Source organism: Prunus persica, chromosome G2, assembly GCF_000346465.2.
Source record: "Prunus persica cultivar Lovell chromosome G2, Prunus_persica_NCBIv2, whole genome shotgun sequence".
In the NCBI taxonomy this organism is placed as follows: domain Eukaryota; kingdom Viridiplantae; phylum Streptophyta; class Magnoliopsida; order Rosales; family Rosaceae; genus Prunus; species Prunus persica.
The window spans coordinates 10852182-10922232 of NC_034010.1; the positions used below are offsets into that span (position 1 = coordinate 10852182).

General features: G+C 35.8%; 8 protein-coding genes and 1 long non-coding RNA gene across 16 annotated transcripts; 4 read left to right on the top strand and 5 right to left on the bottom strand.

Annotated features, from left to right (window-relative positions):
• Positions 8335-9238, top strand: LOC18780938 (transcription repressor OFP13). Its single transcript, XM_007214066.2, has one exon. It carries the CDS (start codon positions 8381-8383, stop codon positions 9128-9130), a length of 750 nt encoding a protein of 249 aa, XP_007214128.2. The 5' UTR covers positions 8335-8380; the 3' UTR covers positions 9131-9238.
• Positions 10691-11651, top strand: LOC109947707. The gene is made up of 2 exons (XR_002270510.1): positions 10691-11158; positions 11240-11651. It is a non-coding gene; the product is annotated as an uncharacterized LOC109947707 (long non-coding RNA).
• LOC18778902 (protein SMAX1-LIKE 3) lies at positions 11963-15678 on the top strand. The gene is made up of 3 exons (XM_007214145.2): positions 11963-13886; positions 14098-14227; positions 14367-15678. Exons 1-3 carry the CDS (start codon positions 12649-12651, stop codon positions 15492-15494), a joined length of 2496 nt encoding a protein of 831 aa, XP_007214207.1. The 5' UTR covers positions 11963-12648; the 3' UTR covers positions 15495-15678.
• Positions 19091-22949, bottom strand: LOC18781382. Its single transcript, XM_007212077.2, has 7 exons — positions 22787-22949; positions 22486-22594; positions 21985-22068; positions 21001-21040; positions 20277-20345; positions 20056-20165; positions 19091-19495 (listed from the first exon to the last, which is right to left on the bottom strand). Exons 1-7 carry the CDS (start codon positions 22803-22805, stop codon positions 19351-19353), a joined length of 576 nt encoding a protein of 191 aa, XP_007212139.2. The 5' UTR covers positions 22806-22949; the 3' UTR covers positions 19091-19350.
• Positions 24264-34617, bottom strand: LOC18781309 (exocyst complex component EXO70A1). Its single transcript, XM_007214593.2, has 12 exons — positions 34266-34617; positions 33890-33985; positions 32379-32584; positions 30816-31064; positions 29709-29847; positions 29420-29632; positions 28667-28872; positions 27227-27427; positions 27042-27141; positions 25502-25611; positions 25259-25405; positions 24264-24866 (listed from the first exon to the last, which is right to left on the bottom strand). The coding sequence occupies exons 1-12, from the start codon at positions 34431-34433 to the stop codon at positions 24749-24751; spliced, it is 1953 nt and encodes a 650-aa protein (XP_007214655.1). The 5' UTR covers positions 34434-34617; the 3' UTR covers positions 24264-24748.
• LOC18778457 lies at positions 35217-36416 on the bottom strand. 3 transcript variants are annotated; one of them, XM_020558285.1, is made up of 5 exons: positions 36322-36416; positions 36161-36212; positions 35909-35979; positions 35665-35718; positions 35217-35475 (listed from the first exon to the last, which is right to left on the bottom strand). In XM_020558285.1, the coding sequence occupies exons 1-5, from the start codon at positions 36370-36372 to the stop codon at positions 35425-35427; spliced, it is 279 nt and encodes a 92-aa protein (XP_020413874.1). In that variant the 5' UTR covers positions 36373-36416; the 3' UTR covers positions 35217-35424. The 3 variants fall into 3 exon arrangements, with proteins under 3 accessions (XP_020413874.1, XP_020413875.1, XP_020413873.1); XM_020558286.1 differs by lacking the exon at positions 35665-35718; XM_020558284.1 differs by lacking the exon at positions 35665-35718 and having other exon boundaries at positions 36161-36416.
• Positions 39598-44730, bottom strand: LOC18778286 (uricase-2). Its single transcript, XM_007211607.2, has 8 exons — positions 44455-44730; positions 43814-43906; positions 43468-43543; positions 42499-42608; positions 41112-41203; positions 40817-40990; positions 40609-40699; positions 39598-39981 (listed from the first exon to the last, which is right to left on the bottom strand). Exons 1-8 carry the CDS (start codon positions 44656-44658, stop codon positions 39898-39900), a joined length of 924 nt encoding a protein of 307 aa, XP_007211669.1. The 5' UTR covers positions 44659-44730; the 3' UTR covers positions 39598-39897.
• LOC18780794 (apoptosis-inducing factor 2) lies at positions 47779-52256 on the top strand. Of its 2 annotated transcripts, none has more exons than XM_007211423.2 (4): positions 47779-48581; positions 50013-50269; positions 50640-51085; positions 51168-52256. In XM_007211423.2, the coding sequence occupies exons 1-4, from the start codon at positions 48442-48444 to the stop codon at positions 51423-51425; spliced, it is 1101 nt and encodes a 366-aa protein (XP_007211485.2). In that variant the 5' UTR covers positions 47779-48441; the 3' UTR covers positions 51426-52256. The 2 variants fall into 2 exon arrangements, with proteins under 2 accessions (XP_007211485.2, XP_020413488.1); XM_020557899.1 differs by lacking the exon at positions 47779-48581 and adding an exon at positions 49555-49853.
• Positions 52604-57956, bottom strand: LOC18779409 (basic leucine zipper 6). Of its 5 annotated transcripts, none has more exons than XM_007214001.2 (5): positions 57700-57956; positions 55726-56419; positions 54634-54709; positions 53662-53788; positions 52604-53245 (listed from the first exon to the last, which is right to left on the bottom strand). In XM_007214001.2, exons 2-5 carry the CDS (start codon positions 56265-56267, stop codon positions 53082-53084), a joined length of 909 nt encoding a protein of 302 aa, XP_007214063.1. In that variant the 5' UTR covers positions 56268-56419; positions 57700-57956; the 3' UTR covers positions 52604-53081. The 5 variants fall into 5 exon arrangements, with proteins under 5 accessions (XP_007214063.1, XP_020413492.1, XP_020413491.1 ...); XM_020557903.1 differs by having other exon boundaries at positions 55726-56423; XM_020557902.1 differs by having other exon boundaries at positions 55726-56439.

The following is a 70051-nucleotide window of genomic DNA, read 5'->3' on the forward strand; positions in this document are numbered from 1 at the left end:
GACAACCTAGGCACTCAGAAGGACCCGTCAATCTAGGCATCCCCTGTGCTAGCAACAACTATGGTGAAAGTGTGTGAAGACAACATAATCAAGCAAACACCAAACAGCAGAAAAAGATGACTAGTCAACTGCACAAATCCAGATGACTAGTCAATTATCATGAACACAAACCCAAAAAATTTACAGAGATGGAAACCAGAAATTGTTCATCCAGAAACCCACCATTGGAAAAAATTGGGGGTCATCAACCGACCAGGCAATCCACTAAGCAAAAAGATTCTTATAAAGAACATTAGCAAGCTCAAGAAATTCCTAGGTCTATTTAGGAAGATGAGCTATACCTCCTTTGTGCAATCTTCTTTTCCAACTTAGCAAAGTTTGAAGCTCAGTTCTGCATGGCAATAGCAGCTCCTTCTCCAGCTATTTCATCTCATGGCAATAGCTTGCAAGCTCTAACTCAGACAGAAATGAAATTTGGATTCATGGAGAAAATGACCAATTTCTTCAAGAAACTATACTCTTGAAGAAATCAATCTTGAATATGACCTAGATGTATATGATAGAGTGTTTGATCTAGCAAGATGAAGTTTTCATATTTCAAATGTAGTTTTCAAAATGAAACAATTTGGAAAACTCAAAGATGAAAAATATGAAGGTTACTCTTGAGGAAGAAGAAGCGAAAGTTTGCTATGAAACTTTCCAAAACTTGTCCCCAAAAGTGACAGCTGCCAAATGAGGAATTCTTTGGCTTTTACCAAAAATTCCTAAATCAGAATAGACACATGGCAGCTAAGAAATTTGTAGAAAAGGACAAAAAAATGGTTAAGCCCCAGCTAAAAACAGTGAGTTGGAAATCCTAATTGAAACAAAAGTTGACTAGTCATACGAAGGAAAGATGACTAGTCATAATCTTAAGAAATTTAGTGAATGCAATGTAGTGTAATGCAGAATTTACCTTTGTCAAACGCATTGTTTTCCATCAGAATGTAGGCAGATAAGAACACCTAGAGAAGTAATTATTAATGTAAACTTAGAGCTTGGGAAACTACAATGATTGTCCTCTTACAAAATTGTCAAAGGAAGCCAAAAGAAAAAACTCAAAATGCATACATTAACATCCGTCTCGGGTTTTGAGAAATTAGGGGCGGGTCCTGTCAGTGCAGAGTTGGGAGCATATCCGCTCTAGCCTATGTCTGCATTATTGTAGTTGGTTTTAAAAGGAGTAAATGACATGAAGATTGCTTTTTCTTTTTTGGGTAAATAAATATGATATTTATAAAATACTCTTATAATGGGTCAACACAATCACAACAAAGCTAGATTACCATAATGGGAGGGCTAGTCACACTCAAGGTCTTAAATATCGATAGTTTCGGAAATATCGGTGGTTCAAAAACACGGAAATATCGATGGAAATATCGGAAAAATATCGATATCGATAAAAATTGGATAAAAACCACGGAAATTATGATAAATACATGAAAATTTTTAATGAAACTTTAGAAGAAGTTTATTTAGTCAATCATCTATTATTTTGACACAAAAAAATGGAAGAAAATGCATTGCATAGTGGGTTTGTGTGATTTAAGTTGATTATATTGCGACCTGACAAACTCTGTGACTTAGAAAATCTGAAGTAATTAATGAAAGAGAATTAAACACTCCTTAGTAATTTATTTATCATTTTTAAGTACAATATTTTACTCTTTATAAATTGCATGATAAGATACTCAATATTAAAGATGTAAACCAACTTGATTTGTCATGAAAATTAGGCACTTTACCATACTTAAAAAATAATAGTGAAGATTGAAAATTAACTAAGAACATAAATAAATTTATCCAGTGAAGAATTAAATAGGAAATAAAGAAAATGATTATATAAATTTAAGTAATTAAGCAACAGTTTATTTCACATTATTCATTGGACATGGTACACGTTCTTATATTTATTATTTATCAAAAATTGAAAAATAATTAAAGATGTAAACCAATTTGATTTTTCAAGAAAATTAGGCACTTTACCATGCTTAAAAAATAATAGTGAAGATTGAAAATTAACTAAGAACATAAATAAATTTATCCAAGGAAGAATTAAATAGCAAATAATAAAAATGATTATAAAGATTTAAGTAATTAAGCAACAATTTGAAGGAAAATTTAGTAACGTAAGTACTTATAATGAATAATAAAATAATCAATAACATTAAATGAATTAAATAGAAAATAAATAAATTATATTAAGTAATTAAGTCACATTTCCCACTTCCCAATTACTTTCACGTTTCCCTGCCTCCCTCTCCCACTTCCCAAGGTTTTTTTTTTCCTTTTTTTGTTTGAACTTCCCAAGGTTGCAGATGCATGCAACCTGCCTTCTCTCTCTCTTTTGGGCATTCACCTATCTCTCCCTTTTTTTTATTATTATTTATTCCTCTTCTTCCTCTTCCGTTTCACACTCCCACTCTCTCTCTCTCTCTCTCTCCCTTTCTTCTTCTATCTCTCCGTCTCTTTCTCATCTTCATCTTCCCTCTTCTCTCTCCTCCATCACAATCCAAAACATTAAAACATAAAGACCCACTCCACACCTTTTTTCCCTCTTCTTCCCTTTTCTCTCTCGCTCTCCTCTATCTGCTTTTTTTTTTTCTTTTTCTTTCTTCTTCTATCTCTCATTCTCTTTCCCTGCTTCCTCTTCCCTCTTCTCTCTCGCTTCATCACAATCCAAAATAGCAGAACATAAAAACCCACTCCATAATTTTTTTTTTCCTCTTCTTCCCTTCTCTCTTGCTCTCCTCTTTCTGCTTTTTTTTTTTTTTTTTTCTGGGTTGAGAGACAGAGAAAGGCTGAGTTTCGGAGGCTGAGGGGTTCATCTGAAGGCTGAGTTTAATTTTGTAAGTTCATATTCCATTTAAAGCTGCACCTTGAACGAAAATATCGTTACTGAAATATCGGCGAAATTATCGATAAATTAACAATATATATATATGGAAATGTGCTAAAATATCGCTGCCCCAAAAAAATGATAATTTTGCCAAAATATCGGCAAAATTATCGATATTTTGTTCTATGGTCACACTTAAGTATGAAGATTTTTTTTTATTTTTTGGGTAAATAAATATGATATTTATAAAATACTTTTATAATGGGCCAACACAATCACAACAAAGCTAGATTACCATAATGGGGCTAGTCACACTTAAGTATGAAACTCAGGGCAAATATATACCGTCCTCATCATCCATGACATGTTTCCTTATTAGGAATGATGGAAGTCATGAATCGAGGAACTTAAATAGGATAATCAAGGAATTTGAATTGAATCAACTGCTCCTCTTAGTTGATTTTATTCTTAATTTTGAGGGTATTTGATTACGAATTTTAATATGGAACCCAATAGTATTATGAATCCACTCCTACATTGAAATACTTCTAGGAACACAGTTTGCCATTATTGATCTCCCAAACGGTACTAATGTTAAGATTACCATCTTCCTTTACACGCTTGTAATTTCTGTTTGAGACGGTCACTAAAACGTTTCCAGCTACTGTAAGAGGATTTTTCCATTACATATAAAACTTTCAGACTTGGTTTGCTAGATAGGAAGTGGTGTGGTGTCCTTGTTTCTGTGTTTTTTTTAGTCTAATAATTCTCAGAAACTCAATAGGAGTTTGCTATTGTATGTATTTCGTGTTCGACTTTTCGATGCAGATTCGTCGTTACTGCCGTTGCGCGGTGGATTTGTATTGTAGGTCTAAGTACAGATAGTTCTTGTCTGCCAAATTGGAGTTTTTAAGTTTTTCTGGCATATGTAATTCTCTCCAGATCAAACCAATTTATCTTTTTGTTTGGTCACTGGAGATGTTGTACTCATATTTGGCATTGCGACTACTCTGTACTTTTTTATGTGTTATCAATAAAATTATTATCGCTTTTTATCAAAAAAAAACTGTCAGACTTTAGCTGACACTTGTTTTGAAAAAACAGTAGGAATCAGACTTATGTGCTCTGCATTGGTCGTTTCGCTTCCCATGGTTTTACAATTGAATGTGCATATTTGAAAATTCACATGGTTTAACTTATTTTCTGTTTATCTTCCCCGAATTATTCTCAAATAAATCATAAATTTAAATTTTCACAGGTCAGTGTGTGTGCTCGTTCATCCCTCACTATTTCAGGTCATTAAATATTTCATCATGCTATGATTTTAGTTCAAGCTTATTAGTTAGATCAGTTGCTCCATCAAAATTTGCACAAATCAATCTTCATCTTAGATAGATCACTGAATTCTTTTAGGGTTTTATAATATTCCTATTTCATCGCAAAATAATGGCGTCGATCGATCGATAAGGAAAAGTTTCATGATCACTTGGTATAATTTTGGAAATGGAAATGCAAGAGTTTTGTTTTGCTTGATAAATTTCGTGAAGCTCGGCCTGCCAGTGCCAAGATATTTTTAAGAGCTAATGTTTGTGAGTTTTTAACTAGTTGATGATGAATGAATTATGTTGAAATTATCATGTTTATTTTCTATAATGATAGCTAGCCGTAAGGACCAATCTGTAAAAGTAATTATGGTATGTTCTTTTCTCTTTCCCTTTTTTGAGCTTATCAAGTGTTCAATATATATTTGAAGTTTTTCCCTTTTTATTGTGATGTGACTTCGTTTGCGTACTCATCATGTGTAAGATATTGGATTCACTCTCTGGCCGTATCCTTCTGAAAATTGCATTTATTTCAATTTGGAAATTCGGAATCTTCAATTTCTGCCCTGCCCCTGTGTATATAAGTGCTTGATTCCATTGACAATTTTGTACGTAAAAAAATATTGTTGTGATTTTTTTTTTCTTTCGGAAGTTCGATGGTACAAGAGAAACTTTGTTAATCACCAATAGAAATATAAGGAGATATTAAAATCTGAACCGAATTACAAGCATTAGTTAATAGGGAGTCCCGAATAATATCAGGTGGCACCTCAAACCCTACAAGCAAACCTGTGGGCCACTTCAATAGTTTGGGGTTAGGATTCATCGGTTCTTGGAATCAAATCTCCTAGTAGGAGCCACTGGTATTTGCCTATGTAGCATTACTAGCATGATCTATAATTTACAAAATGAATTTTTGAACAGAAAATAATTGCTTATATGGTTAATTAAGTGGTCAATGATAGAAAGTCAACGATGCATGTGCATTAGTTATCAATTCATTGAGAGCCAATAATGAGTATGGGGGTTAGGAAACAAAACAGTTCATGTACAACTATTCTCCAATTCAAAACCCCATAATTTGGAAGACAGTACGTTCTAAGTATTCCGACAATGGAATCAATTTTATTTGGATGAGAGTGAGTATATTCTTGCACATTTTCAGGCAAACTGAATTTGGATAAGGAGTTTTTAGTGTTTAATAACGACTCATAATTTTTTCAATATTTTTTTATAAATTTTAAATGATGTACCACGTGGATGAGTTGCATCTGGATTTATTTTCTGATTTCTTTTTTATTGTTTATATTTTTGCGGATTGATAATGACAAATTATCGTTTAAAGAATTTTATATTCTTCTAAAATTAAAATTAAAGTTATCAATTAAAATTTATTTACCCCCAAAATGTTTTTTTTTAAAATTTTTTTAAAATGAACTGGTTCAATTGCAAAAATCATATATAAGTTATAACTAAGAAGGAACTTTAGAAAATGAGCATGCAACCGGCTAGAGTAGACACACTGTTTTAAAATAAAGGGATCTCAATAAGGTACAAATATGATTGGGTCGCTCTCTCGTTCACGCGAGGAGAGCTTTGACGGTTGGGGTTCGGGTTTCTTCAGTTTTCTTTATTCATTCTCTATGCCGTCTTTCTCAGTCTTCTTTGATTGTCTCTCTGGATTCTTCTTGGTGTATTGGGTACAACATTTTTTGCTATTTTGTTTTCTATGGGATAGCTGTGCCGGCTTCCTTTTTGAGTTCCCAAGGAGGCAGTCGTTGGTGAGGGGTCTCCATCTTAACGCTATGGAAGTGACCACCGCCTCTTCTACTCAAGGGGATGACAAGTCTGTGACACCAAGCAGGAATCAGAAGCGTGGAAAACTGGTGTTAGGCATTTGATTGTTAGTGGCATGGATTTTTTTGGTAAGCATAGTTTTTGTATCAAAGATTTTGTTGACAAGGCGGAGGAGACTAGCCTCGAGGGGTCTCCAAGGTCTCCCTAATAATTTTCTTATGGAACATTCGTGGGCTTGGCAACCGATGAACGTTCCTACTATGAAGATCTTTCTTCAAAAATTTCTTCAAGCTAAGAAATCAATCTTGGTCTACCTTGCTTGTCAACTGGGGTTCTGAATTAAGAAAATTGGAGGTGGAGGTTGGTGTTTGGTTGGATATGTTATGATGCTCACAATACGTTTTTGACTCTGTACGAAGAACTGTGATGCTTTCTTTAGATCATAGGAGGCTTTCTTTGACAGTACCTACGTAGTGATGGGATGTGTTTTAATGGTTTTGCGGTTGGGTGAGTGGCTGGATCTATTTTGATACCTATAGTACGTTTTTGACTTTGTATGAAGAACTATGATGCTTTCTATAGAGCATAGGAGGACTTCTTTGACACTACCTACGTAGTGATGAGATGTTGTTTTAAGGGTTTTGTGGTTGGGTTTTAGGTTTATCTTTTTTGTATAAGTTGTTCGACTCTTCTGTTTAGTCAATAGCATGGGTGGTACTTTTTTCTACCCCGAGATTTTGTTTTCTTTGAGAAGGTTTTAATGAGGCCACCGTTAACATGCTAATTTCTTATCATGTAATGTTCCTTTCGGTTTAATAAAATACAATCTTTTCTTAAAAATAAAAAAAAGATAAAAAAACAAAACTCAGGTGATTAAGGGCATTTATCGATGGACCCGAGATCCTAAGTTTAATTTCCCCCATTCTCAATATCGCTTGTAGCAATAGATAAAATTAAGGGTATGGTTAATAATTAAGAAAAAATTTATTGCAGGGTAAGTTCTAATAGGCAGTGTGCTCAGACCCCATGCCACTCTACGTAACACGAGAAATTGTTGTACATACAAACAACAAAACCAGCTCCTCTAGGGCTCCACGCACATGGACAGTTTCCAATATGTAACACTGTAACTATTTATAATGTACCATTAATAAAGAATATCTAATTACGCATGTTATAATGTATAGCTAATAGAATCTAGTCCAGTTGCAGACCAGTGTATATTAATTAATTTTTGGTTTAATGGTTTGTCTTCATTTATTTTAAGTAGGTCTCAAGTTCGGCTCACACAATACATATACTTATAATGAGTTTGAAATTTTATGATTACTCTAAATTCGTTATGTGTGTGTTGCTCCGTTGTAAAAGTATGTTGTAAATATTCAAAATCATTCGGAAAAAAAGAAGATGTATAGCCTGCATGTTGTTGGAGAAACATGCATGCTAAATATTATATTTTACCCTGTAATTGATGAAGCAAGTAACTCATAAACATCTACCAATGACTAACGTGATAAAGAGCTTGGAGGGAAAAGAAGAAACAGATTAGAAAAAGAAAGGTGGTACTTCCCTCATAAATGAGAAGTCTATTTCGAAGGTCCCAATCTCCAGACTCCTCAGCTCTGCTCTGCTGCTCTTCATAAAGACATATGGGCAAGGACAAGTGTGCGTGATTCAACCATTGCCTCTTAAATAGGTCATAGGAATTTTGCTTGTTTATGTTTGATTTCTTCTTTGACACGTTAATTTTTGTAATGGCCAGAGCAGGACCAATGCGTGAATATGTCAACAAACCAGCCAAAGCAATTAATTCTCAGAAAAAGCAAGCATGGGTGAAAAAACCAACAAGACCACTTTTTTTTCCCCTTAAAACTAGCAGTTTCTTTAATCAAATTAAACACATGAATGAAGTTTGAAATTATAAAAGAAATTGATTTTGAAAAAAGTGTTCGTTCTATTCACTTGTTTTAATTAGAGTGTGGTACTTGATATAATTTGTGCGAATATTCTGATATGATATAAGTCGATATTTATTAATATTATATTATAAAAGTAGAAAATAAATCATATCGTTTATTCATATTATAATACGAAAACGGAATTACAATGCGTGTTTTGTATTTCAATACAATACAATAGTTTCTTGTATTGGGAACAGAGCATTCAACACTATTCAATTCAATTAAATACGGTCATGAAAAGGCCCTACCAGCACGAGCAAAAACCATTTCCTATCCATCTTGCTTTAAATTAATATCACACCTCCTGTAACCACCTCTATCACATTAAATACCTACCAGCACACAAAAGCAGACATTCACAAACATCCCAAGTCAAAACCCAATTTTATAAGCTCATCAGATCTCTCTTTGGATTCAATACAATGGGCAAGAAAATGATGAAGCTGCACTCCCTCTTCAGGAACAAAGAAACACCAACACCAACAACAACAACAACAACAATGTTGGCAACGCTTCCATGGCAATGGCCTTCTTGCAAGCACCCCAAAACCCTCTCCTTCCGAGCAGGGGACAACATGTTCAAAACCGTAAACTCCGTCTTCTTCGACAACGGAGGAGTCGAAACTCCGGAGTCTTGGTTTACCAACTCATCATCGGAGTCAACAAGTTTCACGACAGAGTCCGAGGACTACTTTGAGGGAGAGTCCTTGGAAATGGTGGTCCGGGGAGCAAGATCGGAGAGGCTGTTTTTCGAGCCCGAGGACACCAACTCCATCCTCGAAAAGGCGAAAGCCGGGGAGATCAACCCGTTTAAGGAGAGCGTGGTGCTGGCCATGGAGTCGGAGGATCCTTACAAGGACTTTCGAAGATCAATGGAGGAGATGGTGGAGTCTCATGGGCTAAAAGACTGGGAGTGCCTGGAGGAGCTTTTGGGATGGTATTTGAGGGTGAACAAGAAGAAGAATCATGGGTTTATAGTTGGAGCGTTTTTGGATCTTCTTGTTGCTCTGGCAGCTGCTGATTCTAATAATGCTAACAATTCTAGGTCTTGTACAGTTCATAATTATTCCACTTCTTTCTCTTCTGCTGTTTCTTCTTTTTCTTCTCCGTTGTCACGTTCTTTTCAAGGTCAGAATGAGATTAGAGAGGAAGAGGAGATTACAATGTTTTAATTTCTTTCTTTTTTATTTATTTTTATTTTTTATAATTTAATTTAATTAAATTAGTAGGCTATAAACGATTTTGATGATGGAAATGAAATGATGTAAATCTCAATATACTGTCTCTCTGGGGTTGGTTTTGTTTTTTCATTAATTTTGAGTCAACGGAGTTTTTAGTTCAGTTACCTGAGAGGAGATGTCTCAAAATAGAAAAATACTAAGGAGACCAACTTTAGATACCAACTTGTGTACCAACTCTCTAATAGAGTGTGGGACCCATTGTATTGGTGGGCTCCACCTCTATTAGAGAATTGGTACACAAATTGGTATCTAAAGTTGGTCTCCCTAGCATGACCCCTCAAAATAATAGGCTGGTAGATATATCAATTTTGGATACAGAAAAATTGAACTCTCCACAACTTCGATGTGCAAGCAATATCTAATCCCCATAAATAATTTATACAAAAGGACAAATACTGTCAACTCAAAAACGTTCATAAGCTAGAATACTTTCCAATTTTGGTCTTGTTCTTCCAAACGGGCTTGATGCTGTTAAACTTTAGCATTAATACAATTTGAAAACGAGGCTAAATAAATAAAATAATGACAGTCATTAGAAAAAATAAATAAATAAATAAATTGGATGGATATATCAAGAAGCTGTTTTTCATATTTGATAAGTCCGTGCATGGGGAAACGGATTAGCATTAAATGAATACTTTTTATGACTATTTTATTCTCATTAATAATTTAGAATTACAATATAAAATTAAATACATTCTTTTATTATTTGATTTCATATGACTATAATTGAAAAATTAAATAAATTTTGTTTTACATTTCTACACAAATCAAACATGGGAAATGAAATAAAGTGGTATTTCTCGGTTACTTTCCCAACATTACCAAACATGAGAAATGAATATTCAATTTCCTATTCCTTGGAAAATGATTTATCTTGTCACAATTTTTGTTCAAAAGCTAAAACAAAATCACAAAATACTAACCAGAATCCATGTTGTATATTTGAAAGAGGTTGACCCCCTTGCTTCTCTCATGTTAATACAAACAAAACAAGCTTGTTTACATTGTGTAATTTTGATGTCGTTGGCAAACAGTGACGTGCATAATTTATATGTCATTTCGGTACAGTAACCGTACTAAAAACAGCCCTAGTTTTAAGTGCATAGGAGTAGCAATGTTGTTGTTGGGGCCAGAAATAACTAAAGGCTGAAGCCCAATAAGTTCAAGGAAGTGATGCACGTCATTACACCTCTTAACAGATTTGGGCTCCATATGCACCCAAGCAACCAACGCCCATGTAAGTTTAGGAAAATTTTGCACGCAGCCTTGACAGACAAATCAGGAAACCAAGGAGCCCAGTTTGGTGGATTGGATTGGGAGTCTAAGTCCGTTCTTATAAGTTTCACCCTTTTAGGACCTGTTGTTCATTTTAATTGAAATAGTCTAATCCAGTTCGACCTACTAAACATGGCCTTTGATAAAGGGTATTCGGGCTGAGAGGCATTCCCTTCTTCAGCTTGTTGTGAGGAGTCGTTATTCGTGTAGAGGAGGCTCTTCTGCATGATGATTTACAAGTACTGGTGCACTGATCAACAGAGCCGGCCCTTGGGGAGGGCAATTGGGGCCTGGGCCCGGGGCCCATAATTGAAAGGGGCATCAAAAAAATAAAGTTAAGCCATATATTATATACGTATAGAACAAAACAAATAAAATAAATAAATAAAAAACCAAGCGTGCATTTTTGTTTAATCCTCCCTTCCCAAAAGCGCGTGCTCACCCATATATGCTAGCAAATATATTGTTTTTTAATTCTATTCCAAAAAAAAAAACAAAACAAAACAAAACAAAACTAGACCACACTAGGGTTTAGATTCTTGTTGTCTCAATTTTCTTATATATGTACCTATCATCCCTCACTCACAATCACACCGCGGCCTCTCTCCTCTCCATTGCCTCTCTCTTTCGTCTTTCCTATCATTTCCCCTCCATGACAGAAGAGACGAAGCCAACAGAGCTGTAAGTCCTTTCTCTTTGTCTATTTATTTCCTATGTTGCTGCTATTTTCCAAATAATCACTTTATATAGGCATTCTTGCAGATTCAAGATCGCCAATTGAGAACTTATTCATTGAGAATTGAGATGGGTTTCAGGTGCAGACCCAGATAAACAACAAAGATGATTTTTCTTGGGTCTTAATCAGTTTTGCAGGGAGAACGTGAGTTTTGTAATGGATTACTTGGTTTAAACATGAAAATTTATCTGAAGATTTACCAAATGAATTGTTCATATTCATTTGGAAGAATAAGCAGAAAATGAAAATGAATTGAAAGTTTATGATGCAAAAATGGCAGATTTACTTTTAGAAAAGTTTCATGTGGGAGAAACTAACTGCAAATTCCCTATGGATGAACACGATGACATTTTTCCTCAAATTATTATCATCAAAAAATAACAAACGGGAAGGCTTATGTTGTAAAAACAATGAATGCTATAATTTTAATAAAATTAATTACTTGATAAAAAATTATAATTTTAATGTTTACATTATTTTGGGCACACTTTAGATTTTTACCCTGGGCCTCAGATTACCCAAGGCCGGCTCTGCTGATCAATAAAAGCTTCAGTTGCCATTTTAAAAAATGAAAGAAAAGGTTACTACTAATCATAAAAGTATGGAGAGAGAGAGAGAGAGAGTGTTTCGTTACATGGATTTCATGCAAGCTGGAGATACAACTCAATCAATCATCAAAGGCATTATTATTCCTCTTCTTCGAGAAGAGAGAAAAAGGTGAGCAAAACAGTTCCAAATCCCTTCAAACAGACAGACAGTCCTCTCTTCTTTTACTCAGGTCCTCGAAATTGGCGGTCTATCATAGCTTGGCCTTTTGCCTTTCTCTTTTTCCGCATTCTTTTCTTTTTCTTTTTCTCTTTTCTTTTTTCCTCTTTTCTCCGATCCTATTATCTAGCCGGTTTCAAGTTTATTATTCTAAAACACATCACTGGTGTATAAAGAAGGAAAAGTGATTATTCCATTCATTGTGTTTAAAGCTCTTTGTGCTTTTTCAAGTATGTTTTATATACTTCCCACAACATTGAGAACCATTTGCTTTTATTTATCCAAAACCCCCTTCTTTATATGGAGAAAAAGAGAGAAAAAGAGATTGAGAGAGGCAAAAGTTGCTTCACATGCAGTCCACTTTCACATACAAAGCCAAAATTTCCCTCACTTACAAGAAAGGCACAAACCCACATATCCCATAATAATCTTTCTCGTACACACTCTTCTCCACTCTCCTCATCAAACACAATATAAACCAGCTGAGCATGTAAACTACTTCAAATTAAACCAGCAACAAGGCCCCCAGAAAAATATATCTATCCAAACGAAACCCATTAAGCCAAACCCTTTGGGAGTCTACTAGAGTGATCCTTATATATACAATCTTCCTGTGTACCTACTGGGAAAACTAAGCTAGAAAGCAAACATTTATATATAACTAGAGATCATGAGAGCAGGAATTTGCATAGTCCAGCAGGCTCTAACAGTAGAGGCTGCAAGCATGGTAAAGCAATCCATTAGCCTTGCTAGACGGCGGGGTCATGCCCAAGTGACTCCTCTCCATGTGGCAAGTGCTATGCTTGCTTCTCCCACAGGACTTCTTAGAAGGGCCTGCTTGCAATGTCACTCTCATCCCCTCCAGTGCAAGGCTCTTGAGCTTTGTTTCAATGTGGCCCTCAACCGCCTCCCTGCTTCAACCCCAAGCTCCATACTAGGAACAGGTGGCCCTCACTACTCCAATAACCCGTGTTTCTCCAATGCCTTGGTCGCAGCCTTCAAGCGTGCTCAGGCTCACCAACGCCGTGGCTCTGTTGAGAACCAGCAGCAGCCTATTTTAGCCCTAAAGATAGAGTTAGAACAGCTCATAGTCTCTATTTTAGATGACCCAAGTGTTAGTAGAGTCATGAGAGAGGCTGGTTTCTCTAGTCCCCAAGTCAAAAGCAGAGTAGAACAAGCTGTTTCTGTTTCTTTAGACATCATTTCTTCTACTCAAATAAGTCCTAGTAGCCAGTCCAAGGATAGCAGTGCTAAACAACCTCTAGAGCTCATTGGTACTCACCATCATGTGTCGTCTCCACCTGCACTCGGAGAACAAAAACACTTTGATCAACCTAGGCATGAAGATGTAATGAGTGTATTGAGAGAAATGTTGAACAAGAAAATAAGAAACATTGTTGTTGTAGGAGAGTGTCTGGCTACAGCTGAAGGTGTAGCTAGGGGAGTGATGGATAAGTTTGAGAGAGGAAATATAATTAATGCTGCTCAAGATCAGGGGGATTTGAGGTATGTGAAGTTTATATGTGTTCCTCTCTACTCTTTGAGGAACATCTCTAGAGAAGAGCTTGAAGAGAAATTTGCAGAGCTCAGGAGCCTGATTAAAAGCTACATAGGCAGAGGGAATGTTGTCTTGTACTTGGGAGATCTCATGTGGGTTTCTGAGTTTTGGTCCAATTATGCTGAGCAGAAAAGGAACTGTTACAGTCATAATTTGGAGCAAATAATCATGGAGCTTAAGAGATTGGTGTGCAGAATTGGGGACGATGGAAGATTGTCACTTATGGGAATTGCAACTTTCCAGACCTACATGAGATGCAAAACAGGCCAGACTTCTCTAGAGAAAATTTGGGATCTCCATCCTGTCGCGGTCCCAGTTGGAAGCCTGAGCTTAAGTCTAAACTTTGACAGGTAAATTAATTTTCTAGATTTGAAGTTAAATTTAATTTTCTGTTACATTAATACCATTAGAAGCTGATTAATGTTATTCAGTGTTCGTTTCTCCTTCAACCTATTATTAGGTTCAAGATGCATGTCATGATTAATATTATTTCTTTCCATCAGCAAGTGACTGATAGTTTTTTGTTTTTGTTTTGGGTTGTCTGTATTTTCTTAAATCCAGTTATTTGCAAGCTGATATGAGTACCATGGCACCAAAAGATCAGTCTGATCAGGTTTTCACCACTTCCACCATCTCAAGCTTGCCCTTGTGGCTCCAAAAGTGCAGGGAAGAGAACAGAAACAATGATAAGGTTGGCCTATATCTTGGCTGACACTTTATTATAAAGTGATATAAAGTAATGAATAAAGTTATTGTCTGCACTAGCACAAATTGATATATAATTAATTAAGTAATATTCCTTTGTGTTTATTCTGTTTGTTTTTGAGCAGGAATGTATTGAAGTCAACAATATCTGCAACAAGTGGAACTTATTGTGCAGTCCAGCGCCTCAAAAACACCCCCACTATCCAGATAAACTAACTTTCAATTCTTCTTCAAAATCTCTTACTTCCACCAAGCCACTCTCTTCACATGATTGCAACCTAAACCTACATTTCAAGGATGATGAACCCAAAGACTCACCAAAAGAATACCAATTCTGGGGGTTTGAAGATAATGATGATGACTGTTATGAAGACCAAAATGAGACTAAGCCAGATCTCTTATCAAATCCTAACTCTAGTCCTAATTCGGCTTCGTCAAGCGAGGTAATGGAAGACATGGATGACGTCCTTGGAAGGTTCAAGGAGTTTAATGCTGAAAATGTCAAACTTCTATGTGAAGAAATAGAAGACAAGGTTCCATGGCAGAAAGAGATCATTCCTGAAATCGCCACAACGATCCTCAAGTGCAGGTCTGGTATGAGCCAAAGGAAAGGTAACCTCAAACACAAGGAGGGCAAAGAAGAAAGTTGGCTCTTCTTTCTAGGCTTTGACTCTAAAGGCAAAGAGAAGATTGCAAGGGAGCTGGCTAGACTTGTTTTTGGCTCTCAGAACAACTTTGTATCAATTGGCCTCAGCAGCTTTTCTTCACCAAGAGTTGATTCCACTGAAGAATATTCGAAAAACAAGAGGGCACGAAACGAGTTCGGTTGCAGTTATGTCCAGAGATTTGGCGAAGCTTTGAATGAGAATCCTCACCGAGTGTTCTTCGTGGAAGACCTTGAACAAGTTGATTATTCTTCTCAAAAGGGTATCAAGTACGCAATTCAAAGTGGAAGAATAACACTTGCTGACGGTGAAACTCATGTTCCTCTTAAGGATGCTATTGTGATTTTCAGTTCTGAAAGTTTCAGCTCAGTTTCCACAGCCTGCTCTCCTGCAAGAAGCCGAAAATCGGATGAAGCAACCAAAGAGAAAGAGGATGATCATAACTTGGTGGAGAAAATCCCATGTGTCTCACTGGATTTGAATCTTACTATTCAAGATGATAATGAAGAGGAGCTTTCAGATGCAGACTATGCTATATTGGAAGCTGTGGATAGGCAGATTTTTTTTAAAACTCAAGAATCACAATAGAAGACAATTCAAACTGATCTTTAATTCCTGAAGTTTTAACTCTTTCTTTTTTGGTTTTTTTTTTTTTCATTGATGGGGAGGTAAAGAAATGTTTAACTTAATATGGGAAAGAGGTAGGTTAATTTGTAAGCATTTTTCATGATTGGAAGCTAGCTAGGATTTTGCTTTGTTTTCTTTGCTAGAATTTTGTTATGCAGCAAAAGTTGTGTATGTAAATTTTCTTTTTTCCTCCATATTGTTATACTTATATGCCTAGTTAGTTAAGTTACCTAGGAGAAAAACAAAATATAGTCAAAGGAAAGCTTAGGGCTTGTTTGGTGATCATTTCATTTTTAGTTTTTTAGCTTTAATTTTAATTTTAATTTTTTGTTAAAAACATAAGGAAAATACATAAGATAAAAGAGGATTTTAGAATCTTGTCATACTTTCGTGCACACTAAAGTGGGATACACTCTAGAACCTAATTGATTTCAATATTAATAAGAGCTTATTAATCTTGATGCAGTTCTTTAATCTTGAATATATAGTGGGGAAGCAGAAAGCCTGTGTACATACCATTACCAACCAACTTTTGATCTAATCTTCCAATGTTGGAAGCGATTCTTGTTGAACCCCCTAATTGATAAAAAAAAATTCTTCAACAAATTAGTTATATATTAATCTAAAAATAATAATAATTAGTTATATATTGATTTTTTCTTCTGTAATGGGGCGGGTTGGGGAACTCATTCCCCAACGAATGTGGGGATGGGGAATCTCCGATATAAATATTGCGGGTATGAAGACGAGGAGAAAAGCTTAATGGGGATGAGGATGGGGATGGGGATGGGAATGGCATACCCATCCCGGATTCGACCCATTGCCATCCCTCGGCCTCCTCTTCCAGTGCTCGACAGAACAAAACAAAATCATCAGCAAAAAATAAGTGGAAGATAGTTACACCCTTAGTGATAACTCGGTTTTGACTGTTCACATAGTAGGCCCATAGACGGCAAAAATTTAGTTGAGTTAATTTTGGTCCAAATACAAGTAAATTACATTGATTATCTCCTTAGCTGAAAGAGTGAATGCTTGTAATGAATTACAAGTTCCTTGGCTCACACCCATTCTTTTGAATTTTGAATTTTGATGGGTGTCCTCGTGTGGTCTATAAATTTTGAAATCTAAATAGCAATATGAATGTTGCTGTCTTAGGTAAAAATATTTTTATGAATTTTCCATTAATTCAGGACCTACCATTCAAGTTCCCTTTTTTTCTCCTTGATCACTATCATTGAACTTGTGATCCCAATGAGTTGAAAGGTTTTTTAAATCTTACACAGAAGCTATTGCACTAGCCGTTTTCGACATATGATCTTATTACAAGTACATGATCTAGAAATCATTGCAATCGGCAAAAAGGGTGTTATTAGAAAAAGCAATGGGGAGAAAACAAATAAAAAGCATGAAGCCACTAATTGTGTATTCTTTCGAGGGGTCATTGATGGTCTAAAGTATTCAAAGGAACATACTTTTTGATGGTTTTTGCACCTTTTCTATTTAATATCAACTCTCTCTCTCTCTCTCCCCCCCATCAAAGACAATATTCAAACCATCAAAGTTTTGATTAATTTTGGAAAGAGAGAGAGAGAGAGAGAGAGAGAGAGAGAGTTTCTACAGCTTGAGCTTTTGTAGTCTCTAGGGAAAAGCAAGCAACGGCCGTCTTTTTTGTCTCAACCATTCAAACTTTATTGAGACTTGTGAAAATGGAAATTTGAACAAGTTTTAAACAAACTCTCAACAAATTTTGGCAAAACATTTATGAATATACAATTTAGGTTTGAGTACATAGAAGATTAATCTTTGTGCATGCAAACCATTTCAATCAGATTTCAGTTCTATTTATGCATCCAAACAATTTTTAGTTGTAAATGATTATTTTGGTTGAAGCCAATTTGTGAAAACAAATCTTCACCGATTGGTTTTAACAATTATTTTTGCTTTGTTTTATAAATTATGCAATGCAATATTGGATATCCAGTTTAATTGGTATTGTTTGGCCAGCTTAATTTGTTTCTCCGACTAAATCTAGTGTTTAATATTATAGGGGGAGAGTTTAGTCAAAAAGAGTTTTTTGTGCACATAGAGGGGACTCCCAAAACAAACATTCGGCAGCTACACATGGATAGAAGAAACTCCAAACAGAAATTGCTGGTTCAAATAGCTTCATTTGAGATATTATCTAATCTATATATGATTTACCAGAAAATGTGTGCATCATTGTGGCAGTGCAGAACACATGCTCTCTCTTTTGTTATATTGTTATCTATACTATGTCCATCACAAATTTTGTCATGAGCCGCTAGAACTTTGCTGCGTGCCCATGTCCACCCAGGTCATCTTCTTCAGCGTTTCGTGCAGACTCCGGCGTCAGCTTCTTTGGTGCTACATTTGACTCGCTGGGTAGAAAATTGCCTAACATGACCTGATATGCTCAAGGATAGGAAGGTAAGAGATATATTTCGAACCTGCTAAGGTAACTGATATCAGGCCAAACTTTTATGACAATATGAAATTACTCTGGCAAACATGAAATGGTAAAGTGCCCGCAGGAGTACCAGGTTGAAGAAGCAGTCTGACATTTCAAATTACACGTTGCAGACATAGTGTCCAAATTGCTCTTGGTCCTTGTTCAGCGAGTAATATATCTTCCATGTAAATGTCCTTCAACCCAAGGAAAAAAAACAAAGAAAGCAAAAAAGGAGGAAAACAGAAAAGAATAAAGCAAGGCTAAGAGGAATATCTTTAGAGGAAGAACCTTCAAGAATCATCTCGCACTACAAATGATGAGTTGCATCCCCAAATCTTCAGAACACTCCAAGAAATTGATGCTTTAACAATAAGACGATGGCTCTTAATTCCTCATGTTGATTATTCCACACAGAAATCAACGCCACGGTGGATATTCAACTCGTCTCAACTACTATCAAACATTCAAAACAAAGAAGTTGAGGTCGACTCCAAAATCAATTGGCAACGAGTGAAATACCCCAATTACAATCCAATGTGGGAAAATTATACCATACATATGTGATTCTTTAATGTATATTTTCTAAATGTTATCGATTGCAAAGTTGTTTTCAACTTTTGTATGTGTTGCATTTTTCCAGCTTTAAAACATTGTCTTTTGTGTGGTTCGTCGACTTGAATCATCATCACACCATAACCTTGGAACATTAGGAAGAAAAGTGTATGGAAGCATCTCCAAATCGCTAAAGCTCAGGTTCAGCAATAACTTGATCTTGCATGGGAGAAAGACTTCCATGAAACATGGATAATACTATTTTGCTATCCCTGACCAATAACGTTATGACACGCATGACAACACTTCCACAAGGAATAACATTAGGCAAGGATAGTAAAACAGTGTCATTCCCGTTGCAACTAAGTTTTTCTCCTTGCATGGGCTGCTTCAGTTGTTGGCTGCCCAATATGGGTAAACATTCGGCAATTAAAACAAGAAAAGAACTATTTGATCTATCAATGGGATCAAATTCAAAACTGTGTCATGGTTCCAAAGAACCATTTGATCTATCACTTGTAAATTAGAAACAAGATTTTTTTTTGTAGCAAATAGGCATATAACTTGTTAATTTACTATACTTTGGCTCGACCATTTCCAAATATCCAGTATCAAATCATGAAGCTGACATAGAACTAAACATTACATATAAATCTGACTCGAGAGAGTCAGATTTTCATTTTTAATATCAGTTTATCAAAAGCAAGCATAAGCTAAAAACAAGATTAAAATTGTGGAAAAGACATACACAAACCCAAGGGCGAACTATACTAACATCAGTCTAGATATCGGAGTTCATTTTATACCCGTGGATGGATCCTTTCCAAACCCCATCAAAACATGAGTTGCCAACATTGAACCCCGACGAGTCATTTCCACAACGCGGCCAATCAGCGGTATCTTAACTGTTTCTCTATTCCAAAGAGGCTTCTTGTCCCACCTACAAAAATTTCATCTTCACTTTCATAAATGATCTGACAGAAAAATTTATGTCAATAGCATTGCAGTTATAAGAATAAATTCCGAATAACCCAAACTTGAACTTCACTTTAAATCAGGCTAGAGGTCTATGCTCTATGTAGAATTTATGTTTACACAAACCTTATGCTAAAATATTCTGGGACTTCTGTTTTAAAATTATTCCCTCAGGCATTATTTTCTTCCGATAGTTGGCTAGTCTAAACTGGCATCGGATGGAACGACACAGACTTGGTTCAAAGCTGACAAAAGCATATACGATAATACACTACACCATCATTGACCCAAAAACAAATATATAGTACACCATCTCTCGGTAAATTCATTGCATCTTACTCAATATCTACCATAAATTTAACACAACACCTGGTAATCAGAACAAAACGTATTTGGTTCCAAACTTCGGTTAAAGGGTATTCATCAGAAATATAAAGCAGGTTTTTAAATTTAAGCTAGAACAAAACATACCAAAAGACAAATGGAAGAGAGACACAAAAGAATGTTAAAGGTTTAAGTACATACCAATCTTCATGGCGAACAACTTTTCCTTCCAAAAGGTGCAATTTGATGAGTGATATCACATCTACGTCTTTCCCCATGAACTTGTAATGTTGTTTGTTATCAATCAATATCTGCACTCAAATGACAGGGACATCTAATTAGGTCTTACAACATATCGACCCAAACAAAATATGTTTTCAAAGAACTGAAAAAACTTTAACGAGAGTTGGAAAAGAAATCACCTCATGATTTCCTGGTGAAATCATATTTTCTGTGATGTCGTATTCCACAATTCTTGATTCACTAAAGATCTGATAAATAGGAAAAAACAAACCAAAGATGCTGTAAAGCTAAATAAACACGTCAACAGCAATAGTAGAACAAGAAGAAAAGCACCACTTCCAACTCTACCGTATAAACTCATTTAAAATCATAAGCACTGAAAAGAACTCTCTTGCGTTAGTCATTCATAGGGAAGTAACTTTTATGATCTAGAGTAGATAATACAACTTCCTATATTCAAATTATGTTTATTTGCATCAAACCCAAGTTGCTTCAGGATCGAAAATTCTACAAGCTGAAGGTACACAAAGAATTCATGCCATCATGTTATGATGGGGTTTGGGAAGGCATAGTCTGGGTTTCCGCAGAATCTTCAAAATATTGACACTCTAAAAAGAAATTTGAAACTTAGTCCAACTATCCCAAACAGTTAACTTATTCCTCCTATGTCGATCCCTTTGTACAGTTACCAATACACCACAAACCACCATTTAATTTGACCCACTATAGAAAAAAGAATAAACAAAGGCAGAAAAGAAGAGAAAGACAAGACAAAGAACCTTGACATGCTCAAAGGCTAATAATTTCATTACATCAACTGTCACTATTGAATTCAAAACAAAACCCCAAAAGCATTTCACATATGATAAAAAATGAACATTATAATCAGCATGGATAGAGGACCTTGGGAAGTGAATAAAACGCTGATTTGATCTGCTTCAACCTACCAAAAGAAAAGCTCGTGTGATACAGAGATTCTCATTTATAAATTCAGTCTCACAAAGCTAATGAAGCAGAATGATCTAACAAAAAAGCAGGTTATATAAAAGGTGATCTGTTAAGCTTCTATTGACGCTCATACTTTGGTGGAAGATTGGTGTACCAAAAAGGGACATTCTCTCCAACTCTTCAAATTGGGTATAACACACAGTTGTACCTCCAAGAGCAATAAAATCAGGAAAAAAATTCACAACAATCTTGTAGATGAAGCGCATGGCACAATCAAACTTTGAAGTAATGCATAAACTGTGTACCTACGTCACTTCTGTTAGAACCAGAGATCTTAATGTTGTGTTTAATTCTCTTCGAGAGGTGCTGTTGGCACTAACAAGTAGTGTCAAGTTACATTTTGGAAACGGCAGTTTTGGCAATTGAGTATCTGAGTTAATAAATGAATAAATAAAAAAACAAATGAGGGATGCAGGACGACATTTAAGAGTGCCAATAGCTCCTCTTTTATTTTTCTTCTTCTCTAAGAGAGCCTCAACTCTAGTGATTACAGGAGAAGGTTTTAAGTGAACTCTGTCCTGTAACAACTCATCTTCAAAATGATGGAAACCGGCTTTGGTTCTATATGGAAATTTCAAGGAACTCAACTACAACCCCAAACCCCCACCCAACCACCCCCCCCCCAAGCATCCGGCATAAAATAATAACCTTAATGTTTTTTTTTTTTTTTTTTACATATAATACTTTCTACTAGAATAGGTAAATTTATCCTCATATGTTGCATCTTAAAACAGAAGCAAAACAAAAGCATTATCTTTTGAAAGGAAATGAAAAATTGAGTGCAAGACTTTACAGGAGGCAGATGCATGGTTTCATCCTGAGTGAGTAGAGTAAGTAATGTAATTCTAGAGTAGTTAATTGAAACACGCCAATACATACCCACGAGCACACATCAGTGGGTCCTCAAAGGAAGCATTTGGACTGTAGATTTCAAAGTCAGAGGCCGTTGCACGGGATCCATATCTGAAATGATCCAGCACTAAAATTCTCATTAACTTTGAAGAAACAAACTGAATTCAATTTGGCACGGTAACTATAAAGGTAAACATATGATCACCCCAATTTAATTTTTTTATAATTAATTTGATTTCCAGTAAATTGATCAAGCATAAAGAGAATGAGTATGGTTTGCCAATGCAATAATTTTCAAAACATTAGCCTAAAATTGATGTTCCTCCATTGAAGTGCAAGATGGTGATGGAGACCCAGTTAGCATTATTGAACTTTATCTATTATAAAACAGACCCCTTATAAACTGAAGAGTAAATAAATATATAAATCTTCCATATCCATCCATTTCAAAGCAAGATAACTAAAACCCAGATAGCATTATTGACATTATTATCTGTAAAAGAGAGTGCCAAGGAGAATGAAACTTACAGGTTAAGAATGTGAGGCATTATATCATCAGAAAGGTGCTTTCTTGAAATAAATTCGCATGCTCCTTTGCAGCCCGCTTCCCTCTTCTGATCCATATACTCTTCCTTATCTTCAATTCAAGATAACGTAAATGTAATGCATATGAAATCGTAAAACCATACTAATATGAAAAATCCAAAATCCACGGAAAACTAGAATCCACAATTATTATTATTATTATTATTATTTTCATGGGAATGAAAATTTTGAAAATCCCCCAACTCAGACAAGTTCATAAATTAAAAAGAAAGAGAAATGAAACCTTGTTGGTTTTTCTCCATGGCCGAAGATGATAATTTGTTGCGGGCAAAACAGGTCCTGAATCGTAAAGAATGTGAGAGACTGAGTGATGGCTTGGCTAAGCTTCAGAAGAAAAGGAAAGAGTAAGAAGAACTCGTGGCTTTATGGCGCGCAACGTGGCCGTGCTTTGTCCATTTCCCATTTTACATTGTCAACTTGGTTGTAGCTTCATGGCGCGCAACAAAAATCTATACAACTTACAAATATCAATAATTATGGCGTTTTCTTAGCCAATATCTTATCATTTATATGTTGGAAAATAGGGTCTAATTGCTTCACATACACAATAACAAGTTAGGTCATCTCCAGTCATAGAGTTAAATGTAGTCCATGACTATAAATTTAGCCTTCCAAAATTGGCTAAATTTTTTCATATGTAGCCATGCATAGCTATATTTTAGAGTCCTTCATATTTTATTATTTTGAGAAAATTATAGTACAACACTCATATATTCCAGAACTATGTCTTTTTTAATTTAATTAAATTACTATTTAGAGACAATATTGTTTAATTTATATATATAAACAAAACGAATTTAAAGCATATAAAAAGGTTTTAAATAAAAAAATAAAAAAATAACTTTTCAATCAATGGTTCTGACCTCCAACGGTCAGAAACCTATATATATATATATTACAACAAAACGAATTTAAAAAGTTTTTTTTAAGGAAAAAAAAAAAACTAACGGCTAGCTGACGTCAACGCGCCTTTAATATTGTCTGTTGGATCTGCAGTTGCACGAGATGTTTCGTGCTCTTGTCCACACGTGTACTCTCTTCTTAGAAAGCACATGTGCTGGGCCCATAAAAAAAATTTGATCTAGGTCAAAGCTGGGCAACATGTGGCATGGTTAGAAGGCTAAAGGGCCAAATATGGCCAATTTTTTTTTTAGCCTATTACTGGAGATGAGTTTTGCATTATGTTACGCTACATTTGGCCTGGAGATGACCTTAACCCCCATTACGTTGTTTATGGTTGAACGGTGCTCATCTCCCATTACGATGTTTTTTATATCGCTCCAAGCGAGGCGTAAGCTTTCCTTGTATTGAGTTATTATAATTAAAAAATATAAAGTATAATTGAAAGAAGTTTTTAATTTCATTCTTGCACCAAACAAGAAAAACATTCATTATTTGGTTAGAATATGGATAAAAATATATTAAGCTGGGAGCTATGGAGCTACTCAATTCTTTGAACTAAAACACAGAGCAGAAAAGGTAGAAGGGTGACGTCCTTCTTTCTGTTTTGGATCTTTTGGTTCAATCTGGTGGGAGGGGAAGAACGTATAGGGAGTCGAGTTGTTTTGGTTTGTTTTTTATTTCTAACTTTTAAAACTGCATAGTTTTCTTTAAAGTGGAACTAAACCTTGAAAACTAATTCGAGAAACAAAATGAAGAAAAAAAACAAGAAATAAGATGAAAATGGTGCTCTGTTCGTCTGTTGGTGGAAAATTCTGCCCAAACAAATCATTGGCATTCCACAAAAAATTTACAAAATACGTTTGATAATGAATTGATAAAATTGAAAACCCTACTTGAGGCTGCAACAGCTTCGCTAGGACTACCCCACTTGCATCAAATTACAAATATAAACTCGGAATACCAGCAGGCCATGAAGGCAGGACTACACAAGCATATGTGCAAAGATAGACATCTCTTATTCAGTATGTCATTTAACACCAAACCAACATCTACTGATCTTTATTTTCTTTTTCCCAAGCCATTCCAGCAACCAGAAGACTCAGAGATGCTGAGCTCATCACCACCTAAACAGAAATACTTTGAGACCATGCATGCAGGGATTTAGCCTCTAACCCCCCGGCAAGGGCAACGAACAGTCCATACAATACCAGAGCCGATCGTACACATCATTGGGTTAATCATCAGAGAGAGAGAGAGAGAGAGAGAGCAAGACAGGGCAAAGCTACCTCTTGGGTTCATTCACGTTCTTGCCCTCAAAGAATTCACCCAGCATTCGTTCAAGATCCTCTGCTGTGTATCTGATATACTTTTGGGGGTTCTTCCCACTCTCAACTAGAGGCCTGTCAGAAAAATAGAATATATACAGATTTTGTTACCGGCAGATACAACCAGCACTTAAACCATATATGAGAACGGGAAAGAACCATGATAGCAGTTGAATTACAAGTCCAAAAATAAATAATTGTTAGATGTTATTCAACAGGGCACGACTGAAGTGAAGTCTTGCATGTTAGGTTCATTAGATAAAATTGCTAAATATATAGATCTCAACATTACTTTGTATAATAGGTCAGATTTTTTTTTTTTTTTTTTGGTTGGCCTTGAATGTTTGATTTAGATTTTTTGAGGTCTAAAACTTTTCAGAATTTTATAAGAAAAGGGAGAACAAATTCTCTATATACTGCATATGTGATGTGTGCATGTAAAACCAGAGTCAATAGAGAAAACACACCCATAACGTTTTATGAAAGATCTGTAGGCAGGCAATAAGACTTCAGCTACTGCAAGTCTCAGTGACTCTCGCAACTCAGTATCAGGAACTGTCCACTGAGATTGTTTTTGATGAAGGTCCTCAAATTGCATATTGAACGTCTTGAACCTGATTTGGAATGCATTTAAGCTAGGTCAAAATGTTCCTCAAATTGCGTATAACGTATTTTAAGTTTGTCTGATAGGGATAGAAGTTGAGATCAACCTATCTTTAACAATTGCTCGTGAAACTCCACTGCTACTTCCTCCATCACCAGCTACTGAACTACCACCACCAGATGAGGTCAAGCCTTGAATGGAGAGGCACTGCAGAATCTGCACAAGGGAAAGCACCAGCATTCAGAAGGTAGCGAAAAACAGAATTTTTTCGAGAAAAATAGTTTAGTGTGAAATGAGCACTGAAAGTGTTGTGTTAAACATATGTAAAGCATGTTTCTGCATCACTGTAATATTGCAAGAGAAAATATTTTCCAAGAAATAAATGCAGATAGGTTGGTGATTGAAAAACTAACAGGACATAGAACGGGTATATCAGGCAGAATCACCCTATTTCTACTATTCAATAGAACTCAAACTGTTATTTTCGGACCTTTTTCCTCTATCGAAATGGTATATCTCTAAGAACAGAGGATACCAATGCCCATAAAGAAACCCAAAACACTCTACAGTCTACCCTACAAAGATTACACCGCATCTTCTAGCCTTTATTCAAAGAGTCTAGCATTCCTCTAACCAACACACCAGTAACACCTTTTTAGCGCTGAACTGAATCAACCCACACCCAAAGTATACCATAAGTAAATAACAAACAAGTTAATTACCCCTTTGTATTCAACCCAAAAACCTTTGCCTTATTCTCTTTTTCTTTTCTTTTTTCTTTTCTACTGTTTTCCAATCTCTATGAAGTAGAATGTAACTTTCTAACTATAATGAAATTGTACAAATTGAGACAGTGAATCTTTGGTATTTACTATTTAGCTACAGCAACATGAAGACATTAAGGGTTTTCATTGTGCTTATATAGGTAATAGCCACTTAACCAAAAAAAAAAAATTGCAAAACCCACAGAAAGGAGAAAGAAAATCTTGAAAACAAAATATTAGTAAATATCTAATAAAAATCTGGCACTATCAACCTAAATTTAGAATATGCCAGGTAAGGTCATCTACGTCACTTTCACTGGTCATGACTGATATTTGAACATGCTTTCAATTATTAAAGGAAAAACCATAGTTTGTGCAAATGTAACATGTTTTATAAGAAATATAAAACACACAGGTCATGGATTTGAGAAGGGTAGCTATTTCATAGTAGGATTCAACATGCCAAACTAATGATTGAACATACCAGCCACACATGACAAAATCAAGGCACAAAACCACTTTTAACAATTTATGTAAAACTTTACATTATATAAACTCTCTTTGGACTATTAAAAAATCTAATATCACATTCACAATATAATATCAGTTGTCTCCAGCCTGGAGATAACTTTCATATCTTCATCAATTTTTCCTTCTTATTTGTGGATTCTGAAGGTCTATAAACAAATTTTCTGGCCCATGACTAACATATTTGAAACCATAAAAGAATTGCTAAAAGCTTTACTTCGATCATAAAGGTAAATAGTAATTCTCCAGAAAGTAGGAACCAAATACCTATGAAGAAAATGAAATAAAGCAAAACAAAACAAGAACAAAGGTAAATTTATGGTGTGAAGGTTTAATTAGGTCAAGAAAGAGCACCTTCCCCCAAGCATTTCTTTTGTATTGATTTGCATGCTGCTGCACAATCCTCCGGTGTCTTTGCACCCAATCATCCCCTAACAAATCTTTGGCTTCAGATCTGAAAACAATATGAAACAGGAGAGCACATAAAATAGACTTCCAAGGTTTTAACTAAAAAGTCAAACAACACATCTGAGACAAACCTGCGCACCGATCTGACCATATAATGAATATTGTTCATGAGAAATAGGTGAGTTAAAGAAGGATCTCTATACTGCTTAGATTTCCCATCCAAATTGGTCTGAAGAGCCTGCATTATTTGCATCGTGACAGAGGCTAATTGTGAACCACCTTCATCTCCATTTTCAAATTCTTTAAAAAGTTGCTTCAAGGTTGATTGGTAACTGTGAAATAAAGTGTCGGTCAACTAAAAAAAATCTAACAAATTAAGAAATAGGCATACATAAACCTATATAATAGTTAAAACTTAAAAGTCTAATTGAGAATCATGTGGCTGTTGACCAGCCTAAAAAAGTATGTACATATATGCATGAGTGCGTATATCCGTATGTATGCATGTGTGTGATTAGGGACACATGACCATTCCTAACGAAAAATTCATATTCACAAGAACTGAAAGCATGCGCATGAGAGAGAGAGAGAGAGAGAGAGAGAGAGAGAGAGAGAGAGAGAGAGAGAGAATGCATGCATATATATAATTGAGAGTAACATGAGTGTGAATGCATGCACACGTATAGAACTAACATTCCTTTGCCAGACAGTTCAGATTAGAAAGTTATGTTAGTAGCGCCTAAACCAGATCCCTTGATCAAGTAGAATCATGTCTAAACATGTGGTGGGTTGAAATTCTGGTAACATAACTTGTCTGTTTGGAAAGAGAACATTACCATCCATAGTAGCAAATAAGGATCTAACAAGTAAAATAAATAGCTAAAACAAGTAATCATCTTGAATTCTTGGATCTTTCTCTTCTAGATTAAACAGTTACAGGTGAGATTGTTCCAACCTTGATTGTTGGAGTATTTTCATACTTCTAATTGTTCCAATCTCTCTCTATATATACAATTATACTCTATACAGGACGTCCAATATTTCTTAAAGACAGGACATGTTGAGAGAACCTCACTTCCATTCAATTTTCTTCAACTTTGATCCCATTTATTGACATGGTTGATTGTTTTCAGGTGTAAAATCATAATTTAGAGCTGAGACTTTAAATTTATATTCTTGAATTGGTTAGCCTCTTTGATTTTAGGTTTTAAAATTGTGGGCTTGATACTTAAAACCTAAAATTTAAGCTCTAAAGGACAATTCTATACCCTAAATAGTCAACCCTATCAATAGATGGGATCAAAGTTGAAGAAAATTGAGTAGAAGTGAGGCTTTCCCAACACGTCTTTAAGACATATGAGACGTCATGTATATCCATATGCATATATATACATATATAAATTTAATCATTATATATAACGACAGAGAAGAATGTAAGAAAGATTTCAAGGTAGAAAATAAGAAGTCTGTTGGAATCATCTTCCAACCATAGACCACCAGTTCAGGCAACAGGACTAGCTAGAAAAAGACTTAAGCCTAAATATTTAAACCTTAAAATTAACGAAACTTACTCAAAAAGAAACTTCACATAGTTGATCACATAGCTTGTCAAAGGATGGACAGTGCCATCAGATACAGCAGTTTTTGTTGCATCCCTTTCAACTGCTTCTTCAAAATCACCAAAGGTCTTTTTCGCGGTCTGGGCAAGCCGTTTTGTCAAGCTTGACGCTGATTCTCTAATTTCAGCACAAGCTTTACCTATGAAGATCATTTCAATCTGCAAATGAATTCAGGCATCAACTTAAAACATGAATCTGTTGCACCATGCCAGCAAATGACTTACTTTCTAAAACACACAGGCAAGGCAGATGCGAAACCTAGACACCAGGCAAATGCGAAATGGAACATATCATATTAAGTTTAATATCCTAGATATATTGCATTACAAGCAATCACCAAGGGTACATTCTAACGTTATGAAATGAAGAGTGAAATAATTGATTATACTAATTCCTGAAATTAAGTAAATAATAGAAACAAAGCATCATGGAAAGAAACAACAGAGTACAAAATTTTAACACCAAAAGGCCTTAATTCTCAAAATAAAAGTTGCCTGATATGCCTAATTATTCTATGTTCGCCAAACTGTGATGAATTCCTAATGTTCAAAGTGCTCTAGACAAATCAACATCTTCACAAATTTCAGGCTATCAAGTGATGAAACTGCACCTAAGGGGAAGACCTACTTATATCATCTCCTTAGGCCCAATTTGTCATATTGTATACCCAGTGCATGCTTTATAAATTTGTTAGATTATTCAAACCTCAGAGTGCAGCTCCCGCATTATCTCGTACATGTCTAAAAGTACAAATAACTTTTCCGGGGATCTCTTGCTGTTAGCAATCGCTTCTCCAAAACTAAGTAAAACTGAGACACTACTTCTGGTAACTTCAGCAAAACATTGGTCACCGAGAGAATCAAAGGCTTCAAACATTTGATCACAAACTTTCCGTTCACCAGCAAACAGTAATTTGACCTGTTCAAGCCCAGTTAGATATTGAGGAAAAACACAGATAACATAAGAAGTTGAGCAAATGCCACAAATTCCTTACAGCTATACGCATGTAATGAATCCAGTTCCCAATCTTGGCCTCCAAAATCTCCCATTGCATTTTCTGAACATCATCCTTGCTAAGTTTTTCGACCCCCAATTTGTGAAGGCTTTCTTCCAAAACTGAAGAACGAGTATCCCTGAAAACATAAAAAAAGGATTGATAAAACATATTTTGAATAAAAGCAAAAACAAAAAAGACACAAACAAAAACAAAAGGTACACACGTAGTCAAAGAAGTGCACATAAGTAAAGCAGTGATGAAAAATAACAGTCCAAGCAAATACTGCAACCGTGCATGGGATCATAAGTAGACTTTACGTAACCAAAAAATGTTCAAATATAAGATCTGAAGTATAATTATGCCGTCAGGACACCCAAGGACGACAGAGAAATTACAAATGAAATTGCAGAATACAGCCACCTCTGCACACTGGAGTTTCTTTATTATTTAAAAACTCAATTCCTATGATATGAGAGCACTGGGACAAGTTTTAGTGTGCCCTACGCATTTTCCAAAAATCCTGAAACGAGGACGTCAACAAAATTGTGAAGTTCTATATATAGACATCTATATATGCTTTCACAAACCATTACTTGTAAACGAACCATTATCAAAATATTATGACAATAATAACTAAGTGCAGTTTTCTTGACAAAAAATACTCAACACCGAAACTTACTCAACACCTTCATAAGTTTCGGCTCTTTCTAGCAGATGAAGCTGCATCATATATAAGAATGCAGAGAATTGTGGACACAAGTGTCACGTCCTTGGGAGTCCAGCACGGAAAATGTTTTATGGAAGTGTCCCATGCACATAGGTCAGTTCTCTTGTGCTCAATAAAAGTTGAGCTTGTCCAACATCAAAGAACTTTATTCACTTATGAATATAGCTTCTCGTTAGAAATTTTTATCTGAATACAGCAATAACTATCTGACTTTTTCCATGGAAGTCTTCAAATTTATACTTTAACACAGTAACTGTTTAACAAATCACGTGCCTTTGACGTAACATGAAATCTTGAACCTGTTGTCATGTAGGGAATGAAAAAACCAACATTTTACATAAGATAACCGAAGACCAAAGAATGACCCCTTCTGTTACCTGTAAATTATTAGCAACTGCTGTTGGTGACCAGCTTGAAACATTTGCTGGGCTAAATCATGCAACAATGGAATAACCCGGGGTGGTATTAGAGTAGGAGGTGTGTAAACAGCATTTTCTAAGCTACTGTTGTGGTGTTCAGCATGATTATTGGATGGATTCTTGCCACTGTAATCACCAGGAGACCCTGAAGATGGCCTTAATGAGTTTGGGAGGCAATCAAAAAGGCGTTCAGGCTCCACAGGTTTGCTGAAAATAAAAATAAAAATAAAAAACAGATAAACAGTGTAAATGGAGCACACTTGCAACTCTAAACAGGGAATCAATTCTAAACAGCATTCGTAGGATTTTCTACTCCTCTTTCGTAAGAGCTTATAGCAAGAAGGCAAAGAAAATGCAAAAAAGGGAATCAATTCTTATTCACCAGCTGAATGTCGATAATAGCGCTAGGTTCTACATATATGGCCACAATTGGTAGGTGGGACCGGAAAAGGACAGAGTCAATTGAAATGGACAAACAGTCCTGTCCCATCTTCGCTGAACTTAACAATAGTGAGACTAGATTATTACAATGGACATCTGTCAAACAAGTCCCCTCCCAAGGGATGGGCCTCTGTGGGACTGGACTGGACTCAGTCTCAATCCAGTCCAGTCACAACTACCAAGCATGATCAACACAAGGAAAGAAGAGGAAAGTGTAGTAGTGTGCCGTGACATGTCGTCACTAAGGACTAACATAAAATAGGAAATTCTTAACATAATGCATAATAGACAATATCTACTAAGCTCTGGACTGAACAGCTGCAGAAGAAAAGCCCAAGAGGAATTTGAGAGGTGGATACTGATATGGCTCACATTGTTTCTGGAAAGCTTGTTCCAATATTGACATTAAATTACTAGTGCTTTCTATATAAGCAGTAGCTGGAACCACGTAGTGCCCAAGGGGGCCCCTCAATGTTGTGGTTTGAGGATGCCCCCTATGAACTAAATTTGTGGCTCCACCCCTGTACATAAAGGGATGAGTAGGAATTTGTTAATATATATTTTAGTAGTTTTTAGTTCCATATCACCATATCATATAATATCGCATATCTCATATATGTGTCCATGCGACATAGGTTCCTGTAGTTTCAATTGTTTCAATCAAGTCCTCGTAGTTAACTAGTGGTTGCAATCAAGAAAATGGGTATGGGATTGAGCTAGTTAGATTCAGGAATGCGGTGACCAGGCTGGATATAATTCTAGAGTTGTTGGAGAAGTGGATAAGATGGAAGTCTTCCATGGTTTTTTTTTTTTTCAATTTTTCCTTTTTAATATTTTAACATTATTTTGTTCTTGGATCATATTTACCATGCACTAATGAATCTACCACCTAAAAAATTGACGGAATTCTTTTTTTAGACTTGATTGCAGGCAATAATTAAATTACAGAGACTTGATTGAAACAATTGAAGCTACAGGTTCTCCAATGTCAATACAGGAGCATTGGTTGATTTTAGGAGAAAAGGGTGGTATTTCCCAAAAGAACAGGATAAAAGCATTGTTGAGCATTGAAATACAAACCTGTAAGACAACAGCAGCTGCTTGAACTCATCTTCAAGCTTTGAAATAGCTTTAGCAAGCAAACTATTTGCTTGACTGACAACCCCATCGCTACTCTTAAAGCCTTTGTTGCTACTAAAGAACCGTATATTGCTTCTTAGCTGATCAATTGCTTCTAGATAACTTTCCAAGTCCTCACGTGGCCCTCTAAGTATTTTGGACTCAGCCTGCAAATTGAAAGGACAACAATATCAACAAGCATAATGGTTAACATGCATCATAAGACACAAGACATAATAACATATATATGTTTAAGTGAAATGGTATAGAGACACGCAAGACAAGGTTAAAATATCCCAGTTGTTACAACTCTAAAGTTCTCAAATGAAAAAAGCAATTTTACTGCTGGAAAAGATTAAAGAATTTATGAATGAGAGGTAGATTATTGAATATGCAAAGACTCGTAAAGAAGGAGAGGTAAGGTAAGATAATATCTTGCAAACTATGAAGCGTGGACAACCCTAGAGGGTGGTTGTGTCAGACACATAGCCACCAACATTCAAATGACTCGCCTTATAAACATAAAATAACATAATTTTCATATGTCAGTGCCTAGGCTCCATTGCTTGCAAGCACCATGACTGCTTCACAACCATTCACCAAACCCAAAATATTACATGTCAATGGTTAGCTGGATATAATTCCAAAAGACACAATAATCCTACATACAAAGCACATTCAACAATCTTGTAATACATGATCGAATGATTGAATTTGGTCATGTATGACAGCTTTGTCTTTTATAGATCTTTTCCAAATATTGTAATTAGTGTGTAAATCCCTCTTCTATTTGGATAGAGAGATTTGAAATCTAAGGATTTTAATCAATATTATACAGTGAAATAGTGTGACTTAATTATTTGTAGCATTTACATGAAAATAATAAGAAGAAATGCATGGATGTCAAATGATTCGGGGATCTAGTCATTTCAAATTCAATAAATTATGTGGTACTAGTAATTTCAAATCTACTTAAAAATACATTTTATCCAGTGTTTTATAGTTTTGTCATTTTTTTTTGGGTCAGATATAGTTTTGTCAACTAATCTAGTCATATTCTCATAAATTCAAATCCTTTCTTCTAAATCATCCCGTCCAAATGGAACAAAAATTAAACAATTCCCATGTTCTTTAAAAGCACCAAAAACACGGGATGAACAAAACAGGATTATTTTGGCCTAAAGGTAAAACCTGAGCCCTTAAAATCGCAAACAAACAAACTTCAACAAATAAAATCCAAGGAATTTGAAATAGCATGCTTCTCTAGATATAAATTAATCAGCATGGTATACAAATGCCATTTCACAAAACTAAAAACATAAAATAAAGTGTTACACTCACCCCAGAGTACAACCACTAACAATGATCTCATGAATTTCCTAAACGCAAATGGATAATACCCAACTTCAAATTAATCAATATAAATTCAATCTTGTTAAACATTAAACAAATTTAGAAATCCTCTGACTAACCTGGCGAGAAAGATCGAATTGTGCCAGTATAACCTCAGCAGCCTTCAAGGTCTTATCAATGTTCTCATGTGCTTTCCGGATAGAATGCGTTCTAATCTGTACTATCCAAAATTCAAACAAACCCAATAAGAAAACATGAACAAAAGCTCCAAATTGTGAAAGAAAATCAAAATCCCAACAGTTCCCGAGAGATCCGCTTTTTGGTCACTAAGATATTAAAAGAAAAAAAATATCAAAATTCTCTAAGACCCATATTTGGTTCTGTTTAAGAAAAGTAAAGGCCAAGTCAAACTGTAAGTGATCCAAACTTGGTTCCATTCTTGTTGAATAAGATTTTCTGGCGACCCAAACAGAAAGTTGGGAGGAGAAGACCCACCTGGGTAGGACGCATGGCGGTTTCAAGGGCGGAGAGGCGGTGGTCAAAGGAGCCGAGAATGGAGACGACGCTGTCAGTGATGGTTTGGCTCTTTTGCAGTGACTCTCTCATCATGGCTGCTTTAAGGCTTAGTGAATCGCCGCCCATTCCTGTTGTCAAAACACCCATCTTCCTCTTCCTCCTCCTTCCTTCTTCTTCGTTGTTGCTGCAGAGTTAGAGAGAGAGAGAGAGAGAGAGAGAGAGAGAGGGATTGAATTTTTTTATAGTTTAAAGTTGGCGAGGTGGAGATGATGGGCCCCAGTGACAGGTCGACGGTTCTTCTTTGGAGCAGACGCGAATAATAATGATAAAAAAAAATTCCTGTCTTCCTTCGGACACGGTGAATGAGCAATCTACCAACATGAAACAGATTTTTCTCAAGGAGAATTCTATTTGCACCCCATATTTTTGCTGATCACACCCCACGACACAACAATACTTTTAACCTTTATTTGGGCGAGAGAAAATAACTTTTTTAGTTAAAAATCGGAAATTTCAGAGGTGAAATTGACAATTTTCTTGTATGACAAATTAAGCATGAAATTTATTAAATAACGAGCAGAAAAAATGGTGGAAATTGGGCATCAAATTCCCGAGTTTAATTTCCACCAAAATATACGTCATTTCACAATTTCCATAATGTCATTTACAAGTTCTGTCATTTACAAAATTCGATATACATAAATTCAAACACTGAAATCTTCAATTGTCGGAAATTGAAATGATGAAAATCCAAATTCCGTCATTTTAGAATTCTATATAATTTTCAAATCATTCATATAATTCATTTATAAGCATTTACAAGAATGTCAACCACTAAATTAATCTAATGAATTTTAATCAGTCCATATCAACATAATTGTACTAGACTCAAAATCACTCGTTGCACTTTCACTTTCTTTTTATTTTTTTTTATTTTTTTGGAATAGATGCTTTATTAAAAAATAATAAGCATCATAAGAATGTACAAAAGATAGCATTGAAAAATAGCCAAATTATCCAAAATTCAAATATGAGAGACAGGCACAAATGCGTGATCTTAAAAAAGACTCGCTCTTGAACAACTCAAGGGTAAAATAACAAGAAAAGAGAAAGCCTAAACATCCCTTCAATCTGTACATCAACAAAATCTGGACAGCACCCGAAACTTGCAGCCCAACCAGCCGCGATCCTGAAAAACATTTAAATCAAACATCAGAGACATCAAAGAGTAATTCAGTTGACAGCCACATAGCCCCTCTTCAATCCAAACATGAAAATCTGAACATAACATGAAAAAGCATTAGATAGCTTGCGCTTCTACTACTAATGCACTATTGGAATCCAAACATTCCTGTGAAGCATTCAAACATCTAATCACCTCGTGAGCATCCATTTCTAGAACAAGATATCCATAACCCATAAGAGATTCCACCTGTAAACCCAAACATGCTGACATAAGCTCAGTAGCCTTAGGCATAAAATTTTCTCAAACTCGTTTGGAAGCCTCCACCATAAGTTCCCCATTACAATTACGAGCAACCACGCCTAGACCCCCGAAAACTCTCCCGTAAATTAATTGCACCGTCCACATTCAACTTCACAAATGGAGCACAAGGCCTTACCCAACGACAATCCAAGACAGGGATAGGCTGGTGAAGTGATTCCTTTTCATTTGCCTGCTGAAATTCAGTAACTACAGCACAAGTACGAGTAATTAGAGCTTATGCATGCATAGATGTACCATGAAAGCAATACTCATTTCGATTATGCCAAATACTCCAACACAAATATGACATAATGACCATTTCTTGTTGATAGAGAATTGTTGTAGCATATTCACCCACCAAAAAAGACAAAGGAGAAAGTAGCCAAACCTCTTTTGTTGACGAACAACACCATAAAGCATGTATAATTGTCTCTGGCTTTCTAGTACAACGAAAACAAATCGGATTAGAAACAATTTTATGATAAAAAAGATTAGCCATACAAGGTAAGAGTTCATGCAAAGATCGCCACAAGAAAATTTTAATCTTACTAGGAATTGGCAAAGACCACACAGAGGTCCAAAGTGTGTCCCTGCCACCATGAGAAGTTCCTATACCCCCCATCAACACGCAATGTAGCATCCTATGCAACTCGATAGCCACTTTTGACACTATATATGCCATTTTTTTGAAAATGCCAAATTAATTTGTCTGGGATGGCAAAATTCGATAAAGGAATGGACATCAAAAGCCCAAAAAACCTATTGAATTAAATCAAAATCCCAACAGTCGTCAACATGTATAAGAGCGCTGACAGAAGCATCAAACGAAAGAAGTGGGGAGAAGAAATCCGTAAACTGGTAGAGCACTGTAACCAAGCATCTGAATATATTTTAATGGAAAGATCATCCCTAACCCTCCAATGAAGCCCGCTCACAAGCAACTCCCGACCCCACAAAAGAGAACTCCATATATAAGACGAATTTCGTCCTTTACCCACCTTTAAAAAAGACTGATTGGGAAAATAGCGTCCTTGATAAACTCAGCTGACCAAAGAACCTGGATTGGAGAGAATACACCAACAAAGCTTGATTAAAATTAATAAAAGCCCGAAATTCCAAACTGCCATCCTTTTTTGGACAGCGAAGAGAAAGCCATTTAACCCAATGTATCCCTATGCGGTTGTGCCTTTTGCCCCACCAAAAATTGGCACACATAGAAGAGAACTCAGCACAAAGACTCTTTGGCAGACGGAAAACACTCATGGAATATGATAGTATAGTTGAACCACTGATTTTAATAAAACTTACTTTTTGCTTTTGAAAGAGATTTTTCCTTCCAACCATTAAGAGTACTCCACACACGATCGCGAACAGAACAGAAAAGTGCCATGTGCCCATGACTGCCATAGTTGTAAACCCAAGTATCTTTTATGACAAGCTACGACTGGAATACCAAGCGCAACGCCTACAACATCTATAACTTCCTGAGAGGCATTGGGACTAAAAGATAAAGCCGATTTATGAAAATTAGTTTGCTGACCTGAAACCTCTTCATAAATGCGAAAAATCTCCTTCAAGGTAAAACACACAGCTTCTGACATTTCAAGAAAAAGAAAACTGTCATCTACAAACAAAAGAAGTGAAATCCTTGGACGAGAATGGCCCACACCTTCATTTACCCTTTCTTATGTAGCTTATCATTTTATTAATTAAAGGGAGTGTATGCAATCTATACTTATAAAGATTTTTTTTAAGTTAGTGATGTTCATAGAGTTGACAAATTCTTAAATACTTTCATAGAGTTTATAAAAGTTACTAGTAAATTAGCAAAACTTTTGCTATTAACATTTAGCCTTAAAAGTATGCAAAAGTCATTCATTTAATAAGTTTTTTAAAAGTTATTAAGTTTTTGGATACCACCAAACTTTAAAGACTTTTTAAAAGTCACACCTAGATACCACCAAACTTTTAAATACTTTTTAAAAGTTACAGTTGGATACCACTAAACCTATTTAAAAGTCATAGTTGAATACCTCAACAAAGGCAGCAATGGATTCGACACGGAGTCGGCGATGGATTCGTAATGGGGGCAGCGATATATTCGCAACGGTGGCGGCGATGGCTTCGACATGAAGGCGGCGATGGATTCAACATTGAGGGCGCGATGGATTTGACACGAAGGTGGCGATGGATTCGCAACAAAGGCGACGAGGGATTAGACACAGAGGCGGCAATGGATTCGCAACCGCAATGGGATGGATTCGACACGGAGGCGAGGATGGATTCACAATGGCAGTGGCGATGGCTTCACTACTACAATATTTGGCTTTGGGCACCTATATTGTTTTGTGCTCTTTGACCCAAAAGGGCACAATTATTCTTGCTATATGATAATTGCCACGGTGCAACCACAATAAATAAGTCAATTTCTTGTATAGGAGTTTTCATTGGTTAAAAAACACTTTTTTCTTTTTCGTGCTCAAACTCAATGCTTTTGGGCACGTATATGATATTGTGTGGCATTGTTCCGACAACATCGATTGTTGCTTTTGATTTGACTTTTCATATACACACGAATCATTCATTCATGTCCAATGTAATTATTTTTTAACAAAATAAATTATAATTGCAAACAAAGAAAAAAGAAAAAACCTAAACTACCTACCTATTTTCTCTCTCTCCACCACAACCACCTATGTTCTCCCTCTCTCTATTTCTCAACCACCACCACATCAAATATCCCCGCATCTAAACAACAGCCACTTCCTCTCTCTCTCTCTCTCTCCTCCCAAATATGCTCTATGCACCCAGCAACCCAACCCCAATTTTTAGATCGCAACCTCAATACCCACCATATAATCGAGCCCTATAACCATCAGCCTCCGGTAATTGCCTTCTTTCCACTACAAGAAAATAGGCCTTAGTTGACATTTCATAGTTGATGCTATTTGCAAAACCATCAACTATCCTATGAAGCTTTGACGTTTTTTCCAAAGCGTCAGCTACTTAGCAAGTTTACTTGACGTTTTTCTCTTTAATGCATGGCCACTAATATGCATGGTTATGGTGCTTATAAAAGGCACCATTCTCGGTCAGTTTAAATCATCCCTCAAAAAACCAAAACTTGTGAGAGTTTTCATAGTGAAAGATATTAGTGTTATTTTTGTTTGTCCATTTAATTTACACAAGTCCTGAAAAAGTCGGATCTTGGACTCAAATTTATTTATTGGCTTTTATTTTTCGCTCTCTTTCCCAACAATCTATATACCTTTGAAGTCATCCCTTGATTCCAAGAATCAATGCTTTTTAAGGAAGACCTTCATTTCGTGCTCCAAAATCACCCCCAAAAGTAGGCTCTTAGCTAACAAAACCATCTAGCCTTTATATTTGATCTCGAATGTGCATGGCCTGGAACAAACTGAGATGCAATTTAATAGCATCCCAGACCCATTGAGAATTTCGTAGTGTATGGTGCTCTTTTATTCTGCCATGCTGGCATGAATTTTTGGAAAAATGGTCTATCCACAACAAAGACCATTGGGCAAAATGAGAAATCAAGTCTACGGTTTAGGGCAATACGTGAAATCAAGTCTATTGGGCAATATGTGAAAAATACGTGTATCATACGTGAATTTTATGTGTTTCATTAAAAAATATGTAAAAAAAACATGTGTATTAAACGTGAAGAATACATACATACATATATAATATGTATATGTATGGAAAACATAAGTATTTTAAAAAAATACATATATACGTGTATAATACGAGTGTTATACGGGAGACAAATTTGGTGTCTCTAGCATTATTCTTATTTCGGACGCATCATCAAAGTACACCTGATTAATTAGATATGAAATATAAATGAAAAACATTCACAGAATCATAGCCTCCTAGCTTTCTTTATCAGATCCCATTCTTATTTCTATTCACATTTAACAACTTGCTGAGTTCTGTAACTTCTGGGACATGACTAAGTCTTCCTGAGAAAGCATTATGTAGGCTACCTCAGTTTACAGTCGAGGAAAGATCAAGCAAGATGATATCATGTAGCTTCAAACATTGAGCAAAAACCGCTCTGTATCTTTAAAAACATAAAAATGCATACATTGTTAAAAGCGAGCACTACATCTTTGACCAGAAACGGCTTAGAGTAGCTTCTATCGATCCGTGCGGTTCATCTGTTGGGAGATAAACATCATCCTCAAACTGCCAAAATTGGAAAAAGAGAAAAAAATAATGTTCATGAGTCGATTAACTATAACGCATTAACTTGTACCCCAAAGAAAAAAAGAGAACAAAATATAACACATTAACCTCATCATACCAATCCACATGCAATGAAATTGGGAAGCCTAACCCATTACCCTCTATAATTTAGTTATACCTTTCGGTTTCGCCTATATCACATTAAACTCAATCCATTTCTCTAAAGAATATAGATGGAAGCATATTGGTGATGAATCATGATCGTCTGCAGAAACGAGACTCTGGCAGAACTTTTAGGATGCAGTGCTTGGCAAATATCCTTAATGTTTCATTGGCAATGGAAATCAGGCAAACTTGTAACATATTGTCTGATTATGATAGAGCATGCTACTGGAAAATGCCCTTAATGCTTCTTGAGCATGAAGAACCATTCGATGTGATCCCAAAGTGAATTTGACCCATAAAGCACAGGAAACACCCATTCCAATAATGCAAAAGAAACAGAACATTCAAAGCAACAGTGACACAGAACATTGCAAAGTCGGGTAACGGATATCAGAAACTAAACAGGAATTGACTGTTAGTATTATCCTTGTTACAGATATAAATGCAAAGAAGGAGTCTTACCTTCACAATAGTATTATCCTTGTTGGATAGATTAACAGGTAAGAAATGAATATTTGGCATTTTCAGTTGTACTGTTGCTATGTCAGGAAACCTGAAATCATGAACATAAAACTTAACAAAATGCCATAGAGAAAAGCAAGCACATATGGGTACAGGAATGTGTGTGTGTGTGTGTGTGCGTGTGCGTGTGAGAGAGAGAGAGAGAGACCCCTTGAGAACATTTGTTGCCATGTGATAAAGAGTGCTTTGGACAGAGGGGCTGTATACTCCTTCTTTTGGAGGACCGTAGAAAGTGTCAGCCAGAACTTTTTTCACACTCAAGTATCTTTCTGTGAAGTATAGCGGCTTTTGAGGGATGCTATAAATAGATTCGTAAGGATACCTGCATCCATTTATCTCAGTAACAAGGATTTGTCTTAACCAAGAGGGATAGCCAAAAATATTAGAATTCCACTTAACAATTATGTCATGTCACAAAAATGAAAAGAAAAAAATATGCTTACGTCCATGATGCAGTGAGATCTGTAGCCAGAATCCTCTCACGCGTGTCAGGAAGAACTGTGTATTTGTCCCTAATAAATCCCTCAAAACCTGACTGCTCAAAGCAAAATTAAAAATCAGCAGTATCAACCAAACAAACTTAATAATCAGCAGAGAAAAACAACACACATGTAGACCAATATGCAAAAAGCAGTTTAAGAGTTCCTGAACTATATTGGCTTGCAATGTCTGCAATGCAATACTTTTTCTCTCTCCTTTGAGCGTAATAATACAACTACGTGTTGATGATATCATGAGAGTAATAATACAACTCATAAGTGGCTGATGCGTGTCTGCAAAGCAATACTCTTTCGCATTTGAGCGTAGTAATACAATAGCGTGTGTTAAAGATATCATGAGCGTGATAAGGGGAGGGTATGTGTCTATTTCCTTCACGGGGGAATTTAAGGGGCTGGCAGTTAGAAATTTAGGGGACACTTTCATGCAAGTCTTACAGCAACTTCTTTTGTTTTTTTGTTTTTTGTTTATTTTTTTTTTTAACAGATCTGATATCATGTTTTCACCCTTTTAATCCGATTTGGAAGGCAAAGGTTCCTCCTAAGATTCAAGTTCTTGCATTATTGGTGGCTAATGGGAAACTTAATGCTTTGTTATCAGATTTAGTGAGGACTGAATATTATCTTTTCCCTTTTTTGTAAGGCTGGGGAAGGAAGTATAGATCATGTTTTTCTCCATTGTTCGTTTGCGTTACAGATCTGGTGGAAATTGTTTAAGGAAGCTCATGCAAGTTGGGTAATTCCAAAAAGATGTCACAACATATGTTTACAGTAGGATAAGCTAATACTTATTGGGTAGCAGGGTCATGGCAGTTTTTTTGGGTCATACAGATGGAGCAAAATAGAATGACATTTTAGCTCTAAAATAAAATAAAATTTGAATGACATTTTAAGATTATTCATGGGCGTATGTGGATGAAGTGTTGGATCGAGTTAATTTTTGCTCTGCCCTTTGGGGTTTGATCACTGTACAGTTCAGGGAGTGTTCCATGTCAGCATTGTCGCTAGACTAAGCTGTAGTCAACTGATGTGTTGTGGTCTCAAGTTTGGATGTCTAATCTATTAACCTGAACACAAAGTTGAGGCAGATTAGAGAGTTTTGTTCTTGCTGCAGTAATTTGAGAGTGGGTTCCTTGTCCATGACTGAATATTTGGCATTTTTCTAAATAACATTTGGGGTTCTTCTCAATAACAAACTAATTATTACAATTGCTGATTTCTTGTCAAGACTGAATTAGAAAAAATTGTAGTATGTAACTGATTATGATATCCATTGTCGCATTACGTGTTCAATTTTGAAAACCTTGATTAATAGCGAATTGGATAAGATTACCTTTGTTGTCTTTAGCAGAGCCAGTCCTTCAATACCAGAAGTCACCTTCAATGCACCAGATTTCTTTAAAATTACCTCTGTTGTATGCTTCTCGGATCCTAATTTGAAACCTTTTAACAAAGAAGACGATGCAAATTTAAAATAGATAAAAAGAGGAAAGAAAGGATGTTTTCTGGATTGCAAATCAATATGCTTGGAATTTCTGCAGAATATGTAGGAAATATAAGGGATTCTATTCAAGTTTAGAATGAGCAAGCTAGCTACAGAACCAGATTTAAGACTGAGACAACAAGCCACAGACATGACATCAAACATATCATCTCTTGACCCCTTCTCTAAAAACAACTTAACAAATTATTAATGAATAACTTCGACTTATCACTGTTTAATTTACAACTTAAGGAAATTTTTAGCTAAATAATGAAACAATATTACTATAATATAAAATAATTAGGAAAAACATGGAGCAGTTAGATGAAAATTGCTAAATGCAAATTATAGGTGAAATGATGAATTAAAAAGTAAATGTCTCAGGCATTATGGAATTCCAAAATGTGGTATCAACCAATCAACTTAATTTATCAGTTCTTTCTATAAGTAATAAAATTGTACAAAAGAATGCGAAGGAAGTGAAATCCAAGTGTACAAACAAGTGCATCCTATTTTGAAGTCTTAGTCCTAGGTTGTGCAAGAAGTTAGGAATTTTCCTTATAACTGTCTGATTTTAACCCGTTTTCTGAAGACAAGGTAGCCCTTTCTGATTAAGAAATTGATGAGAAGTGCTGTTTATTTGCTACTTTTACCTAATAGAAAAACATATATGTTAAATGTTGAGAAATGAGAGGTTCCTTTGATTATGAATTCCCAAGTATTCTGGTTACAAAGTCATGACAAAACGAATTCAGTAGATATCATATATAGCTGTATAGTTTCCCCCACACTTCTATGAAAGACTGGAAATAGACTAACCATGTTCATGTGGTTGACCATCTATGGATACTCGCTCCCATGGCTTCTCCACAATCTTTACTAAAGCAGCAGTGACCTACAAAAATAAGAACAGATGTCCTTCACCAACTGATTACAACATCAAATATTAAAAGAAAAAAAGGAAGAAAAAAGTCCAAAATTTAAGACAACCAATTAAATTTAAAAAGAAACCAATTTCTACACCAATGCTATCATGTGTTGCAAAATTCTCTTCTATAAGTATAAGACCCGAGCAACAATAACAACAACAAAAAATTTCTTGTTCTTTACAGTATGGGATTAACTGAGGGAATGTCGAAAAAAAAAAAACTTTAATAGTATTTACCTGCTGGTAAAGAGATGTGAAGTGTTTAGCAAGTCGAATTGCAAAGTCTTCCACTGACAGTTCTTCTACACATTCCTTAGCCTTTGCATATACCTGTTCTACAACTAAGTTAAATCCTGAAAATGAATAGCAATCTAAATGCTGGAAATACAGCAGGTTCAAGCAGTGGGAAACCTAACAAACATTGTTTATATGTTTTTTTTTTTTTTTTTCTGTCCATAAGCAGCCGTGTTAGCTGCTAAGTTATTTAATCGCTCCGTTTTTGGTTACTGTGTTGACCTTTAGATTATGGGTTTATGCTTGAAATGGCCGTATATTAAAAAATTAAAATATAAAGATATATGCATATTTTTTGTTAAACAATACATAGCTTAATATCTTCATTCCCAGATACAACCAGTTTTTTCATTTCCAGCTGAAAAACATGCTCAGCTGCTATCAATTACAAATTAAATTGCTATGGGGAAAAAAAAATCATGCATGTAACTCCAGGTTTGAAAACTAGTTGATCTATAAACCGGTTGGCAAAAGTAAAGCATGTAAATTCTTCATTTTCATAATCGGGATTCAATTTTCTCAGCAACCAAACAGGGCAAACCGAAATCCAATTGAACAGTGAATCAGATCAGAGAAGCCCTTACAGTGTTCTTCATGGTATCGGTAGCGACGAGATCGGAGTTGTCGTCGCGGGTATAGGCAACCACCGAATCGGTGAGGAGGCTGATGCCGACGTTCCATTCGACGATGGAATGGCGTCCATTTTCGCTCCGCCAAACCCTAGCCACCCTCACCCTCTGCTTGCCATGCCTCTGGTCGAAGTTGAAGCCCTCTATTTTGTTCGACATGATGATGCGCCAGAAAAAGCTCAGAGCTCATGTTCAGACTTTCTTTCTTTTAAACAGTTGAAGATTTCAGACCACAGAAAAAAAAAAACTGTGGACGATTCTTTGAAAAACAAAATTGTTTTCTTAGTTGACCCCAATGTTACTTGTGTTTTACTACATTGGCTAATTATTCCCTTTGTTTTTAGGCTCCGTTTGGGATAATTTTTTTTTTTAGACCAAAAACCTGCTTCAATTTAAAGTTAAGCAGTTTAAGATATTTGTTAAAAAGTAAAATGTTCCGATTATTTTAAAAGTAGTAGTCTTTTGACAGCCGTTTTTAAAAGCAGACTTCGGGTTACTTTTCAAAACTGCTTTTAAAAGAAGCAGAGATAGCCTTTAATGAATTTTTTAAATTCCCAAAATACCATCATTAATTTTTTAAAATGACACCACCTCCACCACCACCACCACCACCTCCAACATCACCGCCACCGCCACCGCCACCACCACCGCCACCGCCTCCTCCTCAACCTCCGCCAACTCCTCCTCAACCATCCCCACCACTACAACCACCACCTTCACCTTTATCTCTTTCACCACTACCACTACCACCATATTATTAGAGCACTTCCACCCCAAAAGGCAAGGGCAAAGCAAAGGCAAGACAATGTTTGACACTATTCATGTGAATAGTGTCAGCCTTACCTTTTTTGGTTCTACTCCAAAGAACAAAGGGGTAAGGGCAAATACTATTCACTTTACTTTATTTTCTATTTTTTTTTATACTTATCTATTAATTTTGATAGTTTTTCAGATAATATTTTCGGTTGCCACGTGTCACTATTTATTATAAAATTATCATCTAAAATTTCAGATAACATTTTCGAATAAAATTTTCAAATTAAATTTTCGGATAAGATTTTCGGTTGCCACGTGTCCGTATTTATTAAATTAAAATTTTCAAATGGAATTTTGTAGTAGAAAATTGGTATGGAAAGTGAAAAATATTGGAAGGAGATGAATTTGTATGAAGATTTAGTGTAGAATGTGAATAATATTGGTAGGTATTTATATCAAAAAATTCCAAATTTTTTTGATAGTTTTAGGTGCTAATGTCAGCATGACGTCACGCTAACGTCCACAACCTGAGGGCAACAACCCAGTCCATTTTTGCTTGTGGGCTTGCCCGGGCTGGTGGGGTCCATAGCTTGCCCGAGCTAGCCTTTCTAAGCTGGAGGAGGAATTGGGGCTTGGGGCGGGGGGGCCTGTTGCCATGACAACAATCTAGCGCTGCACATGCTCTTAGTGCATAACACTTTCAATATCATGTCTATTTTAATCATTATTCACATTTACAATAGTTTTATATTAAAATTTGTCAAACGTTTTTTACACTACTTTTTGTATTAACAACACTTTAAAAATATTATTTATCAAACATAGAATTGCTTTACTTTACAGCTAATTATTTTCAAACTAGAGCATAAGCAACTTTTTTTTAAACATTTTTGAATATTTTTGTTTAGTTCTTATTTTTTATTTATGAATATTTAAATATTTTTAAAAATTTATAACTGAAATTTAACGAAATGGATCACATTTACAATCATAAACACAAGGACTAAATTAGCCAACGTAGTAAAGCACAGGGACCATTTTAGCATTTAAGCTATTTTATTATTGTGTAAAAATACAAAAAAGGTCATTAACTTAATATTTAACCCTAATACATTTATATACACACCTCACTCTCCCCACAACTCTTCATATTCCTGAGGAAGACATGTTGATTTTGATTTGAGCTTTTAATTAATGGGTTCTTTTCGATTTTAGTTTGATTGATTGGGAGTATGTGAGTTTTATTATTTTCTTCTATGCAAAGCTGATTGCTTTGTTTTGGTGCCTTTGGTAATGCAAATATGGGAGTGCGAATGTGGTGGAGAATACATAGAAAGGATGGTGGGATCTTATTTTCCAGAGGATACAGGCAGTTTTTGGCTTGAGTAGGGTTTTCTCTCAAAAGTGTTGAATTTGATGATTTTGGAATCATGATTCAGATCTCATGTTTCCTATCAAAACAATTTGTTGAATCTAATGTTACAATGTTTTACAATGTCATTGATAAAATTCTTTTTTTACAATAAAATATTAAACACATGACGTTATACATTAGGAGAGAAGCGGGGGCATGTCAAATAAAACTTCCATTAGAATATTTGGGTTTAGCTTTCTATTGGAATATTTTATCTCTTTAAGTAATGTGAGGTTGAGATGAACTTAGAGTAGTGAGCGGCAAGATAGGGGGTGTGGGGTGTGAGGTTGATAAGTTGTGTTTTTTTTTTTTTTTTTTTTTTTTGTGCTGGGTGTGTATTTAAGGGTAGTTTGGGAAGATAGTGGAGTTTTCTTAGAAATTGTGAAAATTTGAATTAGAAGTCGGGGTAAACAAAGAGAAGTACATGGTTTAAATAGAAAAACTCAACAACAAAATATTGTTCAAAGAATTTTCAATTTTATTTTTATTTTTATTGGAATTGACTAAAATCTATGGCATGCAGATAAAAAACTGTTTCCATTTCTTTTTTTAGAATGCATTTTTGCTTACGTGGATGATCCATTTTTACGTGTAATGTATTGGAGGATGCTTATTAATTGGAATGCAAACTCAGCATCTACTACTAGCGGTGCGTCAACTCGGTCAATTTTTCGTTTTTCTCAATCTTTCTACTCTTCCTTCTCCCTCTCCCCCATTTTTAAAAAATAATTTTTGTTAAAACTTTTTTATTCTTATTGAGTTAAATGAGTTGTGTCGTGTGATTCGTTATTTTAACGTGTCGTCTTCATATTTGGTATGTTTCACTCATTAATTTAACGTGTAGGAAGTTTATTCGAACATGACAAACAGACTCGTTTACAAAGTCTACATTGGATGCATAAAGCAAATAAGGATGACAAGTTTCCCGAGAGAGAAAAGGTAAAGTGATTAGATTTTTGGAGACACTCATTGGAATTTCCTTTCAAATAAAATCAGGATTATTATTTGAAAAATTACCTCAGTGGGTCTAAGGACTTTTATATATAATATATAAATCAATTTCTTGGACACCTATAAAATATGATTAAGAGTTAACGATGTGGGAGCAAATAAAATTTAGACAAGATTAGATTAAAGCACAACTCATAAGTGGGTTGTGCATTATCCCATCATAGGATCATACGCGTGCAAAATCATAGAATCAATATTAGTTTTGAGGACATTTGACATTCATGAAAGTAAAAAGTAAATTTTAGCTATTTTTATTTTATAAAAATTCGTCAAGAAGTAATTGCCTAACCTAAGGGTCGCTTGGCCAACTTTGGCAACGCGTGCCAGAAAAGTTTCCCTCTCGCCTCTGCGTTTTGGATAAAAACAAAAACAAATGGTCATTAGAGTCTCTCCGAAAATAAAAATAAAAATAAAAATGGCCTTCGAGAGAGACACTGAGTTGGTAGCTGGCTTAACAAAGTACCCCGAAAGCCGCAAAATTCACCAATGACATGAACTTGCCAGTTCATAGTCAATTTCACGTTCACCTGAACTGTCAAATTTTGTTCATTTTCTTGCTCTCTCTCTCTCTCTCTGAGAATAGCGTCCAATTCATACACAAACAACCAGCAAAAATTTACAGAGAAACGCCATAACTAAAACCTCCTATTGGTTTTAGAAAATCCATCAAGGAATAGGACTTACATTTCTTTGTTTTGATCCCAATCCAATTTCAATTTCACCAACAGGGTTTTTGGGTTGCTTTGCATTTTCCGTGTGCAATGTGCTTGTTGATTTCAATGGCTGCCGCGGCAGAGTCAGCTGGGGAAAAGAAGAGGGTGGTGGTGATTGGAGGTGGGGTTGCTGGCTCTGTTGTTGCCAAGTCTCTCCAGTTCTGCGCTGATGTTGTTCTCATTGATGAGTAATCCTTGTTTTTACCTTTCTTCCTTTAATTTTATAGCCTTTCTTGTTGAACATTTTCACAAAAAGTGGGGTTTGGGTTTGAAATTTGTTCATGTTTTGTTGTTTTCAATTTTCTATGCGGCAATGTGTGTCTGTGTTTATGTATTATACACATACATTTAGCAACTATACGAAAGGATATGGTTCTTGAATTTGCTAGTGCATTTAAGATTATTTTTCTTTGTATTTTGGAACTACATGGCTACTGGGTTGGTGGTAAATGGAAATTTGAGGAAAATTTTCTGTGTTAAAACGGGAAGCTCTAGAGAAATGGGAGGAGTTCAAATTATTTATATTAATTTAGAGAAATCATAACAATATGACAGAAAGAGAACTTTAATTCTAGCAGAGGTTGGTGTTGTAGTATCTTGTTTGAGCGAACACATTCAACCAGAAAGAAAGAAAAGAGTTGCATCTCTACGACAAAAAAAAGCTATATGAGGAAGCAGCTTGGTTTCAGATTACCTCTATGTATCTTTGTCTGACTCAGTAACAACATACAGTGTTATGGTTTTATTTTGGTTAATTTCTTATTGTATTTTAGGATAATTTAAATCATGCATGAATGCTAAGTCGTTTTTACTGTACGACTCTTACAAATCTTAGCCAGTAGCGATTTCTTGAAGATGACGTATTGGTGAAGGAACTTGGATGGATGTGTTGAAAAAGAAATGTCTTTTATAATTGATAGTGAGCTGGTGGCAGATCCATGATCAAGTGAAATTTGGAAGAGGCATCTCATTGATTTGTCCTCTACGTTTTGTGTTATTGCGTTTCAAAGATAATTGAGGTTTATAGTTAATTCAAAATTGTCTTAGCATAGTCAGTTACAAGAGCTCTTGCTTCCTCCTTCCCCTCTCCTTTAGAATTTAGGCTGGTAAGGATTTTGGCAATAGACAACTTAGTCTTGTTAGAACCAGGACCAAGGACCATGGACCATGCTAAATACTTCTTCTAATATCTTATTAAATTGGAATGTTAAAGCCATCTACCATTTCCCTACCTACATCACGAAGTTACGCAACAAGCATGTTGAGGTTCCCTTAATTTGAGTTTCGTTGTTTCTCCCGTTTTTCTTTATCATTAAAATATTGTGTTTTCTCTGATGATCTTTTGTGGACCACTTACGTGGGTGATGCTCTCTCGGGATTTTTTCAATAAATTTCTCATTTGTAAAAAAGAATCATAGTTTCTTTTCTGTCTTCCCTTGTTTCTTGTCCATCTCTTCCCGGTATGTATAATTTAGTTGCAGCTATAAGTCTATCCAAAGCATAAGTTGAATTTTTTTATTTAATTTTGTCCCAAATATCACTTACAGATCAAGTTATTTTGTCTTTTCTTTAGTGATTTTCTTTATCGTGACCTTGTGTGTTAAAATCTATGACAACAGGAAGGAGTATTTTGAGATCCCATGGGGAAGCTTGAGGGCAATGGTGGAGCCATCATTTGCTGAAAGATCAGTGATTAATCACTCCGATTATCTTCCCAATGTGAGGATTGTTGCATCTACTGCAGCTAACATAACAGAGCGTGAAGTGTTGACTACAGATGGCCATTTGCTTGTATATGAATATCTTGTTATTGCCACTGGTCACAAGGAAGCTGTTCCCAAAACCAGAGCTGAGAGGCTCAGTCATTATGAGGCAGGTAATACCTAAAGTTGCATAAGTGGAATTGCAGTTGTGCTCTTATACGTTTGCATGATTAAATTTGGTACTTCATTAAAGTGAAGATTTATTTGAAATCAAATGTCATTTATAAAGCCACCTAACTCATGTAAGAAATCTCATACCCTTTTTCTCTGAAATTGCATGTAATGGATTTTTAGCAGCTCTACCCCCAACAAAAAGTCCGAGGGAAATGGAAAAATAAAAACTGAATTATAATTAATGTGTTGTGCACCATTGAGAAGCCTACATGACTTCTACACTTACTTCTATGCCTTAATTGTAATGTACTGTGCATCATAGAGGAGCATTCGACATCAAATCTGACTTTATTCTTTGTCTGTGTACAGAATTTGTTAAGATAAATTCTGCTAAATCAGTTTTAATTGTTGGAGGGGGCCCCACGGGTGTTGAACTTGCTGGTGAAATTGCTACGGATTTTCCAGAAAAGAAGGTGATACTGGTGCACAGGGGGTCAAGGCTGCTAGAATTCATTGGTTTGAAGGCGTCCCAAAAGGCACTCGATTGGTTGATATCAAAAAAAGTTGAAGTTATTTTGGATGAAACCATTAATTTGAACACTATATCTGATCCTATTATTCAAACACCTTCTGGAGAAATTATCACAGCTGATTGTCACTTTGTGTGCACGGGTAAACCAACAGGTTCATCATGGCTTAGGGGGACTATTGTGCAGAATAATTTGGATATGCAAGGAAGACTAATGGTTGATGAAAACTTGAGGGTTAGGGGTCATAAAAATATCTTCGCAGTAGGAGATATAACCAATATTAAGGTATGCTCACCTATCAATATCTATGACTTTTTATGTTTTGGACAAAATCTTACTTTAACTGATAAACACAATATCTTAACAGGAGATCAAACAAGGCTATTTAGCACAAAGACATGCTGAAGTGACTGCCAAGAACCTTAAGCTGTTGCTGATGGGAGGAAATGAAAGCAAGATGGCTACTTACAAGCCCGGTTTAGACATTGCACTTGTGTCACTTGGGAGGAACGAGGGAGTTGCGCAATTCCCATTATTGACAATTAGCGGTTGCATCCCTGGCATGATCAAATCTGGAGACTTATATGTAGGAAAGACAAGGAAACATCTTGGGCTAAAACCTTGACAGACAAAGAAGATTATTCATTATCAATAGTCTTCTCCAGTCATTTTCACTATATCAATGTCTGGCATGTCTGTTGAGAGCCAAGGTGTGTCATGGTAGGTTGGCAAAGATTGGCCACTTGGTTCTTCGCAAACAAGAGTGTTGTTCTTCCTTTCCCCAGCCTTAATATTTGCTTTCAGGACTTGCTTCTCTGTCTTATGCGGGTTGAAGTGTGTTTCTTGAAGTTTTCAGGGGCTTGTCAATTTGCTGGTTGATCGTATGTCCTGTGGAACTAAATCATTGCAATGGAAAGTGTACATATTGATGTTTATTCTGATTTTTTGTTGTCATTGAACCAGATATAGTCCCATTTCATGTCGATATATTCGAATTCCTACAATCTATTTGGTTCCAGTTTCATCTTCAAGAATTTGATTGGAGTTTCTAAGGTAACCATAAAGTTATGATATCTAATTCCTTTCTTTACAATTGGGATTTTAATGGGAATAAGGTCTAGGTGGTTAAAGGCTTTGATAATTTTGACTTTTCCGTTTTCTTTAAAGAAGGGTGCTTTAGAAGACTAGCATTTTAGAGATGAAGTTTGCAACTTTGCTTCCTCCTCATGGCTAAACCAATCTAGCCGTGCTAAACGGCTACTCTAATTTTTTGTCAGTTTTGGGCTCTAGCTTTATGTCAGTTGTAGACTTTATGCCTGTTTATGTTTTATTTCTAGTGGGCTTTTACTTTGCATTTGTTTGTACTCATTTTTATGAGTTCCACTATCTTGTAATTGGCATTGCCTTTCTATCAATGAAACTTGATTCCAACCGAAAAAAAAAAAAAAAAAAAAAACAGCTGGTATTTCATTATGACTGACAGTTTATTTGTTTTGTTTACTGTTCTTATAACATAATGACGTATCCTCATGCTATGTATTTCACCTTTTATATTATTCAAAATTCCGTTTACTAATTTTCTTTTTGCTTTAAAAAAATAAAAAAAGTGCTAGGAGCTTTTGTTACCTCTTAAACGGGATCCAAGATGATGTAGGATGTGAGAAGCCAGTTGCGTGGATAAGTTATGCCGGTCGATCGGCGGCTCAAATCCCAAAGTCGGGATCCCTCAACTACCTACCCTATACACTTTTGAATCCTCCTCCAAGTATAGTAATGGTCTTTCATTTGTAGTTAATTATCATGTGCTAGAGGAACAGAACAAGGGCTTGTCATTCACCTTCAGTTTGTCACCAAGATAGCAACGTATCAAACAAGTCAAAGGAGCACAGCTTTTGATACCCCGACCTTTCACATGAAGGCAATTTGCCAGCATACTATCGATCTAAAGGCAAAGTGTCCCTTAATAAGAGAATTTCCTTGAGTGTTCAAAAGCATCCGCCACAGCATTTGTACGGACACAAAAATAAGGTAAATGATGATGTCTGTTCCCTTCATATATTAAGTATTAGTTCAAAGAGGACCAAGTCCAACTGCAAATTTACGTGGGGGCAATCAGAATGGGGACTCTGCCAACCAGCAACACGGTGATGCTCTTGCTGGAACTTCCTAGTAAAGTGCATTTGAAGAAAAGAGCCACCTCTTTCATGGCACAACACTGAAAACCATAAAAGTACTGTTTTTTTTTTTCCGGTTCCAGGAAAGAGTAACGGCATCTTTGGTTTCAAGAAAGAGTAAGTTTTCCCATATCTAGATTCTGCATAGCCTCAACTCTAGCTGCCTCAGTGGTAGAACTTGAACCAAAGTATGCTTCAACCTTCTTGTTTCGGGGATTTGTTAAACCAATCTTCAATCTCTTGATTTCCTTCTTCAGAGACTGATACTGACCTGCAGCAAAATCAAATCAACAGGCATAACCATTTAAGAAAAGGACAATAATATGCTTCAGTCTTGATGTATTCCATGAATTTTATATGTGGAAATCCAAAGTTGTTATTTGCTGCAGTAATATATAGATAAATCAAGTTCTCAATGACAATGATATGAGTACTAGATTTTATTATTATTATCACTCAGCAATTTCTTACACTCTTTGGTCATCAACAGAACATTCTAAATGCAAAGCAAGTTTAAGTCTGAGATGCCATCTCATCACTTCATAATAGAATGTTCTTGATGACGAATGTACGAAGCATATACCAGAAAATTTCTGTAGCCAATGGGTAGTTACTTGAATAGTTTATGGGAGAAAAAAGAAAGTTAAGTAATGAAGGTCTTGCCGCAGAAAGATCGATGAAACTCACTGTCCATGATAAATTTTCCCTGTCGCAGTCTTGCCAGCTGCTGCTTTAATTTGTTATTTTCCATAGACAAGGCAACATGCTGCTGAAGCAGAGAGGCAACTTTAACAGCTAACTCTGACTCCAAAGTCTGTTTGATGAGACAAGATTTCAATCAGCTGGCATGTTGAAAGTTTTCACTTAAATAGTATATGGTATTACAAACCTAGCCAGCATGTAATTGAGAACAACTGAAACAGAATCAACACAATATGGCAACAGTGTTGCCATATTGCACAAAAGCAATGACTTTGTAGACACAATATCCGTTCTGACTATGGGCCCCAAAGTTAGCTGTCTCAATCCTTAAATCTTGAAACCAAGGCTAGCTGAGTATACGTATATTATTCTAGTGCCTACATTATAATTATGTACATAATTAACTTATGCTATGTATCGCAGACCACCAGATGTTCCCATGGCCAAGGGAAGACTAATTAAAATAGAAGGTAAAAGATCAAGACACCGGCCAAGACTTGCACAGGATGAAATAATAAAAAAGATTCTTTGACAACTTAGACTTAATAAGTTAGTATATAATAGAAAAGGAATGAAAGACAACTATTCATTCACCGATAGATTGTGGCAAGGATGATAATGATGATAATTACCCTAGCTCTATGATCAGATGACCAACGTTTCCAGCAGTGAAAAGGAAAAAAAACAAAAACAAAAATTGACCTATGCTTTCAGCAAAAGAAAATGTGTCCAGACAGCCTACGTAGTTTTTAGACGTTTAATGGAGACCATGGGAAATCATACATGCAAAAGTTTTGATCCTCAAGCAATATGAGAGAACCATAATAATGCATGTAATATTGTACTAGTCGGTAAGTAAGAAGAAAAGGAGGAAATGAATACAACCCTTTGCATGCTACTGCAGCAAGGATAAACTCAACCAGAAAACCATCATATTCCATCTAAAATAAGAATTACCTGCAAAACACCAACAGTTCTTTCTAGTTCAGCAATATACTGTAACTTTCGAATCCTTGAGCGCTGCCCAGGATGCCTGCAGAAAATCAATCAGTGGCTTACTCAAGCATACGATTATCCAGCTTGAATTCATGGAGACACGTAATAGACATGGGTAAAATATGCAGAAATCAAACATGCCTAACTTAGGGAATTCAACTTATTTTGGAAATTGCGATGGCAACGATTTGAAATTAGGAACTCTTTTTCTGATATCGTCATAAATGTTGTTAATTGACCATTGTTCCCAAAAGCTTAAATTATTAGGACGTGGGCCAACAATTATTTTATATCGTAAGAGAAATAATGTATGCAATCCTACAGACTCGTACATGTGTATGTGAACAAACAACCATCCACCTACCATAAGCCCAGTATACATTGTTCGTCAAATTAGTTTGCAAGTTACCTTGCTAACCATCTTTTGCAAAGCTGGATAAATCTTTTAGGTATTTTTCAACTTACATAAAGTACTTGAGAGTTTGTCAGTGGAACCTCTGTTTCTAAACATAAGTGCTAAAATCCAAATAACATCATCAGATTACGGATATGAAAGAAACACAAATTTTGGAATAGCATCAAATGGTCAATGGCCCAGGAATTACAATGTCAGGCCTAACTTCGAGGAAGGTATCCATCATTTATCTTCAATTTCTACTTTTTAATTGGAAGGAACACAGGATCAGACTTGTTTATCAGATTAAGCAAAATAACTTAACAAACTGGACATCAACGAGAGCGAACGGCTATTTTTAGAAGATAAAACAAAGTTATGATACAAGTGGAGGTGAAGACCAGCACCACTGTATGGATATACAGCAGAAGTGACACTCTTACTAAAGCAAATTGTGTATCTGTGACGACAAATTAATCAAACACAATGAGGTAAAGCACCTATTCATCAGAATTTTGGAACCACATGCCTGAAAAGTGATGCTGAAGACCATGGCTATGAACTGCTAAGTTGAGGAATAGCAAAGAGCAGTTATGTTACATGAAGAATCAATACAAAGTTAAATTGACAAATAGACAAGTGAAAGTTCAGATACTAACCGTTTTACAGCCCTCATCTCTGCATTGAGCTCACCAATTGAATGGCAATCATCTCCTTTTGAATCAGAGTGACCAATGCATAGTATCCCATCCATGTTCTGTATAGGCTCATGAGAAGCATACTCTGATAATGCTGAAACTAAGGCATTCTCTGAAATTGATAAGCTGCCTCTTTGCCGAGGGGAATTGGGACCATACAAACTAACAGAATTCCATCCACTACAAGATCCATTATCAACTGAAAATTCATCATTTTTGGGACTCAGACTTGAAAATGAGTCTGCAAGGCCGTGTAGAAGGGTAACTGAGTCACTCACAGATCGACGGTGAACAATCCCTTTATTACTGGATTCTGAGTCATTAGACAAGTTATCAAGCCATGCTGGCTGCTCCTCCATGAGGGATTGGGAGGAAGACCTTTGGTGTCGTGGGTATGATTCATTGATGTGCGGAAGCAGGGAGATGGGGTCCTGAATTGGGCCAGAATTCGGTTTCTTTTGAATTGGGCAGCGAGGAGGGAGGTGAGATTGCCTTGTTGACATGGTGAAACATATCACAGGGTGGGTTTTATTTTCTTCTTTCAACCTTTTCACTGTATTAGAATAACTAAGCTTCGTCCTCCCTCTTGTATGACAAAAAAGATCAAACACATTTCCCACGGTTTAAGCTTACTGCCATGTTCTGCCAGCATGACCTACCTTACCGGAAGAGTCACTTGTACAATAAGAATAAGAACAGAAAACCTTGAAAGTGAAAATCAGCAAAAAGTTTAATACCTCCATAAGGGGGAACGAAAGGCTATTTCATTATCAGAAATTCTCTGTGCAGGACGTCCTGCCTTTAAGAAAGACAAAACGCATAACTAAACTTCTACTCAACTTTCTTCAACTTTGATCCCATTTATTGACAAGTTTGATTAATTAGGTATAAAATGATCTTTTAGAGCTTTGATTTTAGGTCTAAGTATCAAATTTTGGGTCAACTTATGGGCAGAGTCCAAAATTTGATACTTAAAACATAAAATCGAAGCGATTAACCAATATGACTCTAGATACCTTAAGTCCAAACTCAAAATGATGATTCTACACCCTAAAACAATCAACCATGTCAATAAATGGGATCAAAATTGAAGAAAATTGAGTAGAAGTGAAGTTTTCTCAACACATTCTGTCTTTAAGAGAGATAAGATGTTCTGCACAGAGCCGGACTGATTACTTAAAACCTTAGAAACAACATTTTTGAAAAGAATTGCTGAACTTTATTATTATTATTTTTTTCAGCATTACATGGTGCGTACTCCTACGTCCCCAGAAATCTTGCTAATCTTAAAAGATGAAAAAAAAAAAAAAAAACCTATATGAGCATTTTGGTTTAAAGGAAGTTCTGCAAAACCTCCAGTACAATTTAAAGGATCTTTGTTTTCTAAAATCTTCAACACCCAAAACATAATTAAGATCATTTTGGTTTTCCTTCTTCATGCTTGCAACATCATCCAAACCTTAACATGTAATCAAAACTGAGAGTTTAATTTCTCTCTGATATACATTCTCAGCAACCAAACAGAAGGTTAAAATTCAAAGATGCATAGAGCACTAAACAAAAATTCTGTAAACGGTTCAAGAATCTAGAAGCCTAACTGGTAATTTAATTTATAAGACTAGGGCACATAAGAAAGAAGTTACATTCAACTTCTATAATAACAAAAGAATCGAACATTTAAAAGAAAACAAATAATGCAACAGCGACACAAACAGTAAGATTCAAAAAATTTACCAGGTAAAGACTGAAAGTAGATACAGGGATTACAAATAAAACAGGCCCAAAAGATAAAGGTTTTAAATTTATGTCAACAGAGCATGAGAATTAATTCAAATAGCTCCAACAGAAAAATCTATAACCAAAATTTCCTAAAAGATAAGTCTTTCATGAATTCTTGCTGTGAAATATAGCATCTCCAAAGAAACACTGGCTTACCTTAAGATTTAGCTCTTTACTTCTTCTGTAGCAAAGAGAGGTTGAAAGTGGGTTAAGAAAAGTTAGCGTGCGCTTCTGAAATTTTGGAAATAAATAGAGAAATTTTATTTTATATCAGAATGTCAGTATCAGTCTCCAGACTCTCCACAGTCCACTCAACCACTCTCACTTGCTGGATTACAGCAGGTTGGAGTGTACGGATAGTGGGGTTCTGTGCTTGGTGCTCATGTCACCTTTCACATGATTTTTTGGGCTTAATTCATTCCAACATGATATTTTATATTTAGAGAAAAAAAAAAGACATTTATATAAAAATGGTTATTTTCTAATTGATTCTTAGAAAAATCATCAATTAGCCATTTCTCATTTTCTACTAATTAATTCTTAGAAAAATCCTCAATTAGCATATGAGGAATTTTTAGTGGTTTGATAATTAATTTTAGTTTTTAACAAAGTAAAAACTGATTTTAAAATGAGGCATAATTTTGAAAGGACAATGCTTCTCTTCTTGCCCATAAACATAAGCAGGAATTCCTCATTCCCTCAATTATGGCACAACCATAAAGAGACATGTGTCATCTTATTTTTAATTTTTTATTATAGAGAAAATAGTTTTGCTTTCAACCCAAAGAGAACATTACTTGGTTAGAACGAGCATGTTAACGGTGACTTTGTTAAAACCTTCTTAAGGAAAACCATAAGGGATAAAAACTCGTGGTAGGAAAGAGCACCATTCATGCTAATGACTAAATAGAAAAGTCAACACCCCTATTACAAAGTTAGACAAAATGAGACCAATCCTCCCTAATGCCATTTAGGAGCCGGAAAGGTCTATCACCCAACCAAAACAAAGCTCCTCAGCACAAAGACTATAACGTCTAATATAATGAGCCACATTGTTGGCAGTACGGGGGACAAAACGAAAACAGGAGGATAACGCCAGAAGAAGATGCCGAATTTTAGTCACAAGCACTCCCTCAGGAGCTAAACATTCTTCCTTCTTTGATAGAAACTGCACTACAGCCAGGGAGTCAGATTCAACTACCAAGGTCAGAAGCGATGCATCTAAGGCAAAAGAGAGACCCACTTTTAGAGTGTAAAGCTCGGTAGCCAACACAGACAGGAGACTAGGTGCCCTCATTGCTGCCTATAAGAACTCCATGTGAGCCCCGAACAATCAGACCTACTCCCTGGAGACCATCCTGCAAATCCAAAGCACCATCGACATTGAGCTTAAAATAACCAACCTGAGGAGGACGCTAATGTTGGTCCGAAATGGGCAAAGAAATACACCTATGAAGGAGTAACAAAGATTGATGATATTTTGCAACATAGTTCTTTGCACAGAAAAAGAAGATGCTCCACACACATAGGATTTAAGCCAAAAAGGATAGCATTCTGATCATTCCATAATAGCCACATCACAGTAACCAAAAAAGGTTGTTGAGCAATTGGGATTAAATCCCATGCCGCTAACAGCCAAGTAGCAGCATCGTCCATAGTCAAACCTAGAGTCAAACCAACAGCAAGATAGCTGGCAAGGGCATGAAGTGCTGTTTCACAGCCAGTGGAGCAACAAAAAGAAGTCGCGTCCATGGCGATCTTATGGTGAAAAAGGACAGCTTTTCTCGGGATGCCATTATGAGCGAAACGCCAAAGAAAGTGCTGTATTATTGCTGGCACTTTCATTTTCCAAAGATGCTTCCATAATTTTTATAACGGAGAAGAACCTGTACCAGTGCCAGTATGACTAAGAGCAAGATTCTGATATTATAAGGTAGCCCAGCATCCACTTTTCACAGTATATCACCCATGTGTAAAAGTGCCAAATTCTAGGATCGACGTTATCATAAACCAAAGGTATAGACAAGATAGTCTCTGCTTCCATAAAAGTAAATAAACTATAACTCTTTGGAACATCCCACTACCCACTTGTCGAAATCAGGGTGCTAACCTTAGTATCCATAGGGACGGGTGAAGTAGTTTGAACTGTGAATATGCGGTAGTGGGGAATCCAGGCATCACCAAAAATTTGTACTAGCCGATCGTCACCAATCCGCCATCGCAAACCACATAGTAAGAGCTCTCGACCTCATAGAATAGACTGCCAAGTATAGGAAGGAGACGAACTTTCCTGTGCACTCAGGAAATCAGTAGTAAGGAAATAACCAGCTTTTAGCATCCGAGCTACAAGGGAATTAGTAGATTGGAGCAGACGTCAACCTTGTTATGCCAATAAAGCTTTGTTAAAACTGAATAACTTCCGGAAACCCAACCCTCCCTCCAACTTATGTTGGCATAGTGAATCCATCGTGCAGCACCGTTAGACCACCAAAACCAAGCAATAATACTTTCAACCTCATTGCAGATTGCAACGGGGAGCCTGAATACGCTCATTGAGTAAGTAGGCATAGCTTTGCAAATTGCCTTAATTAAAACTTCCTTCACAGCTTTCGAGAGTAACCGACCTTCCCAGTGATCTTCCAGATGCGATCTTTAAGAGTGCGAAACAACAGTTTTTTTATTTTTTCTTGCAACTGTAGGAAGTCCCAAATATTTTTCATGGTAGAGGACAATAGGAACACCCAACATGGCTTGAATTTGGGCTTGTGTAGCCGGCACTACTACAAAAAGTGAAAAAGACGATCAGAAAACAACGACGGTCTAAGTGAAAACCGTCGTGGTTTATAAAAAGACGACGGTTCTAAAAACACCGTCGTGTAATACAACCTTAGACAACTAAAAAATGGAGTTTCAAATGGCTGTTCAAAAACAACGACGTACATAATTAAACAACCGACGTCTATTTGAAACAGATTTCCGCAGTGTAAAATCAATGCCAACAAAGAACGGCAGAAGTTATGAATCGACCGACGTAGAAAGTAAAGACGACGATTTCAATAAAAACTGCCGTTTTTACTCATAAAATAACACGACGAGGTTTTCGTATAAGACGCCGTATAATTACAAACAAATCCACGGCTTTAAAATACAAAATATCGCCGTATTAAATTAATTTACAACGACAGAAAATATAAATATATCGACGTCATTCTCGTATAGTTCTACGACGTTATCTTTAAATCGTACAATAAAATTTATCGTCGTATTTATTCATTTTATACGTCGTACCTTTAATTTTAACGGTCGTCTTAATAAGAATTTTTGTTAACAATTTTTTTCTTTGATTTTCTTATCCTACGTCGGTAGATCTACTTAATGACAAGAATTGAAATAACCACGACAGTTTATATAGAACACCGCCGACATAATCAGATTTGTCTGAGATCCCAAGGGTTACGAAATCTTACCAGATGGAACTCTGTTCCACATCATAATCTTAACAGATGACACAGATTTGCAAATATTGCGTCGTGTTAGTTTACAAATTCTAGAACATTAATTTCCCTCATTTTAAATTTCCTCGGGAAAGAAAAATCTATTTATCACGCTTTGGAATTGAAAACTAAAACTGAAAGAATACGGGAAAAAAAACTCTATTTATAATTTAAAATTAAAATCCACGTCGGTTGTAGTACACTTAACGACGTTTAACAAAATAATCTACGTCGGTAATTATAAATCTACCGCCATCTTAACTTAATATAGACGACGAGAAAAGACGACGGTAGAACAGAAAACCGCCGTTGTTTCAGTTTCTTTAACATATCTTTCTGCAGGACTTGTGTAGTTCAAAGCATTGACAATGTCTTCATCATATCTCCCAGAAACTACTGATTCAATTGCTCATGCTTTAGAGGCCATCTGAAGCCATTTCTATTCTTTATCGCATTCTTGAAACCCATCTTCTTCTTCTGAAGCTCTACGGATAAAGGAAGAGGCTATCACAAATCCGACGGATCTTCTTAGGCAAGAAAATCAAGCAGAGGATCAGGCACATCTGATCTTCAGATTTCCCTGAGAAGCGAACTTTCCTTCGACAGCGAGTGGAGGCCAGGCTTGCATCTCTTTTGATGGAAAGCAAGGAGTATTCAGAAGCACTAAGTGTCCTATCAGGCTTGATCAAGGAAGTGAGAAGGCTAGTTGACAAGCTTCTTCTTGTGGACATATATTTGATGCGAGTAAGAGAGGAAGAACTTGGAACCTTAAATGTAAACCGAAAATGAATGAAAGCGACAAATTTATAGAATAAATTTTTAAAACCAACGGCGGTCCTTACAAAACAACCGCCGTTTAAATTGTAAAATCAACGTCGATATGATCGACGTATATTACAAAAATCCACGTCGGTAAATTAATAAAAACGACGTGTTAAATAATCTACCATGACACGAGTTATTACTTATGTACTTTAATTTTTGAGTTTACTACGACGGTACCTACAAACTACTGTCGTATTTATTTACCACGTCCGAAGTTAAATGTACCGTCGTATTTTGTAATTTATACGTCGTAGTTATATGTAACCGCCGTATTATTTTTTTGAAATGGTTTTATATGTAAGCAACTTTTCGTCTACTTGACTTACACATTTGTTGTTTTTATATTCTTATTTTATTTAAATCTGTCATCCAAAAAAGAAACTTTACATATTGCAGAATATTAATTTCCTTCGTTTTAAATTTCCTCCGGAAAAAAAACTCTATTTATAACGCACTGTAATTGAAAAATAAACTGAAAGGTCACGGGAAAAAAAATTCTATTCATAATTTAAAAATTAAAATCCACGTCGGTTATATTAAACCTAACGACGTTAAATGAAATGATTCCACGTCGAACGAAAAATATTGCGTTGTGTTAGTTAAAAACGACGTAGTTAAATGTAACCGCCGTATTATTTTTTTGAAATGGTTTTATATGTAAGCAACTTTTCGACTTACACATGCACTGTTTCCAAACCCGATTAAAAATTTCAATCTCCCAGAGAAACCTTTTCGTCTTTTTTCCTTGTTAGAGCATTGTCAGAGTTTCTCATCGTCTTCCTCTCGTCTTCTTCATCGTCTCTGAACTTAAACATCGATCATCTTCCTCTTGCTTTCATTGCACGCAAAAGGTAAGCTTTCATTTTCACTATTTTGGTTACTGTTTTGCATGCTCATACGTTTTTTGTTTGAAAAATCTTTTGACCTTTTTTCTGGCCAAAATCATTTTACTTCTTTCCAAGTTTGATAAAATATACAGACAAAGAGGGAAAGTTTCCAACTTTGAAGACAACTACATCAACTAAATAAGACGACGGTAGACCACGACGGTTCGTCAGTTGTTCTAGCGTCGTCTGAAAATTGACAAAGTTGTTTTTAAAATAATAGTCTTTTTTTTATATGCTTGTTTAATTGCAGGTTTGATTTCTCTGAACAATGGTTTTTGTTTTTCCCTTATTTGATAAAATATAAAGAAAAAGAAACTAGGGTTGGTATCTAATATAGACGACAAAATATCTTATTGTTTTACGTCGTGTGAATGTTAATACCACGACGGTGTATTACTATTGACGTCGTATGAACATAAATACCACGACGTTATATAAATAATAGTTTACCACGACGGTGTATTACTATTGACGTCGTGTGAACATATATACCACGACGTTATATAAATAATGGTTTTAAACATTTATTACGTCTGAGATTATTTCATTGCGTCGTCTAAAATCATATCATACGTCGTATTTTTTTAATACCGTCGTTTGTGTTCTTAATGTTTTCCTGAAATATTTTCACTTGCAGTTTTGTCTGTTAAAATGGTTTCTCAACAACAAACTAAGGATTCTGGCTCCAAGAAGCTTGGAATGGTAGCTCCTCAAGACAAGTCTTCGAAGGAGATGAAGTCTTCGAAGAAGATGAAGTTTGCTTCATCATCTGCTGAGACAGAACAAACCAGCCAGACAACAATCTCTGATGATTCAAAGACTGGTCGAGGTATGAGCACAATGCATCGTGTTGTGAAGAGAAAGCTTCAGAAACTGAGGCCAATTGTTGAGTACAATAAAAGGGGGAAAGGTGTTGGCCAAGCACATATTGAGATGCAGTCGTATATTGGTGTGTTGGCACGCTCCAGGATCCCACTTGTGGACAAGAAATGGTCCCAAATCCCCAAGGATATAAAGGAGCAGATTTGGGAAGCAGTTGACATGGCTTTTGTCGTAGGCCAAGGGGGCAAGACCTCTGTTTTAGCTTCTGCTTCCAAGAAATGGAAGGATTTCAAGTCTACACTAACGAGGCATTATATCCTTCCATACACCAATGACAGGGAGAAATTAAGCCAACCCCCTGAAACATATAAATTCATAGAGAAAGCACAATGGGATGCCTTTGTAGCTTCAAGGCTATCCAAATATTTTGAGTCTGTGCATTCTCAACATGCACAGATTAGGGAGAAACTCGAGTACAATCATCGATTGTCTCGAAAAGGATATGCTGGATTGGAGGATCAATTGGAGGAAACCATGCCTGGGGTAGAAATTGATCGATCTACCTTATGGAAGAGAGCTAGACAGGACAAACATGGTAACATCCCTGATCCAAAGGTGGCAGAGAAAGCAAAATTAATTGTAAGCCTACTATCACTCTGTTTTAAATTTTTATTAAACTGTGAATTATTCTTATTACGTCGTATGTTATATTTTTCGTCGTGTGAATGATATTACCACGTCGAAAAGTTTTTAAAAACGTCGTTAAAGGTCTAAATAGGAATCATTACTATGTTTTCTGTAATTATAGCATAAGACGTCGGTGGTTCATTTTCGCGTCGTGTGAATGATATTACCACGTCGAAACTTTTTTAAAAACGTCGTTAACGGTCTAAATAGGAATCACTACTCTGTTATCTTTAATTATAGCATAAGACGTCGGTTGTTTATTCATTTCGTCGTTTTAAATAAATAACCACGTCGGTATAACTACCGTCGTGATAAGTTATAATAACGTCGGTTTATACGTTATTGCGTCGTGTGAAATTATATAATAATACGTCGTTTGTACATAAATAACCGTCGTGTGTTTTTTTGTTTATCTTTTTTTAGGATGAATTGCAGAAATAAGTCTCGGAAGGCAAAGTCAGAGTAGATGGCAGCAATGATGTGCTGACCATGGCTTTGGGCCCCGAGCATCCAGGCAGACTGAGGGGAGTTGGTGCTGGTGTTTCCCCAAGGCAATATTTCAATTTGCCCAAACCACAGAGGGTGAGCTTTGACGACCGTTTGAAGGACAGTTTAAGAGTTCTCCTTCAAGAAGAGACTAAAAAGATGGAGGCTAAGGCAAGGGAAGAGGCCTTAAGGATGGAGGCTAGGACAAAACAATTGGTAGAGGCTGAGAGGGAGCATTTCCTGAGTCAGCTTTCCCAATTAATTCCCAATTTTGATCCAAGCATGCTTAAACCAAGAATTAGCCAAAGCCCCAAAAATCCAATGTCTGACAAAGCTAGCTGCTCTGGAGGTGATGTGAGATCCCTACATTTGGAGGATGATACTGCCAAAATGGGGAAACATCAGCCAGATGAAGAGAAGGAAGAAGAAAAAAGAGATGAAGAGAAGGAAGAAGAAAAGGAGAAAGAAGATGAAGAAAAGCATGACGACAAGGTATGTTCACATAACTTTGCCTTTTTTATTTGTTTTTCAAAATTTCAGACGTCGATATTTTTATTTAATCCGTCGTTTGTTTAAAACTTAGACGGCGGACTTTTTTTAAGACGTAATAAAATATTTAAACGACGGTTTTTGCACCGTCGTTTAAATGGTTTCAGACGACGCTTTATTAATAAAACCGTCGTCTTTATTGAATTACCACGACAGTTTTTTCACCGTCGTTTAAATCCTTTTAAGACGACGTTTTATTCCTTAAACCGTCGTCTTTATTGAATTACCACGTCATTTTTTTTATTTCTTTAAACAGGTTATTGAAGTTGGTGCTTATTCAAATATGGAGGCGCCATCTTCTTTAAAAACCCTTTGTCGTTTTGTGGAAACGACACTCCTGCCTGAGGATAAGACACTCCAATTTACAATTGATAAGGAGGTGTTTGGTGGTGAGCACGATACCTTCCTCCTGCCTGAAGATATTACACAATTTGCAGGCATGGAAGAAATTGGAGCTACTGTATTGGCTGTATATATGAGGTTTGTACTTCTAAGATAATAACTCGTTGGTTTATATATTGCGTCGTCTTAACTAACTAACCACGTCGTCTTAACTAACTACCGTCGTGATAAATATATTATAACGTCCTTATCTATTTCAGTACGTCGTGTGAAATATTATAATACGTCGTTTTTTTATACATAACCGTCGTGTTTGTTTTTGCTGACTTGTTTATATTATTTTATGTATTTAGGTACTTACACGATGTTTTGAAACAAGCCAATATGTGCAGCATGGTTGGCTTTATCGACCCTGCTACAGTTAGTGCCAACTCTGGGACAATAACTGAAAGATCACGACTGGTAGCAGCTCGACTTCAGAAGACAGACGGTGAACAGATTTTCATGATGCCTTACAATCCAGGGTTAGTCTCCTTAGGATTTTGTTTTTATGATTTTCAATAAATGACAGCTTATAAACTAACCACGTCGGTGTTTTATTTTATTTAGTCGTTTGAAACTACTAACCACGTCGGTATTTATTTATCGTCGTGATAAATATATAATGTCGTCGTTATCTACTTTATTTCGTCGTGTGAAATACTATAATACGTCGTTTTTGTAAATAACCGTCGTTTTTATATTAATTTTGTGCAGCCGTCATTGGATCTTGTTGATTGTAAGAGCAAAGAAGGAGACCGTCTATTTTCTGGATCCTCTGCCAGGTCATCGTGTGGTCGACGAAGAGGCGAAAAATATCGTGAACAGTGCTTTAAAAATATATAATACCCACATAGCCCGAGCAGGACGTAAAAATGTAATTTGGAAAACTCTCTCAGGCACACCAAAGCAACCCAGCAATGTCGAATGCGGGTATTATGTGATGCGCTTCATGAGGGACATCATCATGGATCCTTCCTTGAGGTTTGAGAATAAGGTAAGAAGAAATTACCTTCATACATTTCACGTCGTTTTTTGTATTATCAACGACGGTCATGTAAAATTAACGTCGTTGAATGGATATACTACGTCGGTTATGAAAAATATCGTCGTCTGTGATTGAATTTCTTTTTATTTATAAACCCTAATAGTCATTGTTTATGCAGTATGCCAAGGGAAACCAGGAAGCTTCATACCCCCAAGAAGCCATTGATGAAGTCCGGAATGAATGGGCAGAGTTTGTTTTCCAAATTATTAAACAGGGCAATTATTGAACACTTGATATTTATGTATAATGTACAAATTTTCTCTATAATATGTAATGTAAAAATTTGTTGAGGTTTTCTTAAATTAAAAAACAAACAAACATACAAATTGCTTAACCGACGTGTAATACTTTTCCAACGACCTAATAAAGTCAAAAACCGTCGTCTTTTGTTGTTTCGTGTTTTAAACAAATACGACGTAAAAATATAGTTAGACGACGTTCTTTGAACAATTGAGTCGTTTATGGTTTACAACATCTTCAATTTCTTAAGGGTTCAGGGTATCATCGACGACGTTTATGTAACGACAGCGGTTAAGTCGTTGATATATATATTTTACGTCGTATAGTTAAATAGCCGCCATGGTTTCTCATTTTAACGACGTCATTTTAACGACTTAGTAGTCTATTACAATTTACAACGTCTACAATTTATTAACACCGACGTGGTTTGTTGTTGTGGTAAGAATATTTTATTATTTTTATATCAAAATATTCAAAATAAATTTAAAATAAATCAGAAAATTGAAAAGTCAACTCCTATGAAGTCATTGATATATTTTCTTCCACATAAACCTTGAAAAAATTCATTTTGAATAACAAAAATTTAAAATGACCATCCAAAACAAAATTGTTTTGATAAGTCATAAAATCACTTCTAGTTTTATGGTTTAGGGTTTAGAGTCTAGGGTTTAGAGATTAGGGTTGTTATTTATTGGGGTTTATTTTTAAAGTATAATTTTTGGGTAGTCTAGGGTATATGTTAGGCTTTAAAACCATAAAACCTTTTATAAACTTAATTTTTTAAATTGTATAATTTAGTTTTATGGGTTTAGGGTATTAATTTTTAACGACGGTGGTTGCGTCGTGGAATACATATTTTACGTCGTACAGAAAAACATACGACATGGTTTACGCTTTAAACGACGTCATTTTAATATGTAAGTCGGTTTATATAATTTACAACGTCTTTAATTTCTTAACACCGACGTGATTTTTCAGTCGTCGTTATATAAAAAATTCAAAATAAATTTAAAATTAATCCGAAAAATGAAGCTTCAAAATGAACGGCCTTACGTTCTTAATCCGAAAAATGAAGTTTCCATCGTGGAATATTAAATTTACGTCGGTACGTGTAGAACTTTCGCCTTGGTTTTTCTTTCGACGTTTTAAAACGCGCGAACTCTAAAAATTTTCGCGCAACCTAAATTTTTTTAGATTTGGCTCTTATTCTTATACTTCGAACCCTGAAACCTAAAATTTTCAGATTTCGCGCGACATAACATTTCGCTCTCTCACTTCTGCTCTAATTAAAAGTTGCACTCTCCAGGCTCCGTCGAATCTGTGAGCTCGTCCAACCTGTAAGTACAAACCCTATCTTCCCCTTGTAAATTCATTGAATGATATTAGGTTGTTTTGTTAAAGGGTTTTATGTGTATGCTTTGCGATCTGTTAATAATGTGCTTATAGGTATGGGTTCATGGATTTTCTGTTTAATGGGTTCATGACAAGATCAAATAAAGGTGTACTTTTGCTGAAAATCAACACAAAAAGACACAGATCACCAACTTCCAAATGATTTCCAGCAAAAGTACACCTTTATTTGATCTTGTCATTTTCCGCTATGGAGAAAATGATGGGGAGCAAATAGTACCTACGAAGGAAGAAACTGATAATGAAGATGGGGATTCGAGTGATGATTCTAGTAACGATTCGAGTTATATTAGGTTGTTTTGTTAAAGGGTTTTATGTGTATGCTTTGCGATTTGTTAATAATGTGCTTATAGGTATGGGTTCATGGATTTTCTGTTTAATGGGTTCATGGATTACATTATCTGTTATGTTGAATTGGGAATGGATTTAATTTTGTCGTATCTTTTAATCACCCTATGTTATGTTGAATTGGGAATGGATTTATTGTTTTCATGCTTGGTTTCATGTATATGTTGGTTTCTTGCTTGGTTTCATATATATGTTGTGTTCTTAATGGGTTTTGTGTTCTTGAAAATAAACTGAGACACGACGAATTTTAAGGCATACGACGACGATTACACGACGGTGTTTTTAAACTACCGTCATTGTATTACTTATACACGACGGTTTTTTCATAAACCGTCGTTTGTATTACTTATAATAGACGACGTCTGTTGAAAATCCGTCGTCTATATATGCCAAATACGTCTGTTTTTGTTTAAAACCCGTCGTCTCTGTTGTGTATTACTTGCGATTAGATCATTGTATAATCTGCTATAGTGATGGTCATTGCCTGTATTTTCACTTTATTATAGATAATAGGTTATAGTGTCGGAGATGGATAAGTCATGGATGCACTCGGATAGAAGATCGAAGGCATATGAATTTGGGGTGGAAGCATTTTTGAACTTTGCTGTAGAAAATCTTCTAACTACAACACATATCCGTTGTCCATGTGTTAAATGTGTTAATTTGAAGTTGTTTGGGGTTGGAATTATAAGGGATCACTTATACTTTAATGGAATTGACTAAAGCTATAAGAATTGGACATTTCACGGAGAACCTTGGGAAGCAACTACTAATGCTAGTAGAAATGTTGAAGAAGATGATGGCCATAGTAGGTACAGTTTTGTGTCTGAAGAAATTGATATGGATGATAATGATTTTGGTGATTTTGGTTCGGATCCGTATGAGTTTGCCAATGTGATTGGGGATGGAGATCAACCAGTGTACCCTGGTTGTAGAAAGTACACGAAGTTATCGGCATTAGTGAAGTTGTATAATTTGAAGCCAAAACATGGGATGAGTGATGTCTGTTTTACAGAATTATTGATACTTCAAGGCGATTTGCTTCCAGAAGGAAATACAATACCAACCTCCATGTATGAGGCTAAAAAGACTTTGTGTGCATTGGGGCTGAGTTATGAGAAAATGCACGCATGCCCCAATGATTGCATCTTGTATAGGAAGGAGTATGAGGATTCAACTAATTGTCCTACTTGTGGTATCTCAAGGTGGAAGGAAGGCAAAGATTCAATCTTGAAAGAGGGTGTGCCAGCAAAGGTGGTGTGGTATTTTCCCCCAATTCCAAGGTTTAAAAGGATGTTTCAATCACATGAGACAGCTAAGAGTTTGACTTG

Coding starts and splice junctions, on each gene's coding strand:
- LOC18780938 (XM_007214066.2), top strand. CDS start 8,381: ATGGGCAAGAAAATGATGAAGCTGCACTCCCTCTTCAGGAACAAAGAA.
- LOC18778902 (XM_007214145.2), top strand. CDS start 12,649: ATGAGAGCAGGAATTTGCATAGTCCAGCAGGCTCTAACAGTAGAGGCT. Junction 13,887..14,097: donor TTAAGTCTAAACTTTGACAG/GTAAATTAATTT, acceptor TCTTAAATCCAG/TTATTTGCAAGCTGATATGA. Junction 14,228..14,366: donor AGAACAGAAACAATGATAAG/GTTGGCCTATAT, acceptor GTTTTTGAGCAG/GAATGTATTGAAGTCAACAA.
- LOC18781382 (XM_007212077.2), bottom strand. Junction 21,041..21,984: donor CCACTGATGTGTGCTCGTGG/GTATGTATTGGC, acceptor TTCTTTTGGTAG/GTTGAAGCAGATCAAATCAG. Junction 20,346..21,000: donor CGTTTTATTCACTTCCCAAG/GTCCTCTATCCA, acceptor CCTATTTATCAG/ATCTTTAGTGAATCAAGAAT.
- LOC18781309 (XM_007214593.2), bottom strand. CDS start 34,433: ATGGGTGTTTTGACAACAGGAATGGGCGGCGATTCACTAAGCCTTAAA. Junction 27,428..28,666: donor TATGTGAAGTTTCTTTTTGA/GTAAGTTTCGTT, acceptor TTTATTTCACAG/TTACCAATCAACCTTGAAGC. Junction 25,612..27,041: donor AAAGAAATGCTTGGGGGAAG/GTGCTCTTTCTT, acceptor TCCCTTGTGCAG/ATTCTGCAGTGCCTCTCCAT.
- LOC18778457 (XM_020558284.1), bottom strand. CDS start 36,412: ATGCTACATTGCGTGTTGATGGGGGGTATAGGAACTTCTCATGGTGGC. Junction 35,980..36,160: donor GTTGTTCGTCAACAAAAGAG/GTTTGGCTACTT, acceptor CTTGTGCTGTAG/TTACTGAATTTCAGCAGGCA. Junction 35,476..35,908: donor CTGTCTTGGATTGTCGTTGG/GTAAGGCCTTGT, acceptor AATGTTTTTCAG/GATCGCGGCTGGTTGGGCTG.
- LOC18778286 (XM_007211607.2), bottom strand. CDS start 44,658: ATGTCGAACAAAATAGAGGGCTTCAACTTCGACCAGAGGCATGGCAAG. Junction 43,907..44,454: donor CCGATACCATGAAGAACACT/GTAAGGGCTTCT, acceptor GTTGTAGAACAG/GTATATGCAAAGGCTAAGGA. Junction 40,991..41,111: donor GATCTCACTGCATCATGGAC/GTAAGCATATTT, acceptor AAATGGATGCAG/GTATCCTTACGAATCTATTT.
- LOC18780794 (XM_007211423.2), top strand. CDS start 48,442: ATGTGCTTGTTGATTTCAATGGCTGCCGCGGCAGAGTCAGCTGGGGAA. Junction 48,582..50,012: donor GATGTTGTTCTCATTGATGA/GTAATCCTTGTT, acceptor CTATGACAACAG/GAAGGAGTATTTTGAGATCC. Junction 50,270..50,639: donor GCTCAGTCATTATGAGGCAG/GTAATACCTAAA, acceptor GTCTGTGTACAG/AATTTGTTAAGATAAATTCT.
- LOC18779409 (XM_007214001.2), bottom strand. CDS start 56,267: ATGTCAACAAGGCAATCTCACCTCCCTCCTCGCTGCCCAATTCAAAAG. Junction 54,710..55,725: donor GAGATGAGGGCTGTAAAACG/GTTAGTATCTGA, acceptor GATTTTCTGCAG/GCATCCTGGGCAGCGCTCAA. Junction 53,246..53,661: donor GGGAAAATTTATCATGGACA/GTGAGTTTCATC, acceptor ATTTTGCTGCAG/GTCAGTATCAGTCTCTGAAG.